The 70,257-nt window shown below is 44.9% G+C and overlaps 5 protein-coding genes and 1 long non-coding RNA gene across 10 annotated transcripts; 3 read left to right on the top strand and 3 right to left on the bottom strand.

The window, feature by feature from the left end:
* The first annotated feature begins 242 nt into the window (after window positions 1–242).
* lhx5 (LIM homeobox 5) lies at window positions 243–10,481 on the top strand. Its single transcript, XM_068335293.1, has 5 exons — window positions 243–1,144; window positions 2,929–3,152; window positions 3,559–3,836; window positions 5,932–6,097; window positions 10,132–10,481. Exons 1-5 carry the CDS (start codon window positions 972–974, stop codon window positions 10,479–10,481), a joined length of 1,191 nt encoding a protein of 396 aa, XP_068191394.1. The 5' UTR covers window positions 243–971.
* An 11,380-nt stretch (window positions 10,482–21,861) lies between these two features.
* On the bottom strand, window positions 21,862–24,871 carry LOC137608561 (beta-1,3-galactosyl-O-glycosyl-glycoprotein beta-1,6-N-acetylglucosaminyltransferase 4-like). The gene is made up of 2 exons (XM_068335040.1): window positions 24,542–24,871; window positions 21,862–23,551 (listed from the first exon to the last, which is right to left on the bottom strand). The coding sequence occupies exon 2, from the start codon at window positions 23,548–23,550 to the stop codon at window positions 22,240–22,242; it is 1,311 nt and encodes a 436-aa protein (XP_068191141.1). The 5' UTR covers window position 23,551; window positions 24,542–24,871; the 3' UTR covers window positions 21,862–22,239.
* A 1,033-nt stretch (window positions 24,872–25,904) lies between these two features.
* On the top strand, window positions 25,905–31,533 carry LOC137608559 (3-hydroxy-3-methylglutaryl-coenzyme A reductase-like). Its single transcript, XM_068335034.1, has 20 exons — window positions 25,905–26,029; window positions 26,468–26,667; window positions 26,765–26,876; window positions 26,970–27,057; window positions 27,320–27,404; window positions 27,490–27,595; window positions 27,683–27,789; window positions 27,875–27,994; window positions 28,079–28,212; window positions 28,294–28,577; window positions 28,666–28,796; window positions 28,883–29,077; window positions 29,188–29,346; window positions 29,423–29,580; window positions 29,670–29,775; window positions 29,865–30,035; window positions 30,109–30,249; window positions 30,321–30,479; window positions 30,577–30,731; window positions 30,813–31,533. The coding sequence occupies exons 2-20, from the start codon at window positions 26,506–26,508 to the stop codon at window positions 30,838–30,840; spliced, it is 2,601 nt and encodes an 866-aa protein (XP_068191135.1). The 5' UTR covers window positions 25,905–26,029; window positions 26,468–26,505; the 3' UTR covers window positions 30,841–31,533.
* A 29-nt stretch (window positions 31,534–31,562) lies between these two features.
* Window positions 31,563–47,993, bottom strand: LOC137608560 (ceramide transfer protein). Of its 5 annotated transcripts, XM_068335036.1 has the most exons (19): window positions 47,729–47,992; window positions 47,324–47,459; window positions 45,664–45,798; window positions 39,692–39,808; window positions 39,476–39,541; window positions 37,079–37,186; window positions 36,844–36,982; window positions 35,440–35,526; window positions 35,100–35,257; window positions 34,738–34,830; window positions 34,550–34,636; window positions 34,373–34,465; window positions 34,160–34,231; window positions 33,841–33,936; window positions 33,622–33,754; window positions 33,474–33,544; window positions 33,266–33,394; window positions 33,064–33,193; window positions 31,563–32,868 (listed from the first exon to the last, which is right to left on the bottom strand). In XM_068335036.1, the coding sequence occupies exons 2-19, from the start codon at window positions 47,432–47,434 to the stop codon at window positions 32,741–32,743; spliced, it is 1,953 nt and encodes a 650-aa protein (XP_068191137.1). In that variant the 5' UTR covers window positions 47,435–47,459; window positions 47,729–47,992; the 3' UTR covers window positions 31,563–32,740. The 5 variants fall into 5 exon arrangements, with proteins under 5 accessions (XP_068191137.1, XP_068191136.1, XP_068191139.1 ...); XM_068335035.1 differs by having other exon boundaries at window positions 47,324–47,992; XM_068335038.1 differs by lacking the exon at window positions 34,160–34,231 and having other exon boundaries at window positions 47,324–47,992.
* A 584-nt stretch (window positions 47,994–48,577) lies between these two features.
* Window positions 48,578–53,805, top strand: LOC137608703 (uncharacterized). The gene is made up of 3 exons (XR_011038221.1): window positions 48,578–49,583; window positions 50,987–51,206; window positions 53,621–53,805. It is a non-coding gene; the product is annotated as an uncharacterized lncRNA (long non-coding RNA).
* Window positions 53,806–56,510: 2,705 nt separating this feature from the next.
* LOC137608464 (tubulin alpha-1C chain-like) lies at window positions 56,511–59,914 on the bottom strand. Its single transcript, XM_068334857.1, has 4 exons — window positions 59,815–59,914; window positions 58,135–58,357; window positions 57,896–58,044; window positions 56,511–57,801 (listed from the first exon to the last, which is right to left on the bottom strand). Exons 1-4 carry the CDS (start codon window positions 59,815–59,817, stop codon window positions 56,821–56,823), a joined length of 1,356 nt encoding a protein of 451 aa, XP_068190958.1. The 5' UTR covers window positions 59,818–59,914; the 3' UTR covers window positions 56,511–56,820.
* Between the last annotated feature and the right edge of the window lie 10,343 nt (window positions 59,915–70,257).

Raw genomic sequence — 70,257 nt, 5'->3', positions numbered from 1 at the left:
TAAATAGCTTTGTGCATGAGAAAAGACCCCCTCCCCCCCCCCCCCCCCGATCCCCCCCCCCCCCCCCCCGCGGGCTGCACAGACACACTGTGAGCTTTAGCCCTTGTTCGGCTACTCCTACAAACATTGCATACATTCTCATTCATTTGGGGCCCTCCCCTTCCTGTCGCGCAGGTATTTCCTGACCTTTATTTGTTGTTGTTGTTGTTGTTGTTGTTTATGATGATGATGTTATTGTTTTTGTTGATGTCAATTTTCAAGTTCAGGGAGGGGTTTTTTTTTTCACAGGTTGTATCAGATAAAGTCATCTTTGTCTCCCTGACCCCTCCGTGAAGCCCTCCAGCTGTGGCCCCCTCAGAGAGAGAAAACACCCAGCATCCACGGCCCCCGGTATTTCTGCACGGCGTGTGATTCAGGTTTTTTTTTTTTTTTTTTTTTTTGCTCGGAGGCTACAGCTATGAACGTGTAACCATAACAACTGTGCTCTGATTGGCTCTGGCTTGCACGGGAATTAATGGGGGCGTCGTCCAATGTGAGCGCAGGACGCGCGTCTCGTTGGCAAAAACCTCGTGATAACCGGAGTGATGCTGAAAAGTGGCAACGTGAGGTGAACCCGGAGGAAATGACCGCCAAACAAAGCGACGGATAACGGGAGAAAACCACTGATGATGTGAGAAAAACATGTCCGGTTCGTCCGTTACGCAGTCCGTCACCTGGAGCGGCTGAGATCTCCTCCTCTCCTCTGGATTGTGGATTTGTGACAGGAGTGGGGAAAACCCGAACAGGACCGGGACTTACAGCCGCTCCACGGTGTGGGGATTGTCACCCACGGGAGGTCCGTCCACTTCTCGCCTTGACAGCAACACCTCCCCGGAGCCAAGACGTTGTTCCGCGTAGACCCGGCTTGCCCCAGTCCGAGCAGCGCAGTCCGTGTCGGGAGGTGGGCACTCGGCGTCCTGCAGGCCGGAGACATGATGGTCCTCTGCGCCGGGTGCGAACGGCCCATCCTGGACCGGTTCCTCCTCAACGTGCTGGACCGAGCCTGGCACGCCAAGTGCGTCCAGTGCTGCGAGTGCAACTGCAACCTGACCGAGAAATGCTTCTCCAGGGATGGGAAGCTCTATTGCAAAATGGATTTCTTCAGGTAACAGAGAGTTTGGCTTTAGAATAGATGTCAGTTGAAAATTCATAAAATTAGAAAACGAGGAGGGGGCCATCAGGAGGCCCCACCGGCTCTAAGTTGAGTTCTGTGCGCGCTGGGGCGGAAATACCGAGTCAGAGGTTATAAAATAGAATTAACAGGCAAATAAAATAAATTTCAGCATCGAATTAAATTTAAAAGTCAGGATTTTTCTCTCTAGAATTTAAAAAAAAAAAAAAAGTCCACAGAGATGATTGGTCATTTTAACGTGGCCTCTGCCATTAAAAAGGAAAGGACACCAAAATATTTAGCGCGTTTTTGCGCTTTTATCTATTGTCCAACACTTTTACCCAAACAGCCATCAGTCGATTAACCGGTTTGCTGTAATTGACTGATAAGTGAAGCCCTTGTTTGTCCCGGTGCGCTCTCTTAGCATCATTTTCATTTTGTGTGTCAGTTATTTTCCCCAAAATTGTCTAATGACATGTAAGACGCATTAGGCTTTTGTCGGGCCGGGCTATTATTGGCCTCGGACGGCCTTGACCATCGTATTACCGCAGGTCCCATCAAGCGGTGGATTTAAATGGCCTTCCATTAGCCAGGCGAAACAGTAATCATCCTAATATGTCCATTTGTTGTGTAAGTAGAGTTGTGCCCCTTCGCCCGGGGAGGCTTGGCCATGCATGTGAAAGAGAGACGGTGAAGCGATACCATTGCAAATGGAGACAAGCCTACATTAGAGGTAAAACAATGCTGCACAGAAGGAGTGCAAAGGCTTAAGAACCCCCCCCGACAGGCCGCCTGGAAACCAGGTACAACACAGGCCCGAGCATCAGAATAATAATAATAAAAAAACAAGCCTTAGAATTAAAATAAACCTTAGAATAATAATAAAAAAGCTCCTTGGGAGGAAAATCTTCATTTTGTCTCCATCCTGGATGATTTGTCAGATTTGGACTATTTTGTGTATCAAATTGATGAGACTTTAAACGGGGGTGAATGTGGATTAAGAGAAGATTTCCACGCTAAAATGCTCCCACTCTGCTTAATCCTATAATATATCCCACGCTACAATGTGTTGATTGTCACTAATACGTTTTGCGTGGGGTTATTGTCAGAGCAGCTCCATCAAAAATAAAGAGCAGGGCGGCTTTTCTGCCTCCAGTTTATTTAAAAAGGAAGAGATTTCATTTGAATTCTGTCCGCCGCCATTAAAGCTAATAATTCTGTTATTAATACCGTTACACTCCCGCCTGCCCATGTTTGCTTTCCTCTCTGTGACGGTGAATAAATTACCTCTTAAATATTTTACAGAGTAAAAATAATGTCCGTAGTAAAACATTATTTATAGACGTATTAATGATTATTATTAATAATAATATTAAAGGCATTTCTGTAGTTTTATTTTGTTAATGCGTCTTATTAAAATAGTGATTAAATATTAATATGTACGTAATTTCTGCTTTCTTTGTTTTCTTTGAAAGCTTCCTTGAATCATGCTGGATTCATGAAATATTTCTAACCCGTCCAAGGACCTCAGATGGAAATTAGCCAAACCTTGAGACTGACGCGTCGTTATGCGCGCCTTGCTCGAATTAAATTCAATAAAAGAAGAATTAAAAAATCTTTAATCTTAGTGAATCATCATCTCAGACATGGAGAAAAAAAAATCATTAGTAATTTCTGAGAGGCCCGTTTTGACTCTGCTGTTATGATTTGTGGGTCTAAACTTGAATTATAAAAGTCATTTTCCTCTTTCTTTTTTTTTTAAATAATTTTTTGCGCAGGCGGTTTGGCACCAAATGCGCGGGCTGCCTGCAGGGAATCTCTCCGAGCGACCTGGTGCGCAAAGCGCGCACCAAGGTGTTCCACCTGAACTGCTTCACCTGCATGGTGTGTAACAAGCAGCTGTCCACGGGAGAGGAGCTCTACGTGATCGACGAAAACAAGTTCGTGTGCAAAGAAGATTATTTGAGCTCCGGAGCCATTAAGGAAGTCAACTTGAACTCAGGTAATCGATCACGAGGCACGAGACTCTTTAATAAATATGTTCGGATTTGATCGGATGAGTGGTTTCAAATATTTACCTCCATCACAGGACCCATTGGGATGGTTGTGGTTCTTAAATGTTTATGTTCATATGAAAAATATTGGTTTTATTTTCTGACAGGAGTGGAAAATATTTCTTTTCTTTTCAGCAAATTTTGATGGAATCTAATAAGAAATATTTGAAATGAAATTAAAACGAGTGGAAGAAGAAAAAAAAAATCAACACAAGATTTAATTTGTGATATTTTTTTTTTCAATTATTTTGACGCCCTAATTAAAGCAGGACCCGCCCCCCCCCCCACACACACACACACACCACCCGCCCCCTCCTCCACCCGTGATCGTGACCTTCCTCTTGTTTGTTTCAGTGTCGTCGTGTACGGATAGGAGTTTATCGCCGGATCTGCAGGACCCGATTCAGGACGACATAAAGGAGACTGACAATTCCACGTCCTCTGATAAGGAAACGAACAATATTGAGAACGAGGAGCAGAACTCGGGGACCAAACGGCGGGGGCCCCGGACCACCATCAAGGCCAAGCAGCTGGAAACGTTAAAGGCCGCGTTTGTCGCCACGCCGAAACCCACCCGGCACATCCGGGAGCAGCTGGCCCAGGAGACGGGCCTGAACATGAGGGTCATCCAGGTGAGACGAGCCGCGTGGGGCTGTGCGCACACGAGGAGGTGGTGTGGCGTGGGGGGGGGGCGTGGGCGTGGGGGGAGGAGACAAATGACGGTTTATAAATCAGGGAAGTGTTCACGCGTTTACGGCCTGATTTCACGTCCAATATTCTCACGCGTAAAATCCATGATTAAAACAACAGATTGACGTCACATTATAATAAAACCCCACACGGTTTGAATTTTATTTGATAAAAATGATTTTTTTATAAAACATTTCATTATATATATATATATATATATATATATATATATATATATATATATATAAACCCCAAATAAAAAAATAACTGCTCTAATTCGAACCAATTTCCACTTTATTCTATTTAAATCTGCAGCTGTTCATTTATTCTTTCACATTAATGTCTACTACTCTAATTAATTGATGCATGTGTGTGTTTTTTTTATTAAATAGTATTAATTATTTTGTACAGTCAGCAGTTCAGACACCCGTTAGATTCGTAAAGGATAAACTGAACACATGCTTTGCAATAAAACTGTTGTGGACCTACACACACACAAACACACGCACACACACACACACACACACACACGCACACACACACACACACACACACACACAGCGTCTGGGTGCACACTGTGTCAGGAGGATTAGCACCATCTCTGCCAACTGTGATGTGGCTTTTTGTGCACTCACTGTAATTATCGCTGATTTCACAGATTTACATACCGCCCTCCCCTTTCCCACCTCTCCGCTCTTACTCACTTACAGCCTGCTCCACTGCTTATTAGAGCAGCCTAGTATATACGCTGCAAGTCATCCACACATCCACTCAAACAAACAGTCCACCCATCCCTCCATCCCCGCGTCCTCCATCACCGTGCGTAACGCTCGGAGCCAAATGGAGGCTGCGTGCGCTTCATCCTCCGTCTCCGTTGGCTGTGCGTTAAATACCATTGCTCTCAACACGGGGAGCCACGCAGCTTCTTCCAGCGTGTGTACGTAATCCCTAAGCAACGCTCTCTCGAGGGAAGCGACAGCATTTCCATAAAAATGTACCCTACAGTTAGACGATTGTTCTCAATAAGCAGGTGTCGCCTTTGCTGCTGGAGCACGCAGTACAGAGCCTAAGTGGTTTTAGGTGTGTGTGTGTGTGTGTGTGTGTGTGTGTGTGTGTGTGTGTGTGCGTGTGTGCGTGTGTGCGTGTGTGTGTGTGTGTGTGTTTTGTTAATCTGCAGCACAGTGGGATTCTGCCTCTGGTGGAGCCGAGCCCGGGTGAACACACATCATTATGCAGCAGCGATGCAAAGGCGAAACAAGATGTGTTATGTGCTTATAAAGCAGACATTCTTCCATATGGTGTGTAGTTTGTGGGATCCTCCTTTGTTCCTCTTCACAGACAGTTTATTTAACGTCAGTGATGAGAGGCTCTGATTTATGGCTTTTGGCTGTTAATTCAAACTTGAGCTGAAGCGCATTAAGGATGAATTTATAAGACTCCGTTTTTTATTTTTTTTATTTTTATTTTTTTGTAACAAATAAGAGGCTGGATTCCTTTCATTTCTTGTCATTTGTGGATTTTTTGTTTTGATGGATTCTTGTTGGAGGTGTTTTTTTGTCATTTTATACGCCTGCATATAATGAATGTTTTCATTAAGAATCAATTATTTTGATAATTAGTCGATTAATTGGAAGAAAAAAGGAGAAAATGCTCCTCATATTTCCCCAGAATTCCTTCTTTTGTCCAGTGGACAGTCCAAAACCTTGAGACTCTTCCTTTAATGTCAGAAATAAAAGCCGATCATGACATTTAAGGAGCTGGAGGCCGATAATATTTGACATTTCTGCCTAAAAAATGACTCAAACAATTAAGAAAATAGTTTGAAACATTTTTTCTTTCCATGGATCGATCAACTCGTCGCATCTCTGATAATTAATGGTTATAGAGGACTGGGATACTTACACTCCAGTAAATAAAGATGTTTGTGTTCATTTTTCACTCATCTTTCCCAAAAAGGGGGAAAAAAACTTTAAAAGTTGCTCTTGATTTATGGTTTGAGGACACGACTTTGACCCCCGTCTCTCTGGTCCAACGCAGGTTTGGTTCCAGAACAGAAGATCCAAAGAGCGACGAATGAAGCAGCTGAGCGCCCTGGGGGCCCGGCGGCACGCCTTCTTCAGGGGCCCGAGGAGGATGAGGCCTCTGGGGGGCCGGCTGGAGGACCCGGACATTCTAGGACCGGGGGCCTACGGCTACTACGGAGGTAGGAAGTTAAATATCATCGTAACAGTAAATGCAAATTATTGTAATATAAATAAAACACTAAAGCTCAGCTCCTGTCAGTGCTCAGAGATGTGTTAATAAAGTTTGACAATTCAAATCAGCTACAAAAGCTGCTAGCTTTTAGAATGGGGAGCTTTAAGGTGTAAAATGGAAGCAGACAAAGCCGTTCCGCTGATGAAAACCTTTGCTCACTTTTTGAGAGTCGCTGTTTCAAAGAAATTGATTCACTCCTTAGAAATAAAGCCGTAATTTGTGAATTAAGGACAAAAATGTCTTTCAAGGAAAGTGTCGCTTCGAGACCGATTCCACAGATGCTGAGGGAAGAAAAAGGCTTTGTAATAATGACCCTAAAAGTTTAGACAGAAAGAATAGATTCTACACATCGACGTCTGGCTGTATCAGTGAGGATGGTTTGTTTGTTTGTTTGTTTGTTTGCTGGTTTGCTTGTTAGCATAAGTGTGCTAAAAACTACTGAATGGATTTCAGAGGAACATGAGGACGGAGCATAGGTCAAAATTCTCATTCCTCGTAGAATCAATCATAATAAACTTCAGAATTTCCATTAGCTTTAGCTTTAGCTTTAGCAGTATCTGATATCTCTTTTCTTGGAGGAGGCGGAGCTATGAGGTCGATTTGTGACATCACAAAATGCTTGAAAGCTAATTCAGGGTGAGGGAGTCTGGTTATTTTGTTTTTTTGGGGGGGGGGGTTGGTGGGGGGGGGTGATTTCCTGCATGTCTACCTGAAGGACGAATAAAAACACACGGTGAGGAAAGGGAGAATAAAACCATCATCCCTGGTTTTCGCCTCTCTTCGCTTTCTTTCACACCTTTTGTGGCGCCGCTGCTCGGGCCGGGCGGCTCGCCTTTATCTTCGTCCTCATGCTGCTGAGAGGGAGGAATGCCTGTGTGTGTGTGTGTGTGGTAACGGTGTGTGTGTGCATGTATGAGTGTAATTATAGTTCCCTCCTCCTCCTCCTCCTCCTCACACACACACAGAGGCCACAACACAAGCTTCTTCTCAAGGTCGACCGAGCTGGCAGGAGTCTGTTTGTCAGATCAGACAATTAGCCTGAAAGTCATGTCAGCTCTGATTGTTTCTGTTGATGATTTCTCAGACGCCGTGTGCGACAGAACATAAAGGCGGTTGTTATAATTAAGCCATATATTTATCTGATGCCTCACCTGTTGGTTCCAGATTCTGGATGTTTAGGCTGAAGCAGGAGAGAGGAGCATATGGTGGGAGAAGGGGAAGTGCTAGAGGAACATCTGGAGATCGATCTCAGTTCAAGGCGGCGGCTCGGCTGGAAATAACGCAGGCAGGGGCTCGTTTGTATTGTCACAGGCGTGTGGAGTGACTACGTGAGAATCGGATCGCTGCTTTAGGTTTTTATCTGCTGAACGATAAATATAATCTTCAGATCCTCAGCATCAGACGTCCCCAGAATCGTTTGGCGTTTTTTGTTTGGTTTTTTTTGGTAAATTTGTGGCGTTCCTGCAGAGAATGAGGTGAAAACATTGATTGAAAGTTGGGTGTTCGACAATCCATGAAGCATCCACGAGCTAGAAATCCCAAATAAAACCCAGGAATGAAGGTTTAGCAGGAGGATACTGAAACTGCAGGCCCCAGATGTGACTGGATGCCAACAAAACCAGCAGGAGAATCACTCAAAACAAGTCTGGATGAGATAAAATCATGTCAAAGGAAGATTTTTATATATATATATGCACTAAATAATTTTCTGCTGGAGTCATGCTTGAGATCAGAATTGATAAGTAAGGCTTAGGAAGCTCATGGATTCATCGCTTCGAAACAATACGAGGTCCATTCACCCAAAAATGAGAATAGAAGAGTCCCGTCTCACCGTCTGCTGGTGATTCTAGTTTAATTTGATGAGTGGGATTTCATTGTTGGCGCCCCCACAATTGGAAAGTTAAAATACTAAACACAACAAGGCTTTATAATTCCTGAATTATTCACACTCTACTTGTGTTGCCGGTATTTTTTGATGCTGTGCGAATGAAAGGAAATTTTCGGCTGCTGTATCAGGTTAGAGGCAGAAATCAGACAAATAAAACCTGTGTGACAGAATCTGCGACTCTTTAATATTCTGTCATGAATTCTTCAGAATGTCACCGTGTCGGAGGGATAAATGCGGAAACACCTGCAGGTATCAAACATTAGTTGAGGGATGAAACCCCTCGGTGTCAGAGAATGTTTGTTAATCCCAGCGTGCGCCGGAGATTTCCCATGGAAGCAAGGAATTTGGGCTGCGTTCTGTCGCTAATATGTCAGCTGGTGCTGCAGCGCCTTGAAGCCAAGGCTGCGACAACTTTGAACGTTTTGAGACAAGAAAGACGTCAGGCGTGAATCAAGCGTCGCTCAAGGGAAGGGATTTAACCTGAAGTTTGTGTTTCAAAAGACAGAATTATAATAGATCACAGCTGAAATTACCCAGCGCTGCTGAGCAGCAGGTGGGGTTACTAGAATTCATGGTCTCCAGAGGCTGAACCTGTCGTGTGACCCCCCCGCCCCCCCTGCTGTGACCTCATCTACTGGACGGCTTTATGGCTATATTAAAATGTCCTGACTTTTGTGAGTTGAATGAAATTTTAATTCTTAAACTGAAATTGGGGGGCTGATGGACACTAAAACAGCAAAGATGAGGAAAAAAATGAAAGAGAAATGATGAAAGATAACAAAAAGGATATAGATCATGTAAGAATATTAAAACATTTTAAATACTACACAAAAAAATTAAGGATTAGGGCAGCATTTTACGTATTGATCCCAAAACCTAATGAGTTGTTAATTACAAAGTTTTATTGCCTGTTTTCCTCTAAATAGGAAAAAAAAAATCTAAAATCAATATTTTGTCGTGAAAGTTTTAAGCTAAAGGCCGACACCCTGAACTTATCAGGAAAATGTTCGATAAGATGATAAATGAAGTGAAAATGAGACTCATTCTCCCATAAGATGTACAGGACTTTTGAAACCAGTGGTGTCGCCCCCTGCTGGACGTCATAGAGAACTCAGGAAGGAGAACCTCCCATCGCTGCTTCTCAGCTGTGTGGATGTTACGTAATATTCCACGATGAGGCGTTCAGAGTCGGACACGATGACTATTTATGTGTGGACCTAGAACCGAACCACGCCCGATCCATCCGCCTAGCCTTGACGTCATCCACCCATCCTGGAGTCCGACTGTAACGCCGATAACGGTCCAGCCGACCGGCAAACAAACGGACACGGATGAGGTTGATGCAAATCTGGAATTCTGGGAAAACGGAGAGAATCGGCTGTTATAGGAGAGCAAAGATAATCCAAAAAATGCAACGACACCGGATTAGGATTGATGACTTCATCAATATGATGATGCAACAGATTGCGTCCCTTCCCTGTGTTTTAAAGACCAAATAATTAAACGACTGATCGGAAAAACAATAGTCAGGTTAAGTGATAATGGACCCAGCCGAACGGCATGCTGGGAATAATGGAGTGTGATGTGTGCAGCTCAGGAGGTGGAGGTTGGAGGTGGATTGGGGGGTGGGGGGTGGGGTGTTACTGGATGCTGCATCAGACCCGCCGGGAGGCTGGAATCTCATTTCGGAGTTCCTCATCCAAATCAAGAAGTTTCAGCGGGGGAATCCATCGAGGGGCACGGATGAGTGCGAGCTGAATGAGTGGTAGAGGTGGGGGGTGGTTGGCGGTGGGGGTGAGGAGCGGGTGTTGGGGGGGACGCATGCGGTGTGTAAAAGGCGAGAGAACCGAGGTGGAGAGGTGTGGAGTTGTTTATACACTCAAATGAGGCTTCTGGAGACCGGTTGGTTGGAAATTGGACATGATCAATGTCAGCACTTAGACTGAGGTGTGTGTGTGTGTATGTATGTGTGTGTGTGTGTGTGTGTGTGTGTGTGTGTGTGTGTGTGTGTCTCCTGAGTGGGGTTGGGATGTTTTTATGCATATTCAAAGTCTTTAAAACTCTAACTTCCTGTTTCCTTTTCCCCTCCACAGAATACCAAGGTGACTATTATGGACCAGGAAGTAACTACGACTTCTTCCCCCACGGACCCCCGTCCTCGCAGGCGCAGTCTCCGGCCGACTCCCCCTACATCCTGGGCTCTGGCCCTGGAGCCATGGAGGGATCGGGCCACCACCCGTCAGACGACCAAAGGTTCACGGACATGATTTCCCACGCAGAGACCCCCAGTCCGGAGCCCAGCTTACCGAGCTCCATGCAAGCCGTCCCCGGGGAGGCTTACGGAGGCGGACCCAGCCCCCCGTTCTCCTTGGCTAGTAACTCCAGCTACAGTGCCCCCATGTCCCACCAAGGCCAGGAGATGGGGGAGAGCACAGCCTGGTAGGGGGCAAACAGCAGGGACCATTCGTGGGCGGAAGCCTAAAGTTCATTCAGGACGAATGGGACGAACTGTGGAGCCAAGGGTCCGGCTGAGATTCCATGGAGTCACGGCTGATTTTCACAACTGACGGACATGGAATGGCACCCCTCCCTGGAAGGATTGGCCGCCCAGTAGACTTTCCAAAGCATATCCCTTCCTGGATTACCGGACTTGAATTATTTAAAATTTAAAAAAGTCGCGATTCCATCCAGCAAAAATACTTCTCCCCGATGTTATCAAAGGTTCCTCAGAACGCATTCCCGGGTTCACACGGAACGCAAAGCAAGTTTTTTTACGTCGTTATTCCCAACAAGAATGTTACCAAAGGATCTTTGGGTCAGTCGAGTCGAGAAAATCGTCGTTCCATGCTGGACAAATCCGATCTCAAAAGTTAACATTTTTCCAGCATCTTCTCGCGTCTTTGGCTTCGTTTTTGCCAAAAATCTTCTTGGCGTTCGGTGTGAACACGCCGTTAGAGAGAAAAGCCAAAGGGGACATCTTTAATTCTGATTTCTCAACATATTTTTTCTTTAAAATGTTGCTTCAAAGCAAAACTTTAAAAAAAAATTTTATTCTGTTTCTCCAAAATTACCGACACACACTACCCTCAATATTCAAAATGCTGCTTTAAACCTCCGTGAGAACCGACAGATTCCCTTTAGAACCCATCTCAGCTGTAAGTCTCTTAATGCACAAAAACGTGTTCCTGATCGCGGCTCTTGAGACGGATGTCTTTCCCATTTTTTTTCACCACGTGTACACTTGTGCTCGCGCACACATGTGCACCAGTGCAGCCGGCTCCGATAGTTCTGCTCCGCTTCACCTGACCTTCCTTTTGTTATTGTCCCTATTAAAAAACATGTTTTAATGGAAATGATTTTCAAAAGAGCATTGAACCCATAATGGAGAATCTCCTCCAACAGCTGAGGTCTCCTTCCTCTAAAGAGACAAAGCAAACGAGGGGGCAGGCAACATCTGTGACATTACCGCCGTCTGCCGTAGAGGGCTCATTGCCATCTAGTGGCCTTAAAACGCGTCGGATTCAGAACGAAGAGGCGCCGAGTCGACGTCTCTGCACGGCGGACCAGAACCCCCCCCCCCATCCCAACCTCCCCTCCCCCACGTAAAGCCCATGAATTATTTGGAGTTTTCAGGGCTGAGCTTCATCGGTTTTATGGAAGATTAAGAGAAACAACATTTTTTAATTTCGCCTCCTAGAAAAGAAAAAGGAGACGTGCAGCACAAGATGTTTCTCATTCCAAAAAACTGCCTGCAGTTGTTTTGGTTTTCATTTCATATCCGTTCATCTTTGTTTCCTCCAATTGAGTTGATTCTGTTCTGACATGATTTCCTTTGACTGTTGTATAAGATCTAGACAGAATGTGTCTTATTTCTGATGTACTGCGCGCATGTGTGTGAGTGTGTGTGTGTGTGTGTGTGTGTGTGTGTGTGTGTGAGTGTGAATGTAAGGGAGGTAAGGCTGTATTATTTCTATGTAAATAGCACTGGTAATAAAACTTTCTCTTACTACTTGAAGACCTGACTTTCCTTCTCGGAGTCTATTTCCTGCTTCCACCAGCGATGACGAGTAACTGAGTACTTTTTATTATCTCATATTTAAATTCCATTTCATGTTCTATTTCAATATCATCACGTTTTAGATGGAAACATCACCCTTTTGACACCACTACATAAGTATCCTGTGCTTTATATTCATATCGGCTAATGTGTAATTTATCAGATGAAGGATTTAAAAAGAAAACTCATTAAATATGATGCACCGTGATGCTATCCACCTTTTTATTTTAATTAGCTCCATCTCAATCAGAAAAAGCTGATTTTATGTTTATTTTTTATCTCATTATACTATATTAATCCCTAATAGAGAACTTGCACATCTAAAAAAAAGTCAATTTTATGCATTGAAATAAGAGTTAGCGCTTTATTATGCGCTTTATTATGATTTACTAAATCATGTTATGTTTTTAGAAGATGATCACACGACTAATTACACGACTCCTAAACCTGCTCTTATATTTTTATTGGTATCAACATCAGTTTAAAAATTTAACTCACTTTAAGTCAAATCTGTCTGGTAGTTTTTGTGGAATAGCGCTAAAAAACAAACCGGCGACAGAAAACATCACTGGTTTGGCGAAAGTGATAATCACCTTATTTTACTGAAAAGGTAAAGATTCGCATTATAATTGTAAGCCACTTAAAAGAGGCGCGAAAAGCAACATCAACTCCCGCTTACCTGCTGTTAATGCTAGATAAAAAACAGCCGCTTGTTGTGGGAAAATCGATTTTAGAAAAAAAAACAACAGTTAAGTTATTAGAGAACACGTAAAAATAAGATTAATGGAACTTTTTTTAGAAATACTATTTAAAAAAATATTTTCGGCAATTAAATTTTTCCACTTCAAGGGAGAGTTAAATGATGTTATTCCACCGTTTCAAAAAAGACATCAACGCCGTTTTGTTTTGCGATGGTGACGTTTTTTACAACATAGAACCGCCATGTAGCGCACTAGCATGATTCTCTGTGTTTGCGGTCTTTAAGACTTTGTTCTTTAGCAATGTGATTTTCTGACAAATAAATGAAAACAAAGATGATTGTTGATATGAGGTTTATTGATGACAGAAGTTTTAAGATGAATTCTTAATCTATATTTGTTATTTTCAAATGTAACATCAGCAGAAACCCTCGTCTTCCTCCCTTCGCGGTGCTAACAGGAGCGGCGTCGGGACTTTTTCTGAGGTCTGAAGGCACAAACCAGAAATCCTCTCCTTGCATGGCTTCCATTTGGGCGGCCCCGTCCCTCACAGGGTCCCTCTGACCCCCCCCCCCCCACACCTCCACCTCCTCATCCTCTTATCCTGCTCTTTATCCCCTCCTCTAGCTGTGGGGCCAGGTGGGCAGACGGTGGCCCAGGTCTGCAGTAATTTTCCCCCTGACCGGTTTTAATGTAAAGGGTAATGTGAGAGGAGACAGACACTGTGTGTGAATGCTAAGGACGGGGATCGCAGTGAATTTTAATCCTGGAATACCACGGCCAATTCCAAAATGTGTCCCAGAGTGTTTTAAAAATCCCTATTTTGTCATCGCATGCACATAAAATGAGTATTCCAGGATATTTTAAAATGATAAATGTAAATAATAGAAAAAAAATTGTAAAAAATATTGAAAGAGTCTTGGATCGAGGCTTTATTTATTTTTTTGGAACCTTGTATGTCTTAAATCAACTCAGCAGTAGATATTCAACACGATGCTGCCTGAGATTCATATTGATAAGATCCCAAAAATTGATCCCATAAGGCTGAAGATCTTGCTTCCCGTTGGCATAATGATTGTATGTGTGACCTTTGACCTTTTTTGTGCTTTTACTCGCCATCGATGACGTATTTAAAGGCCCATTTATATCGTAGGTGAAAATGTTTCATATGTATTTTGGGTGTTCAGAGCGTTTTTACGAAAATCTGTGATGCAAACAAAACAAAGCAATACAACCAGAAATCGCCAGGGGGCGGTGTGGTCGCAATTCATGGTAGCTAGGACACAATCGTGGGAAAAAGAATATGAAAAAGCGATAAAACTCCTCTTCCTCACCAGCTGTTGACTCTTCACCTCCCTCTAGTGGATGTACCATAGCAGTACATGAGTATTCACAAACGTGCTGTTAAGGCTGCACTTTGTACAGGAGCTTCTGTTACCATGGTGATTTTGACTCATATTCTCCGCTCAGGTACCAGGTCATTGTAAAGATGTGTGACCTTTGACCTTATGATGACTGACATTGTTTAAAGTGACGTAAACGTCAACCAGGACGCTTTTGTCGCTATTTTGATGCACCGATGCAGAAAAGTACAGGTTTTCTTGCAAGTTTCTCGGTTTTCTAGCGCACCATGAGCAAATATACTATAACACACACACACACACACACATATACATGTACACATATAAACACACACACACACGTGTGCCATGAAACTTGTGGTTGGTCTTGAACACACGTGAACCGCCACGAAACAACCCCAGTAACCTTCACCTTCCTTTCACCCAGTAGCATCTGGTTATCACTCTCACACACACACACATAAAGGTGCGCACTCACACTTGTGCAACCTCTGTATCATGAACACACACACACACATGCACGCACACACACACACACACACTTACACACACACACACACACACACACACAAGACAATCCCATTAACATCAGTATTTTGTAATGGATGTGTTTGCGGCGCTGCTGTGGGAGAGAGGAGAGACCTGGAGTAGCTGTTATAAATCACTCGCTTGTTCCCCCTCCCCCAACACATTCACACACAAACAGCACACACACACATTCATATACACACACAGAAGACCTCTACTGGCATCACAACATGGGCTCTCGTTCAATAAGGGTCCATTTACACAACAATGTTTTTCTGCACACAGGTAACCCTTTATTGTTGTTTGGCCGTCTGCCAAAACACTAACGGCGTTTTTTTGTTTTTTTTTAGAAAATAAAGAGTGAAATTGTGAAGACACAACTGAAAAATGCAATTAATATGAACCGTGACAAAACCATTCAGTCATTCGCTATCCCATGCAGATTCCTCGTCCAATCAGACGCTGAAATAGAACAGAATTGATCATTTCATGGTTGATGTGCATCAACAACAAGAACCACAGCGACGGCCAACGGAGTTGTGTTTTTAGTTTAATTGTATGCAAGCATGCATATTCTGTTGTGCTCATGTTGTAACGCTACACTGCCACCTACTGGTCTGGCATGCATACTGCAGCATGTTCCATCACTGGTACCTCTCTCTCTCTCTCTCTCTCTCTCTCTCTCTCTCACTCTCTCTCTCTCTCTCTCTCTCTCTCTCTCTCTCTCTCTCTCTCTCTCTCTCTCTCTCTCTCTCTCTCTCTCTCTCTCTCTCTCTCTCCCCTCCTACTCTTTTACCGCCTGGGGTGGGGAAAGCCTCTTACCCTATAAGGAGGAGGAACACACCATTAATTACACACACACATACAGACACAGACACAGACACACACACACACACACACACACACACACACACACACACACACACACACACACACACACACACACACACACACACACACACACACACACACACACACACACACTCAGAGTAAATCACAGCTCCTCATTCTTCCTCAAAAGCTGCAGTATTTTTGTACATTCCTTTGTCGGCTGCACCCTGACAGGTGACATTAGAGGTTTATCTGATATCACATACACACACACACACACACACACACACACACACACACACACACACACACACACACACACACACACACACACACACACAGGCTGAGCTTCAGCCTGTGTGTGTGTGTGTCAGAATGTGTGAGAAAGCAGAGTTACGATTGCCGAAAGAGATTTCAGGCAACATGGACAGGCAGATCAGGGACTGTCAGGGTGTCACCCTTAGATTTATTCTCACCCTCAACAGCCTTTTCAAGGTTTACTAGATAGATGGATGCCATAAAGTGAGACATGCACACCATAAAATGAACAGAGAGGTAAACCATGCATAGCCGGAGCTGTCAGGGCGGCGGCCTGTGCATCCAGGTGGGCGGCGTCTGGACACGTCGTGACCGATGGTTATTTTGCTTATCAGCCGCTGAATAAGATCGTATATCAAAATCAGAGCAGAAGAATGGCCTCACCCCACACCGACTGTATTTAGTCAGCAGTGTAAAGATACCAGACTTGTATTAGCACACAGCTTACACACGCACATGTTGACTCACACACGCACACACACATCAGCAAGCAGACGGATTCTGTCATCACTGTGTTAATATTAAACTAAAATCACACACATCAAATAAAACACTTACAACACACACAAGGGAAGAGAACCAAGTAAAACAACATTTATTTATGACTTTATTTCTCTTTTTTCTTCAATTCTACTATAAATTTGATGTAATTCTTTTCTTTTTTTTTGTATTCACGTCCACCTTCCTTTATTTTCTTAGGAGTCATCAGACAAAAGAGAAGCTGCTGATCCTCTGAGACGAACGACCACAGCGCCACCAAATGGATTCATACCGTCACTGCACGCACACGCACACACAATAGAAAAGAACCTAGTGTTGCTATCCAGGTGTGCGTAAAGCATCTTTTCAATCCTGATAATCCATGAAGAACTCGTAGATATTGATATCAAGGTCAGGGAATGAAACAATATAAAGACATTTTTAAAAAAACAACAGACATGAGTCTAAATGTGAGCAGCTCAATTGAGAAAAGTCACAGAAAATAATTTCCTTTATTCTCTATTCTCCATGCATGGAGTTTTATCTCCTTTAGAAAGTTTGATCTTTTCAATTTACGACTGAAATGAAGTGAATTCTGTAGGAAAGATTCCATACATGCCATCATGCAGATAATAGAATGGAATAAAACATATCGCATTCATATTTATATTACTGTAATTACTGTAATTAAAGCATTAAAAGCGAAAATACTGATTCTTTTTTTAAATAAAGGAACAAAAATAAAAAGACTAATAATTCAGTTTCTGCAGTACATTCACAAATAAGACTTTACATTCCAAACTTTTAATTATGTTTTGACAATTCTGTGAGTAATCTAACAGAATCCGTTAGGTTGCTAGGTGCTGGTATAATTTGATTTTCTCTTTTAAAGGTGTGAATCGTATCTTATCAAACGTCACCGGTGACTCTGATAACGTTTAGACGAGGCAGCAGAAAAACTTCAGCTGCATCTCAGAATTCCACTCGAGTGTAAAACCTCAGTTAATGTGAAACCGTAGAAAAGGAAGTGTTTTGTGTTTGCGTGCTCGATCCTGCTGATTCGGGTCATCGTGACCTGTTTGACTTGATCTGACACAGAGCGTTCCGTTCCTGAATGACAGGAGGAGGAGGCGCGGTGACCTTTGGATAGAAAGGCCTTCAGGCTAACCTCGCTGTCGCAGAATGGGGAGGACAGGAAGTGGTGACACAGGCGACAGGCGGCGGACTCGTTTGTGCAACAGTCACTTCTCTGTTAACTGTATTTGTTGAGTTCTCACATAACTTTAGAGTGTTGCTGCTGAAAGCAGAAGAAAGGCGTCTTATTAATATAATGAATCATCCATCCATCCAGCTCCAACAGACACCTGACCCTGGCGCATGACGCATGTGGCCAGCAGGAGGCCACCTGGAGATTTTGAAACTTTTACCTTTTGCCATTACTCAGCAATTAGTTTGAGCAAGGTTGGATGGACGCTATCGCCTTGTCAACCACGTGACCTTCGCTCCATGAACGCAGGAACACGTGACTTATTTAATAACTAACCGTTGCTGTTGACGACGCGCTCAGACTCAGTTCTCTTCTTAACGCAAAGCGCGTCTGAAGTCGAGGAGCTTCATGTGAGTTCAAAGGAAACCTGCAAATAAATCTCGTCTGTTTGAAGCAGAAGAAGAAGAAAGAAAATCTTGACATAAGACATAAAGAGCTGTACGCGTTCCTGTAATTATCGCCTGCGGGATTCCGCGTCCGCGCAGCGAAAAGCGCGACCGGAGCTGCACCAACTTGTTTGGATGTTGCGTAATGGTTTCACTGAATGAACGCGTTAAAAGGCACCACGGAGTCAGGGCACACCTGTTTGTGGTCTGATGTGGTGACACTTTCAGCCCCACCTTAAACTAATTTTACAGCGTGGTTTTATTTCTCTCTGTCTCTCTCTCTCTCAGATGTTTGACTGGTGAATTCGTTTCACATTCAGATGCAGAGGGTTGGCTTAAAAAAAAAATCTGGAGGCGTCCTGGATCTTTTTAATTCCTCTTAAAGGAACAGATAATAAAATTCTAGTCGTGAACTTTCTCCTATTTGTTAACAGTTCAATATCACAAGGGAGGCGCGGAGCAATAAAAGCAGCAGAACTTCTGGTGAAAAGAGGATTTATTTACACCACAGTCATAAAAACACACCCAGATCATGGAACTGAACATTTCTCCGTCTAGAGGCACCTGAAGGCAACATGTAAGAGATGTTGTGAGATTTTAAGACACCTTTTCCACTATGGAAGCCTCTAAAATACACATGTCAAAGTTAAGGCCCGCGGGACAGATCCGGCCCGTGATGAATTATTATTTATTTAAGTGCTATTAGAACCGTCCCGCAGGTCACATCCGCCCGCTGGTGTTTTGCACGCACCAACACTACATTCCCCACAATGCAACGGTAGCGGAAGTGAATGCATCACAGCAAGAGGGCTTTGGTTTCATTGTTTGTCAGCAGTCAGAGCGGAGGGTGGATTTAGTTACCCCCCCCCCCATCTCAGAAATGGATGACAGGAAGGTGGACGCTGAGAGCAGGGGGTTTAAACCAGGTGGGGGTCAGAGTCACAAGACGTGATGTCTCCTTGAAGGAAGTTTCGTTTTGTCTGTGTTCCATAGGTTTTTGTATTTTATTTATATTTATTTCAGTTGAATGGACTCAGGTTTACTTGCAGATAAGAGCCATGAGAAAAAATACAACTGATTTGATTTACATGTATTTATTTATTTTATTATTTAAAAGCAGTGATTGGTGGGATCATAGAGCAGCGCAATAATGCATTTTCAGTTCAATGTCATTTATGCGTTTATCTCGATATTAATGTTTCCTGTTGAAGTTACTGACAGAGCCATAACAAAATATTGCTTTATTCATTTAATCATTAAATAATGTACACTGTGTTCAATGTGTTGTGACGGTTTGGAGGTGTTTTGTGTTGAACTGATCGACCTGGAGCGGGGTCCGCCTGGAGCCTGCATCGGAGCCGACAAAGCCTGCAGCTAGATTTGTGTTAAAGATTGTTTTGTGTTAATATAAACACAGTGGCCCCCCATCATTAATAATACTGTTAGTGATTGTTATGGGTTTGCATGGGCGTGTGTGTGTTTCTGTTTGGTTCTCTCCTCTCAACGCTTCACCAGCCTTCAGTCCTGGCTCCGCCCACTCCACCTGTTCCGTCCCCGGCTCCTGATTGGTGCAGAGTGTTCTCCTCAATCAGAGCGGGAGTCCTCAAATCGTCTTCAGCTGTTCAGACCTGGGGGGGGCTGTTTCCTCACAGACAATCTGCCTCGTTTGCTCCTGGAGATGAGATGTTTGAACCAAACTTGTGACCACATTGTGAAGAGTGGGCCGAGTTAGTCACTGTGGATTGCAGGCAGGCACTGGATTGTGTTAGTGTTAGGAGTGGGGGGGGTGCTCAGCACTTTTGTAGTACAACTGTAATCAGATTACTTTGTGGGTTTTGTTTTCACTTTACTAGTAATTTCCAGAGGAGTCCAGCGGTCCTCTTGTGGTTCTATTCCTTTGTTTGAGCAGCATCCTTTGGCCCTTTAGTTAATCTTGAAAACCTTTACCCCGTCCAGGGATTAAGATAATCTGGTTTATTAAATATTTTTACGTTAACCCTTTAAATCGGTTTCTTCTTGTTACAACTCTTTTCAACAAGCTGGGTTGTAACAGTGATCCATCCTGGAACTGGTGGATCATGTAGAGCAGCGGTCCCCAAACTAAGGCCCGCAGGCCGGAATGGGCCCGCCTCCACATTTGGTACAAATTGAACAGTCGCAGAAGAAGACCCCCCAGTATCACTTAGTTGGGTTTCTTGTTTGCTTTGTGAAGTTGATGAGAGCTGCAGACAGATCTATGAGCCTCCTGGACCCGACAGAACGGTCGGTCAGTCCAACAGGAAGTTAACGTCCAACAGGAAGTTAACGTCCAACAGGAAGTAAACGTCCAACAGGAAGTTAATGTCCAAGGCCTTTCTCTCTGTAGATCCCAGAGAGGTTCTCATCTATTTCATCAATAGTGTCTCCATCCTGTTCATTCAGTTAACTAGTAGATGTTACTTCATGGTCATGATAGTAAAATATCAGCAGGGTTTTTTCTATTCATCACGTTACAGGTTCTTCTTCACAAAAACGTAAAGGTAGGAGCACTACCTACAATCCTGACGTCATCGGAACGTTATTCGCCTGGCGGCAGCTGCTCTCACTCACCTGAAGATCTAAAATGTTGTTCATGAAAGCAGTAAAAGGTCAGCCGTTTCTGGCTCAGGGCTCCATAACCCTCTCCTTCTATAGTCCACACAACGCGGAGGGGACACGGCCCCCCCCGGGCCTCGTTACTGCGAGACACAGTTTTGATCCAGAACCTGCAGCGCTGGGTTGGGACTTGAATGTGACACCGGGGGCTCAAATGGTTACGGGCTAACCCACCACGCTACCGATTCCTTCACGCTCACACCTTTTCTCCGGGCGTATTTGTCTTCGTCGTTCAGGAAACAACATGAAAAATGAAGGGAGGGGTGGGATTTGAACCCATAACCTCAGGTCTGAGTTCCTCCTCTCATCTCTCTGAGCTAAACCTTCAGCTGCTGGATTTGGTTTGGAACTTGTATTTATGGGTTCACAGGTGGAGGAACTGACCAAAATGTTTGTGTAACCAGGTTTAGAACCAATTCCCACTACAATGACCCCCCAGGTGTGTCCTCTCACCCTCCTTCACACCTATGATCATTTTATCTTTAACTATGCGCATGTTTTTGGACCCACCAGACACGTGGAGAACATGCAAACTCCTCACAGAGAGGCCCTCAGTGGGGTTTGAACCCCAGACCTCCTGGCTGTGAGGCCACAGCGTTACCGCTGCGCCGCCGTGCTGCTCTGGTGAGAGGACGAGGACGACTACCAGAACAGTTCACAATTCTTCTTGGTTCTGACCAGTACATTTAACCCACGACTTTCCAGAAGACAATAAATGTTTACATTTAGGCACCACTGCGATTTGTGTTCCAAACTGTTCCATGTGGCCCCTACGGGAAAAAGTTTGGAGACCCCTGATGTAGAGGATCGATGGTTCTAAGCTCATGTCTCCTCTGGAGGAGGTGCTGTCCCTACTGTGACATCGTGGCTGACCTACAATGACAAGTGTCAAACTTAAGGCCCGGGGGCCAAATGTGGCCCGCCACATCATTTTTATGTGGCCCGTGAGAGCATAAAAGGTCAGAGTGTCTACTAATAAATTGGTTAAAAGTGTGCTTTGAGCAAAACTACATTTCCCACAATGCAGTAATTAATCCCATTTTAAGATTGACAAAAACTTTTTGAACAAAGTTAATGTCCTAACTTGTGTTTCACGTTACTTTTCTTTATTCATTGATAGTTTGATCCTTGATTGATGGAGTTCTGTGGGTTTAATAACCTGACAAATTAAAATAATTTGTTATAATAGAGGAATAAAGAAACATACTTTTTATGTGTAACTGTAATGTTTGTAACTTGAATAAGTAATAAATTCAGAGTTATTTAACAATAAGGAGTAGTTACATTTATTTTACATTACATTGGGTCACATTTAGTTACAGTATTTTCCGCACTATAAGGCGCACTGGATTGTAAGGCGCAGCTTCAATGAATGGCCTATTTTTTTTTAAAAAATTCACTGGTGCACTGGATTATAAAACGCATCTGACAACTCATCTTCAATGAATGGTCTATTTTCAAACTTTTTTCATGTATAAGGCACATTGCATTATAAGAAACAGAGAAAATTACAGGCTTTTAGATGCACCTTATAGTGCGGAAAATGCTGGCCATTGCAGGACAGCCGTTATGCTGAAAATGAGTTTGACACCCCTGCTCTTTATGTCATCTCTACCACACAAGCATCCAAAAAGAGCTCTTTCATGATTTCTTTTTTTCTACTTGATTGACTAATGAACCAGTCTTCGCCTCTGATTGGAGCGATCTTTGTTTTTCCTCCAGTTTCTCCTCGAGGCACTGCAGGATGATGGGATCCACGCTTGGATCAAACTTATTGGCGAACCAGTGACCGTAGTTGAGCAACCAACGCAATTCCGCGGCGCCGTAAATGCAAACACTCCTGACGTGTTTCCCGGAACACGGCGGGTACAGGTTCTCCTCCAGGTAGTGCCACTTCACCAGCCTGGTCTTGCTCATCAGGTCGGTGACATCCGGTTGCGATCGGGGAATCTCGCCAGGAACCGCCGGAAGTCGCGCAATCGTCGCCCAGAAGTGCTCGTCTGGAGAATAGGTGTCCTCCGACCATTTCAGAAAGTCTTTCACCACCACGGAGTCGTCCATGTGCTCCACGAACTCCCGCGACAAAACGAAGTAGGCGTTTCCGGTGAACATCTCGATCCCGTGCGGCGGCGGGGATTTCCTCTCCTTCGTTTTCACCGGTAGTTTCTGGTATTCGTAGCGGACGTCTTGGACGGCGTGGTGAAAGGCGAACCTCTCCTTCTTGCCGTCTGTGGGTCGACACGTCTCCAGCATGTTGGCGCCCTTTAGCTTCCTCAGCTCCGACACCAGCTCCATGTTGGACTTGAGGGGGAAATCCTGGCCGCAGAGGTTGATGACGTACTTCCACTTGACTTCCGACGCCAAGAGGTCGGTCAGACAGTTGAGGTCGGCTTTCAGTCGGGTGATGCTGGCGTAAACCACGAACTCTCGCTTGGAGGCGATGAAGACGTTGGGCAAACAACGGGCCACGCCTTTCATGGCCGAGATGAAGGTAGCTGAAGACTTTTGATCGTAATGGATGCAGTAGACGTTGCTGGGCGAGTAGAGCGTCCGGAGGAGTCTCTCCACCATCCAGGCAGATTTATGCACCACCAATGAATACGCGATGGGGAAGCGTCTCTCCTCCTCCGTGGCCGTCTTGCCGTCATAACCTCTGAATTTGAGGAAGTTTGAGCAATCCGAGGTGAGTTTGACGAGACTCTGGTCTCTGTCCTTCACGACGTGCTTCCTCCTGATGATGAGAGATTTACCCACCTCCACCGGGTCCATCTCATAAATGGCCGTACAGTTGATGCTGTAGTTGTGAAACGTCCGGGCGTCGTCGAACAGGAAATACGTAGGGATGTAGCTGTATTTCATACTGATGACGAGCAGGAGACACAGAATCAGCAGCGACAGGACCGAACGAACGGTTATTCTTCTCAGTCTTGACAAGAAGCATCTTCGACTCATCCTGCGGAGAGAGAGGAAACGGATCGTCACCTTTCGTATCGGATGCCTAACTTTCTTGACATCTGATATTTGAGTCCCTTCAGTTTTAATACTGTGCAGCGACTCATCGCAGTTTCGTGAGGTGTGGTTTGTTCTACCTATAAAAGTGTCATCTCACCACTGCCCTGCACACTCACCTTGGCTGGAGGACGAACCAGATTTTCAGCTTTGTACTTACTTTTTGAATCTTGTTCACTTTCCAATACACAAAAGAACAAAAGAAAACCCTTTCCAAAGTGTCACCACTTCAGGTTTCTGCATTCCTCACTAAATACACAGCTGTATCCTCTACAGACCAACACAATAAGTTAGTTCCAAGTTTAAAAAAGCAACTTCATTCTGCTTTTTCTTCTTTGCTGCATCCATGATTGATTGTAAGCAAAATGGAATGTGTGTGTCGAGGTTGAACTTTGATCAAACATTTGTCTAATACCAAGAATATTTATATATTAGATATAAAATTGTAAAATCTTTGTAGAGAAACCAACATTTAGAAAGATTTCTTTATTCACAACTGTTCTGATATCACCTTAAATTTGTCATGAAATGCTTTTATTACCATTCGTCTCTTTCTAAAGATGTTGGATCATTTGTTCCACACATGAAAACTGACTCTTATGATTTAAACTTTTGCTGCTTTGACTGTCTGTCTTCCAAAGACTGAAGAATTTTCAAGTTTAAAGTAAGTTTCAGATCCATCGGGTTGTTGTTTTTCTCTTGTTGTTGTTGAATAACTGGCTGGTTAGGGTAGCTACTAGTTATTACCGTTAATAATTAGAGTTCAACCACCGCACGAATGACACCGCAGGGCCGTCATCAAATAAAAACACACCTCAATGCGATCCCAATTAACCTGGACGCACCTGGTTCCATGGGCAGGTACCCCCCCCCCCCCCCATCCGAACCCTTCACGCTTAACGACCAGACGAAAAGTGAACTCCATATTCTGTACCTGTTTTTGTTCTTTCACGGCGAAACAACTTGAGGAGCAACTTGTCGGTGTCAGGAAAGAGCGCACGCTGATCTCGCTTTCGTTTTTTTACGCGCGGCCGTGGTGACATGGTCCGACGGCGTTCTCCCGAACCAGGTCTCCATGAAAGCGCACGGAGGGTATGGACTTGCGGACAACACGTTGCGAGGTGGAAACCTGTTGCTGCGTTGCGAGTGTCGTTGGAGAGCGCCGCGCTTCCGTCGCGGTATCCCGGAAAGAGGGTGGAGCTCCGGGACGCGGCGCAACCACATTAATTATGGAGCAGACCTGCATCGGCTCTCCTTGTGTCGGATGACACAGGTGGTGCTTTATAAATAAATATAATTGAATTAAAGTTAATGCAGCCCATCGCCTCTCACGCGTTTAATCCTGTTGTAATAGAATAAGGTGTGTGGAGTGACACAATCACGCCAAGGGGTTTTACGCGTCTGGATCAAATGCGCTGCGTAACATTCTTCCGCAAATGGCTCACTTGAGTTGACTCTCCAGTGCCTGCAGTTCAAAACAGGTCATTTTTCGTGTCAAGAATCACGCGTGTTCCGTGTACAATGAAGAGAAAATTAAAATCAGTTCACTCCAGAAGTGTTTCTGAAGTCTGTGTCTGTGCGCAACTGTACAAAACACACTGACAGGTGACGAAGAAGAGATGGTGAATGGATCAATTTAATTTGATTAAATTTTACTAACAAATGTTCTAAATTCTAATATTTCATTAATATGTCACGACTTACTGACTGCTGTAAAACAAACGGGCCTTGGAGAGGTTTAATAGGAAGTTCTGCTTATGACATGTATTATTCACGAGTAAACTGAACAACCCTTAGGCTGTTAGGGAATTAAGCATAAATTTTACTAATTACATAAAGACGAAACTGCAAAGGGGTTAATGGGATGTTTTAAAGAATCTTTGTTTAATACAAACAAACTGACAAATCATTTAAATGCATAAAGAATTTTATGAAGTGAAACAGCATAAACAGTATTCATGTGAAGACAGCATAAATTAACAATTACTGATTATTATATAACATTTGAAGAAAAAATTTCCCCTAATTTTAATATCAATATTTATAACAACACTGAAGAAGAAGATGATGAAATAGAAGAGGATAACGACACTGAATGTATTAATTAAATTAACTTTATTAAATTAATTACATATTTAATCAGTACATTATTATCTGAATAAAACGTAAGTGTAAAAAAGAATTAAAAGAAGAAAAGAAAAAGAAGAAAAAATAAATAAATGTCATTAGCGGCTGTCACCTCTGCTCCACTTTTGACCACGCCCCCGTGACGCACCCTTAAACCACGTCGATGACGTCGAATTTCCGGCTCGCCATATTGGTCATGTTACGTGTAGAAGTAGCTACTAGCTAGCTAGCCGGCACTTCCAAGGGACGTTATCGAGATGAAAAAGACTCTCTGACCGCGGCGAAGCGTTTGAATGTACGTGGATTTAATATTTTGTCATATATATATATAACTATGTAAGTGTTCGAATTTTGAAGCTTAAAATGACGTTGGTGGTAAATTGTTCGCGTTAGCCTGGGTGTGACAGCTAATGCTACTGTATCTTTGACTTAGCAACGTAGCTAATGCTAACCAACAGTAGGTTGACGATAAACGCTTGTGACGCCTCGTAACCATGGTTACGAATATTGATTATTCGTAACCATGTATCGAACACCCAAATGAGTCGTCAAATTTTCAGCTAAAAATCACGGCCGGTAGTTGGCCTGACAAAGCCAGTATGTGATTAGCTGTGTGCTAATCATGTTAGCACTGCTTTAGTTCACCATTTTAACCACATTAGTGGTGACGTCATCTGTAATCTTTCATCGCTGATTGACAATAATCGAATCATTTTACGTGTGTCCTTTATAGGTGAGCCTGTGACCTTAGCAAGAGGTCGTCACGACACCATGTTAGCTCGACTGTTCCGGTTCCACGGTCTGCTGGTGGCCTCCCATCCGTGGGAGGTGATCGTGGGTACCCTCGCTCTCACCGTCTGCCTGATGTCTATGAACAGCCTGGCAGCCAGCAGCCAGGTGTGCAGCTGGGGCGAGTGCCCCAAGGTGGAGCAGGTGAGCCGGCCGAGGAGGAAACTGGAGCAGGGGCTCTGATCTCAGATGTGAGCCCCGAAAACGACCAAGATTTAACACCACATCTGTTTTCTTACAGAAGAACCACAGCAGCGATGTGATCATTCTAACCGTCACGCGCTGCATGGCCGTTGTTTACATCTATTTCCAGTTGAAGAACCTGCGACAACTTGGATCCAAATATATACTGGGTCAGTATGACCAGATGTGAGCTTGTTCATCACTTTAACTTACATTGCACACGGTACGTATTTAAATTGTACATGTTTTGTTTCATCTTACAGGCATTGCGGGGTTGTTCACGGTGTTTTCTAGCTTTGTTTTCAGTTCGGTCGTCATCCACTTCTTTGGGAAAGAGCTGACGGGTCTTAAGTAAGTTTTCTGCCGTGCTTCAAATCATCGGTTCAAACAGTTCCTGTAAAATGCCTGCAGCTTTAAATAACATCTGTTTTTACCTCCTGGTTTGTCGATTTGAGTTGCATCTATACTGCTTACATTTCTGCCTGTTCCGACATGCTGGAAGCATCTATAGACTGATTAGATCTGTCGGATTTAAAAACTTCTATTCAAAGACTGCACTGAAACCTGAATTCCATCATCCCCTAATATTTAGATCTCTCTCCTTCTGCTGCAGTGAAGCCCTGCCGTTCTTTCTCCTCCTCATTGACCTGTCCAAAGCCTGTGCGTTGGCCAAATTCGCCCTCAGCTCAAATTCTCAGGTAAAGTGAGGAACTACGTGGATTCGCTTATAGACTTCAGAGGGGTGTCACTTACGGGTGCTTTTGCCATTTGTCTCAAACGCAGGAGGAGGTGAGGGAGAACATCTCCAAAGGCATGGCCATCCTGGGCCCCACCTTCACCCTGGATGCTCTGGTGGAGTGTTTGGTCATCGGGGTTGGCACCATGTCGGGTATGTGGTTAATTAAACAGAAAACGGTCACAAATTGAAGCCTGATGAAACAAATGTTAAGTAAAAGTTCTTTTTCTCCTCCTCCAGGCGTCCCTCAGTTAGAAATCATGTGCTGTTTCGGTTGCATGTCCGTCCTCGCCAATTACTTTGTCTTCATGACCTTCTTTCCTGCGTGCGTCTCTCTGGTCCTGGAGGTGAGGATGACGTCTGGGTCTCAATAAGATGTGGAAATGAACTCTTTCAGTACGCTAAAACTTTTTTTTGTGTTTGTGTGTGTAGCTGTCCAGGGAAAACCTCGAGGGGCGTCCGATCTGGCAGCTGAGCCACTTCGCCCGTGTGCTGGCTGAAGAAGAGGACAACAAACCGAACCCCGTGACCCAGAGGGTTAAAATCATCATGGTGAGGAGCCGTTCCCTCGTCTGTGACGATGCCACACGCGTTTTCAAAGGTCAGCTTTTAACCTGACCCCCCCCTCCCACCCAGTCTCTGGTTCTGGCATTGGTTCACGCCCACACTCGACTCGCCGCCGAAAATCAAGACCGCAACCGGACCGTCGAGGGGCCGATAGCCAAGAGGCTGGAGTCTGGAGGAACCATGCTGCCTTTAAACCTCACCAGGTACCGCGTCCGACCGGACGGATCCAACGTTCCGCTTACACGCCATCGCGGTAACGCTGACGAATGATTGGTCTCTTCCAGCGTGGACCTGGAGCAGGTGATAACTCTGAGTCTGGCGTTGCTCCTCGCCGTCAAGTACGTGTTCTTCGAGCAAGCGGAGACGGAGTCTTCCCTGTCCCTCAAGAGTCCCATTAGCAGCTCGCCTCCGACCCAGAAGCCTCTGGGTGTAGCCAACTGCTGCAGGAGGGACATCCCGCCCCAGCAGCCGTGGAAAATCGCAAACGGTGCCCTAGCAACTGACCTGGCTTTCACATCCTGCTCAGGCTCCATCCCTTCCCCCGCAGCTGACTCGGCGCTCCGAGAAGGTGATGAGTTTGCTGGATTTTTTTAATCAACTGTGTTTTAATGAGAAATCAGAAATCAGGCCTAATGTGACGTCTGTCTCCTCGACAGGAGGATCTTCGTCTGCTGGGGACTCCCCCTGTCTGACGCCTCCCGTTCCTCAGGTAACACCTCCTGCAGGTTGCGGCGACCTAAAGCCGAGGACACTGGAGGAATGCGTGGCCGTCCTGTCAGATCCTGAAGTAAGCCATCACACCGGGGGGGAGGGGATCTTTTGTGACAGGCTGAGGGTTTAGCTGATCATCGGTTTCTTCTCGCCGCGGCGCAGAGGGGTCCCCGTTTCCTTAGCGACGAAGAGGTGATGAATCTGGTGAGGTCACGGAACATCCTCAACTACAAGCTGGAAGCTGTCCTCGACTCGCCGGAGAGGGGCGTGGCCATCAGGAGGGAGCTGCTGGCTCCCAAACTGCCTGTCGACTCCGCTCTGGCCCGTCTGCCTTATAAAGACTATGATTATTCTAAGGTAGCAGCGGCGTGCCTGTCTTAAAATATGTTTATTGTTGGGGTCCATCATGGGGTCCGTTTTAGGGGGGGTGTAGCCAGTTCTGAAGTATTTCTGTGTTGATGCTGCAGGTGATGGGAACTTGTTGCGAAAATGTCATCGGCTACATGCCGGTCCCGGTAGGAGTCGCCGGTCCTCTCCTGTTGGACGACAGGCAGTTTCACGTTCCCATGGCGACCACAGAGGGTTGCCTGGTCGCCAGCACCAACCGAGGATGCAGAGCGATTTCCGTAAGACGACACCTCGAGTTCTTTTCCGGTTCCGAACTTGACTTCCTGTGTGCTGACGGCGTTTTTTCCTGTCCAGCTGAGCGGGGGCTGTCGCAGCAGGATCCTGGCCGACGGCATGACCCGGGGGCCCGTGGTGAGGCTGCCCTCCGCCTGCCGGGCGGCGGAGGTCAAAGCCTGGCTGGAGACCTCGGACGGATTCGGCGCGATCAAAGAGGCTTTTGACGAGACCAGCAGGTCAGGAGGAACCCGGGCAGGAAAAGACAAACAGGAAGTGGAACGTTTCCGTTTCCTTCTCCTGTAAATGAGCGAATGTTTCCCGACAGGTTTGCTCGGCTGGAGAAGCTGCTGGTCAACTTAGCCGGGAGGAACCTGTACATCCGCTTCCAGTCGCAGACGGGAGACGCCATGGGCATGAACATGCTCTCCAAGGTGGGTCTGGATCAGAATCAGGTCTCGCTCTGGTTCTGGTGGTTCTGTATCTCCAAGTGACCCCCCCAGCGGTTCTGTGTTTGTTTCAGGGGGCGGAGCAAGCTCTGCAGCGACTCCAGCAGCGGTACCCGGACACGGAGGTACTGGCGGTCAGCGGGAACTTCTGCACCGACAAGAAGCCCGCCGCAGTCAACTGGATCCTGGGACGGGGAAAGTCGGCCGTGTGCGAGGCGACCATCCCTGGGAAGGTGGTCAGAGAGGTGAGGAAGTGGAACCCAGGGGGTGGGGGTCCAGGTGATCCCGTCGCTGAACGCCGTCTGGGTGTGTGTGCAGGTGCTGAAGAGCAGCACGGCGGCGCTGGTGGAGCTGAACATCAACAAGAACCTGGTAGGGTCGGCCGTGGCAGGGAGCGTCGGCGGCTTCAACGCGCACGCCGCCAACATCGTGGCGGCCATCTTTATCGCCTGTGGACAGGTAATAGCTGGGTCCGTGTGCGGTAACCACGTTAACCTCAAGGATGTTCCTCACGGTTCCGTTCTGTTTAGGACCCTGCTCAGACTGTGGGGAGCTCCAACTGCATCACACAGATGGAGGCTGCGGGTCCGGAGGGGGAGGACCTCTACATCAGCTGCTCCATGCCCTCCATCGAGCTGGGGACAGTGGGGGGCGGGACCAACCTGCCGCCGCAGCAGGCCTGTCTCCAGGTGAGCTCACCTGTGCCGCCGTTAGCTTAAACGATTAACCTCGAGGAGGTTAGTGACGAGACAGGAAGTGACCCGGCTCCTCTCATCACGTGTACAGATGCTCGGCGTTCAGGGAACCAGCTCCCAGCAGCCCGGGGAGAACGCCCGTCAGCTGGCCCGCCTGGTGTGCGCCACCGTTCTGGCAGGGGAGCTGTCGCTGATGGCGGCTCTGGCCGCCGGACACCTGGTGAAGAGTCACATGACCCACAACAGGTGAGATATATTCATCTCTGGTCACGTAGAAGAGTACCCCCCCCCCTTGACGATCGCTGACGTTCTGATTCTCGCTCGTAGATCTAAAGGCGGCGAGTCAAAGGCGTGACCTTGATCCTCAGATGGGACGAACGATGTTTAAAACTGAGCCAACCGGAGGAGCGGCGTGTGGCGAACGTCAAGGACACGAAGACCCCGCCCACGTTTGTTTGTGATGGTCACCTGAAGACGTTCAGGGTTGTTGTTGTTGTTTCTTGTGCCATTTGTTTGCGTCTTTTGTGTTTTCAAAGACATCTGTCGTCGGATGGCTCGGCGTTACTGATCCGGTCGCTGGGATGTCCTGAACAAATATCTTCTGCCTCTTTGGAGCCGACTGGTCCGACGTGAACGGCGTTTACCGTCACAGGTAGCCGTAGGCGAAGAGGGTGTGACTCTTCATCACGTCGAGGATCCGTCTTTGCACTAAGCTCAGCTGCTACAGGCGGCGTCTCCATGGAGACACCGACTCCCTCCCTGAAAGTGTGTTGTACTTAACCCGACCCCCCCCCCCCCGGGTCTGCTGTATACTGTGTATACTGGAGGGTGGCGGCCCCCAGGGGTCGACCTTTGAAGTCAAAGCCATATGGAAGAGTTTTTAAGGTGGAATGAAGTATTTATTCATGATGGAAACTAAAAACTGGTGGGCGGGGCGCTCAGGGTGGCCTTACACAGTCTAAGGTGGATGTTCTAGAATAATAAGTTTTTCAGCCACTTTTAATCATGAAATGTTTTATTTTAAATAAATAACTCTGTCCTCTGTTAACGTGTGGTGTGGTGAACAAACGAGGCAAATTGGAGGTTAAACGCATTTATTTCACTTTTGAATGTGTGTAAGTTGATCCCACAGCATAAAAGTTATTTACAAAAAGTTTCATTACATTCGGTTTCATCGGCGTCCGCTCCGACCGCTCTCGGCTGTAAACTAAAAGGAAGTAGAGTCTGGAGGAAGTGAAGGTTTCATCACGAGCTGAAATGACATCGGTTTCACGTAGAAGCGCTGACGCTTTATTTTGAAATGTGTTATATGGATGCTAATTTTTGAAATGTCTGGAAACAACCTGAAGAAATGTTCAACCAAAAACAAACTTTTTGAACTGTTTAAACTCCAATGAATCATAGCATCCTGTTCAGACAGGAAACACAAACTTGAGAAAGCTGTGCATTTCTTTATTTTGAGTTCAGCCACGAGGCACTTCACTGCTGGCGCTCTGACCACACCCTTCATCCCCCCCACCCCCCACGTCACGCTAAGGCTTTTGGGCTCGACTCGTGTCACAAAAATGCTTCTGACCTCCGGGGAAATGTTACCGACACTATTTACAGCGTAGAAAACGTGCTGACACCTCGACACAAATATAAAGCCAAAGCCAAGAATGTACACGACTCGTTTTATACATGAAATAAACGACGGGCTCCCATCAAACCATCGCCCCATCAGCACCGGGAGGGAGGTGCGTTCATTAGAGGGACGGAGTCAGGGAGGTCACGTCTGAACGTCACGGGGTCACACCGGCCCCCTGGATCCACCAGCGAGATGAGGTTCATCTCAAATCAACGTTTCTCTAGCAAAAGTTAGCAGCTTACAAAGACAGCTGGGAAATGACCAAGACATGAAAAAGGAATAAAATTTCAGTCTGTTAGCAAAGATCCTTTGTCTCTTTTTACAAACCTCATAGAACATACATACATCTGATATTAATATATCTTTATGAAAACAGACCTGCTATAGCGTCAGGAGCTGGTAGGGGAGGGGCGTTCAGCTCACGACACGAAAACACGTTAACAACAAAACTGATCTCCTGTTGATTAGAAGTATAAAATCGCCATGAAGGGGGGGGGGGGGGGGGGACGAAATTCTTTTAGGACAGGTTATCCACCAGAGGGCGCCTCCCTCCCCGACTGGAACTCAGCCATGACGGAGGAGAACGACACTTGGAGGAGCTTTGCGTGGTCGTCATGGCAGCGGCCTCTCAGAATAAGATGGGCTTGCCGGCGGTTTTCTCCTGGACGTAGGAGGTGAAGCGCTTCAGAAATTTGGGGTACTCCCTCTTGGCGACGGCACGCAGCACCGAGGCTGGCGCCCACCCCCCTGGATTGACTGCAGACACAGCAGGAGGTTTAGTGACGACGAGCAGGAGCTCCTTTGACACTTAACTGTGACATAACTTCACAGCGAAGACGTATTAAGGTTATAACCATGTAATCAACTAGTGAAGCATACATCAGATCACATCCCACAATCGTCTGCCTCCACTGGACTTTTCTAAGAGAACGGAATCAAGTTAGGACCCACCATTGGCGACGTAGGTGATTTTACACAGGATGTTGTCTCTGCTGATCTCTTTATCGCCCTCTGGTGGGCTGACCAGCGTCTGACAGATCATGGCGATGTTGATTTTGGCACGGACGCACCTGCTGGACGGCTGAGGAGGAGGAAGAGGAGGTTATGACTGGGGACTTGGGTGAATCCCTCGTCGGGATGCCCCCCGCCTCACCTGAGCTTCGTCGTGGTCCACGGAGAAGTTGCAGACCAGCCAGGTGTCTGGGTCGTTCTCATTGGTGGCCGTGATCTTCCTCATGGCGGACAGGTAGAGCACGTCTCTCTGGGACGCTGGCCACACCCGCTGCAAACGTAAACGTTCGGTCAGAACAGGAAGTTCTCTCAGAAGCGCGGCGACGTTTTTTTTTCTTTCCTTTCCTTACCTTGTGCGTTTGATAAATGATGACGGCGCTGTCCGACAGCGTCTCCACGACGTTAAAATTCTCGATGGTGGCTGGTAGAGGAAACGAAGAATTAAATCTCGTTCTGATTCTAGGAAGTCACTCCCGTTTGGCGGGGGGGAGAACCTACTTTCCCAGTCGTTGCGGTAGGTGGTGTCCCAGAAGTAGTGACACACCTCGTGACCCGTCACGCCCTTCACTGAGTGTGTGGCCTTCAGGGGGTCGAGGACGATCCCGTTCTCCTCCACCTCCCTCCTGTACACCTGAAGCGAGCAGAGACGTGAGGTCGCCGCGCGTTCTGACACGGGCGCGCCGACGCAACACGTGTGTTTTAAGATCAAGCCCCCACCTTCATTTCTCCCTCTTCTACCACCAGCTGCCAGTTGGCGTCTCCGCCCACGTCCTGCAGGGAGTAGGTCATGTGATTCTGCACCATCTCCTCCACCTTTAACACGAGGGTCGGGGACACACACACAGGACAGGATATCGGTTTACATGACGGCGAACTCGTTAAAGCACAAACATTTGCAGCGGCGGCGATTCGGAACATGAACATCTGTTAATCCACGCGTGGAGCGGCGCTCGTGATCCTGATTCAAACTCATGCAATCACACCGTTTAGTGTAGACAGGTGAGACACAGAGAGGGAGGGAGGGGGGAGGAGTTACCTCTGCACTGAACCTGTGGGCGTGACGAGGAGGGGCCACAACTAGCGGAGCAGGGGGGGGTTGACTACGAGGCTACAATGAGGACCGACGAGATGAGGGACAAAATGAGAGAGAGAGAGAGAGACGTGATGAATGGAGGAAGTGGGAAATGAAAAAGAAGAGGAAGGACGGAGGTGGAACAGGTGAGGCGAGGGAAGCGTCTGATTGGACAACCTTGTCGGAGAATCTGTGAGAGCCGGCGGTGGAGTAGGCATCTCCGGAGGGGAGGGGGCTGGACCGCTGTATCCTGGTCTTCTCGGTTTGAGACTGCGGACAGACGGACAGACTGACGTCAGGCGGGCGAACGGCGTCCCGATCTTTGAGGCGCCGTTTCTCCGCGTCGTTTCCCACCTGCTCCTCGATCTTGTCCTGCCTGTCCAGAGCCGCTTCCACCGCGTCGAAAAACTCGTCCTCGTTGATGAGGCTGTTGGGACCCTCCTGTCGGGAAGACGGAGATGCGGCGTTACAAGAGAGGTTCTCACCCCATCCCATAATGCAATGCACGCCACGTCAGGGATGACACCCCACCGGTACCCCACCTCGTAATCCGGACCTCCAAAGTGAGACTTCTTCTTCAGGTCATTCAGCGCCGATTTATAACCGTCCTCGATCCGCCGCCGCTTCTCCATCTCCTGGAGACACAAAAACAAAAACAAGATGGTAAAACAAAGTCATTTCAAACGTCATAAAACTTTACAGCAGCTTCTTGTTTTACAGCGATGTGTAAAAGACGCCGTTTGGACCCAACCCTGAATGTCTGGGCCGTGACTTTCTTTAAATATCAGTTCTTCAACATTTAAGTTGTTTTATCAGAGAACAAGAACTGTGGATCTCTGAGGGGTTTCTAGCAGTTAAATGAGCAGTGACGCGTCAGTATTGACACACACACACACACACACACCTTGTCCAGTCTCTTCTGCCAGCTGTCCTCTCTCTTCACCATCAGATCGATGCAGTGGGACAGAGTGGCCAGAATCCCAGCGGTGGTGGCCTTGAAGGTGATGGCCTCGCCCTTAAAGTCTATACCATTGATTCCTTTGGGACTCAGGGACTGGAACACTGAACGGAAGAGGAGAACGTCTCTGAAACAAACGCCGCTTGTGACAAAACGGACCAACCACACATGACGGAGGTGAATTCCTCCAGCGCTGTCGTCCATTAGTTTAAGGTCAGCTGAGAGCCGGGAGTCTTTAAGGAGATGATAAAAAAAAAAAGCTAAAAGCGAGACGTCTGTTACTCACATTTCTCTTTGCTGCCGTTGTTGTTGTTGTGCAGGAATTCTCCATCTGTCCGGGTGTTGGGGAAGTCGTCTTCATCGTCCTCCATGACTGAGAAAAGAGAGAGAGGACATTTCAGAGGTGGGGAGACGATCACGCAGCGGGAAGCGGATGAACGTGAGCCTTTTCTGGAGGGATGCCTGCTGCTCATGCGGGGGAAAGGGTCGCGCCTCGCCGCTCCGGCTACAGGCGGCAGCCCGTCAGACTGACACAATGCTGCTGAGCTGGACAGCGTGACAATGGTCGGGTTTCATCCCCAGGATGGGCCGAGGGGGAGGGAGGGAGAGGGGGGAGTGGAGCGAGGGAGGAGAGAAGAACAAAAGCAGGGCTTCATTGGCTGCGGTCGTGTAGGATGCCATGAGGCTGTTCATCCAGCCGGGATGGGGTGAGGTGAGGGTAAGGGTGAGGAAGAGGGAAAGGATGAGGAGGTTCGTAGAATAACTTCTCTCTGAGTCACGACACACACGCATTCCAAACGAGTCAAGTTTGTCCTGGACTCCAAATATCATCTCCCGGATGCAAAGTTTTCCTTACGCTGGAAACAGACAGGAAGCCGGAGACCCACAAAGCTCCGCCTACTTCTTTTTATCACCGTGGTAACAGTTTGAGTGTGCTACTCACACATGCTACTCATTCTGTAAACACTATTCTAGACATGAATAAGGTTTCACCTTATATTCTTTGATACCAAATGCTTAAAACAAGACTGAGTGTTTTCGTACTAAAAGTAAAGTTGAAAAATGTTATTAGAAAACAGAAAAAAATTAGAGATGTTTGGAGGAGCAGAATCAGCTGCTGATTGGCTGACTCGCTCTGAGAGATGAACTGTTTTGAGTCAACCAATCAGAACAGCTCTTCTTCTTCCTCCTTCTTCTGTGTTTCCCCGGCAACGCGCCAGCGTCTACTCCTGATTCCTGCCATTCAGCAGTTTTTCGTCTTACAACACGCTTCACCTCCTTCACCAGCTGTGAGTTTAAATAAGTGGTTTAATCTGCTGATTCTTTAATTTATCATGAAATGTTTTGTCGATGAAATGCTTCAGATTTAAAAAAAAAAAGAATTTATATATATCTCAGCTGGAGACTAAGAGACCAAAACACACTTGCTGGAACAAGACTTGAAGTTTCAGCTGCTGGAAAAACTCAATTGAACGTTCAAAGTGGTTTGAAGATACAGAAACCAATTATGAGATGCACACAGGGGGTACACAGGAGCTTTGACATTGAATCAAAATTTGATCCTGTGGTGTTGAGGAGATGTGAATGTATTATTCCATTCATATCTCCATGACCACCCCGGTCGGAGGCATGAATCAAACCCTAAAAAAAAATTTTTTTAAAAAGAAGTGGAGGTGTGTGAGGGTCTTACTTTTATCCCTCTGCAGCTCATCTTTACACACAGCGTCAGCACAGCCATCGAAGTATTTCTGAAGCGTGTCCACTTGCCGGCACAAGATGTCCCTGAAGGTCTCCATCTCCGCCAGCTTCTCCCTCAGGCTGTGACCCTTCTGGAGCCACGACGAAAGAACATTTCATTCAGCATAACACCAGTGTGTGACTGTGTGTACCTACAAACATCACCTCCTCCGTCGAAGCAGACGTACCTTGAAGGAGGAGGTAGAGGTGGCGGAGTAGCCGCTGGTGGCAGATGTCAGGGACAACATGGAGCCGTGTCGCCGCAGACTGGACTCGGATCCATACCCAGAATCCGCCTGAGAAAAACCCCAAAGGTCATCAAACAGCCTGACTGAAAATTAGCAGTTATCATTTAGTTAAACCAAAGATTTAATGGATAAAAATTTAAAAAAACATGCATGACGAGGTAAACGTGGAACCTGAAGATCAACTCGTGCGTCATTTATGTCATACAAACTGTACCTGAAATCACTGCATTAGAATGACTTATGCTCATGCTCTTAGGATGCAATAAAAATAACATACGTTCACCTTCGTTAAGTCTAACATTTCCTATTTATGTGACACTTATTACATCACAATACACACAAAACACGGCAACTTTCAAAAAAGCCCCCATAATAAAATTATTAACGTCGACTAACAGGACACGACGACGTCGGCAGCAGCACATCATTACACTGATTCAGTAACCACGGCAGCAGGACTGAAATATCAACAGGCTTCCTGTAAACCCAACTCTTCCCCCTCTCTGTTGTGTAACAGCCTGGCACTCAAAATAGCTGCTGACAAGAGGAGAGAGCAGCTCGACGACACTCGACCCGACGATGCTTCCTCCAGCAGACGCTTCCACCTTCGTCCACCAGGGGGCAGGAGGCAAACGGGCACGTGACTAGCATTTGTAAGCGGAGGGGTAACTGTCGGTCAACGACCAGAAGTAACTCCGCCTGTATTGGCAGCGATCTCGGCCGGTGCTGCTTGCCCTTTAGCCAACATACTGCTACCCCACTGACAGATAGCGCTATCTGACCGCCGCTAATCCATCTGATGACAAAATGCAAACAGACGGATTGTTGCAACTATTTGATAAAATAGGAAAAAGGAGAATCAAACAGGATGACGGCATTCACCTCCTCTTACTCACTCTCAAAAGGTACATGTGAAAAAACACAAGAACTGTGTGTGTGTTTGTGTGTGTGTTTGTTCATGTGTCAGCTGAAGCACTGAAGGCTGGCGTTGATTAAAACAAACCGCCGTTATGTCCAGAGACAAACAAAAACAACAACACGGTCACGACGCCATCAAGAGACGATGACCTCATGTTACTGGAATCGGATCAAGCAGCCGATGTCCCGTGAAACGGTGAGACGCCAAGTCGTGCTGGACCGGCGGAGCGTCGAGGTGTTCGCCGGACTGTTGTGTTTCCCTGGAGACTCACGGGGAGGAAGAGGAGGAGGAGGGGGTTATGGAGAAACAGTTCTCAGCAGTGAGTCACGGTGGGTGTGGTGGTGGCCCGGTGTGTGTGTGTGTGTGTGTGTCTTTCTCCGGCTGAGTCATGGTGGTTCCCTGGTTTTGGGATGACTTGACTGGGAGAAGAGGGGAGTTTTCCCAGAGTGGAGACCACGGGTTTGTGTCGTGGGACTCGGGCTGACTCATGTGTCTCTGCTCCGGATTGTGTTTGCATCAGAATAGAACACAAATCAATACAGAGATGAGGAGATAGCAAGAAAAATGATTCCCAACTCTTCAGACAACTAATCGTTGCGACTTCAAGCGTCCTAAACATAAAGATTTGATGCTTTTGTCTGTTTATTTAAAGAAAATCAAGTCTCCAGCTTTTTTTTACAACGACGTGGTGCAACAGGAGCCTCCTTTACGACTCCTGTGTGTGTTTACAAACAGAAGAGGAGGCGTGTTTCTCAAACGGCGTTTAACAGGCAGAAGAGGCGTGGCATTCAACAGCCTCGCTCTGTCAGGAACTGGATACCGATCATGAGGAGCGCGAGGAAAGTTTTTAGGGTTTCTCTTTTGAACTGCGTAGTGGTAAAAACGTCACACGGGATCTTCTCTTCCTTCGACTTCCCCGTCACCAGCTGGGATAAAAACCTGTTTCCTTTGTCCTTCACACTGACAGATTAGCTCCAACTTGACTTCCAACCCTGTGTTTGTTCACAATGCGCTGATGTTTTCGGTGAATAACAAAGTTCTGACATTTTTCCAGGGGCCAAGCGCCTCATTGTTTCAGGGTTGTCCCAAGAAAACCATTAAAAGAGTCGGCTTGGCATCTGTTTACTGAGTTTCACTCAGAAGTGGAACCCTTTCACTGTTATCCTCGTATTAAAAGTGTGTGTGTGTGAACAGGGATTAGCCTAACCCTGAGCCAACTGTTAGTCCAAGGTTAAGATAACGTTCCACCCTCTTTTCAGAGCGCCGTGTACCAGCAGCAAAAGATCGAGGATAAAAGTATCCACACAGGAAAAATACTCCATGGGCTAAATAAACACAGGTAACACATGTGAACACAAACACACTGAGTGCTCTTAGGTCACACACTCAGTCAGGCCTACAGTCCTTAACCAACGCACCAGTGGTGGAGGGATGATTATTGTTCCCTGGATTCCTCCCCTCTCTCTCCTCCCCTCTCTGATACTCTGATAGAAACACACACACATGCACACAGTAAACACACATGTCCAATTCGGCATGAGATGATATTGATCTAACGTGTACGTTGACCAGGATCAGGTTGATGTTGATGTTGATCCCGGGGTTGTGATCTGCGGCGCCACCGGAGCGCTTACCCTGTGCAGCTCGATGGAGTCGATCCACTGGTGTCTGTGATCTGGGTCTTGTGCTCTCAGGTACCAAACGCTGTCGTTCACGCTGATGTCCAGCCGGCACTCATCGAACTCGTGAGGCTACACAACGATAAAACAAAAAAACAGGTCAGCGCTTTGACGATGCTGGATCGTTTCATATGACTCTCTCCCTGCATCCCAGAGAGGCGGAGAGATGAGGAGATACTGGAGGGTTCTGAGGGAGGAACACATGAGGTAACATCCATGTAAACAGCTATTACAGTGGTACTGAAATAGCAACCTGCTAATATTTCCTGTACATTACAGGAAACACTGCAATCCTAATCAACCACAGTCACAGCAGTGGGATTTGAATTTCATGGCTACGTCTTTCTACTCCATATGCTGCATTTTAAGGAGGAGAGGAGCGTCCCAGAAGGCTTTGCTGTCTCCATTTTCTGACGATCCCATAGGAGGAGAGGTTGCAGACAATTGGCCTTTTAAGGCAACTTGCAGGATGGGTCGTATCGCTAATAGCCCTCCAGGGTACTGTCAGCGCTGTGAAAGTGCTGGTCTTGCATTGCCAGCGACCAAAGACTGTGTGTGTGTATGTATGTGTGAGAGGCTGCAGAGTGCTGGTGACAGCAATGGTATTTACCTGTGCGGTATTTACCAAACGCATTAGACAGGACATGTTACAGTGAGCGCCGATGTGAATTAGCATCGTTCACCTAAACAGGGTGGGTCGCTAACAGCTAGCTCTCTGGTAGAGAAACCCAAAGAGATAACACACAATGATATATTAGAATCCATCTCTGGGAAAAATACACAAAAAAATATGTCTGAAGACAACAAGATGAGATACAACATGGACTCAGATAACAAAGGTGATACGACTGATGAGAAGGATCACATCTCTGCTGATTGTTTCTCGCCAGTTGAAGAACTCCGGGTTCAACCTCCGAGGAAGAACAGGCTGACACAAATTAGAGGGAGGACGGAGCCAGAGGAGTACGAGGAAGATTGAAAGGCTAGATATGCCAGATAGTTAAACTGTAAGCAGAGGAGTAAACCCATCAGAGAGGAGGCCTGTGCATTCCTATGCCGACCACCATCCAGTAAACACATCTGGGATCCCCCGTTCATACCGGTAGAACTGGACCGCACAGGAAGTGCAAATCTCTACTATGGAGGCTGGGGTGTAGAATAATGCAACGACTATCATTAACATTTGTTTGATGCACTTATTGATTCTTCTGGGCTGGGAGTTCAGGTAGAGTAATTATACTTCAAAGATGTTCCAGTCCACCAGACATGAATATAATAAATTGCCCTAATCACTAAAATAAGTTTGAATTAAAAGACATGTGAGGGGTACGTTGCATTATTTCAGGGTGTTGGTAGAATAATGGCTGGCCTACGACGTTGTCTCTGAGGAGTTATGATTGGAGGAGTGCGAGTCGGGTGTGGTGCTGAATCCTGGACGCCAATGAAAGCCCCGGACCAGACCCTCGATGTCGACGCGTTCCAAAACAGCTCATTTAAACCAGCAGCTGGAGCAGAGGAAGCTCCAGCGAGAGAGGAAACGAGCGTGAGGCCTCTGTAACCATCCGTTTGTTGTTTGAAGATCTCAGTAACAGCTTTTCTCTATTGAACCCCCGAGGATAGCAAAGACCGCTTTCAAAACAACCTCAAGATGAAGCCATCGACAGCGATGTCAAACCGGGACACGGGGAGGAACCAAAGTCAAAGACATGACCGCATTCATGCACTTCTTCCATACTCATATGGCCAGCTTGGAAAGGAGACTTTTTTTTAGTTGCTAGGATGATGAGAACACGGGTGCCTCCTGACCAGGAGGGACGGGGTCATGGGTATGAGAAGGTTACTGGGATCCGAGGCTACAGTAAACACTAATCCGTCACAGGATGGTCTCCGCTGACGATGGCCTCAGCCTGGGCTCCATGGGAACGTCAAGCAGACAGAAAAAGCCTTCCATGGAAGGTTTGGTCTGCATCAGTCTATTTTCGCACGTCTGCAAAACAACGTAGGAAAATGTGGCGAGACGAGGACGATGAGAAGAGCTGGAAGTTTTCTCGTGTCTGGTCTTTGCTGAAATACTTTCCAGCCACCTGTAATAGCAGGTAGAGGGAAAGTGATGGATGGATGTTTCAGATATGATTGCAACAAAGCACTTTAGATCCAAGGGCAAATCGATTCAATTATCCTGCCGGGTTAAATCAAACGAGGAACAAATCAAAGAGGCAGTAAGTCTTTATCGTGCCTTGAAAGCCGTGTTCCACGCCGTTACTGTGGCAGTAAATCTGTAGAACTACCCGGGACCAGGGCTGGGCTGCGACCCTGAGGAAACATTCTGTGTGCAACAGTGTGAGGCGCAACGAGCCCGAGGTGTGTGCAACAAAAAAAACCGGCACACAACCAACTCTGGTCAATTGGTGAGAGTTAGTATAACCAAAGTGGTTTTAGTTACTTAGCTGGAGAAAAGACATGGACTGTTTCAAATGTCAAAAGCCTCAGTCTGTAGTGATAATAACTACTACAGGAAGTCTGTATGAACCAAAATGGGATCGGTTTGGCCCTGTTGAAGGAAACACCGACTCACCTGGTGGTCGGAAGGGTAGTGATGAAACAAAGGAACGACATTCATCACTGAAAAACACACACGCCTACGGATTCAGTAAACTACTGACCCTCATGTTGACCTCCAGTGGAGAGGAAGTCACGTGATGAGGAGGAGCCTCATTTCCTGGATGAAGACACTTCACTATTTCCACAAAGCCTGACATCACTCGCAGAAGAGTACTAAACCTGCCTGTGAACTTTAATCTCTGTCTCTTAAATCTCCTCCGGTGGTTCATTGCGTCGGCCAAGAAGCAGAAAGAGTCAAATTAATGCATCCAGAGCCGCCGCCTAGAACAACTCCAGTAGCAGGCTAGCATGACCAGATCCGTTTCCACTTCAACCGTTCATGAAGAGTTTCATGGTTTCCCTGCTAAGCAACACGGTCATCGTCAAACTACTTATCTACCACGATCTAATTAGCATTTATGGAGCTAAAGCACGCTGGTGGACAATACAGGAACGTCTAAAGTCATTCGTAATTCCTACAATGCTACATATAGGGAATAATTCTGACCTTAATCTTTTCAAACTGAGAGGAGCCGTCATGTTGTCCTTCTTTATATTTTGCACGCTCAGTGGTTTCAATCAGATAGTCTTCTTCGCTTTGGAAGGTTCCAAACTGAGTGAAACGATCGGGAATAATTTAAGTGGCAGCCATGATAAGAATAGCTCAGACCCAGTGAATACCATGAAAAATGTTTCACAGGGGCTGATCTTTTAAGAAAGCGGATCGGGATGATGCCATCCTACCGCTAGCTGCTGCAGTGGCATCACAGAAACAGACGCCAACATGTCACATGACCAATCAACATGCTTCCCGGACCTCAACGGGTTCACAGCTTGAACAAATTGTTTGGAGGGCTTCCCGAGGTGCGTCCGTGTTAACGCAGACTCCATCCTGCAGCATAATTAATCAACATCATAGATGAAGTCCAATGAGACTTCGCTGTCGGCAAATTTCATGTCATGTCGACTCTTCTGTAGTTATATGAGCTCTCTCTGCAAGTCTGAATCGAATATTTTAAAAATCAATTTGTGTTCTTTTTGGAATGCCTGCTCCTCTGCACACGTCTCAGCTCTAGATTAATGGTTGTAACATTATCCAATTTACAAAGTGTCATAAAGGCCCCCGGTCAGGATGATGGTTGTGAATTAAATTGGGTTCCTACTGTCGGCTTGTACTCCTGTGCAGCCGGTGGTGAACACACTGATGTAGTAGTGTGAACCTGTTCTTGTTTCCAGTCTACCAGAACATGAGGCAGCAGATTATATATTTTATTATTCTTTCTCACAAAGCATCTCTGATACCAGCTTAGCTCCCATCCCGGGAATCACTTCTGACTCCTGCTGAGGTTTCTTCTACTTATTTTTGAGGGGGGAGGGTATTTTTTTGCTCGAATCAAAGATCTATGGACAGAGTGACTTACACACTTTAAAGATCATAACTCCCCATCCAGGCAGTACAGTTTGTGATGTGAGCGATAGAAACACATCGACTCCACTGCTCTTCTGGAGACCTCTGAGCAATTGCTTGTGGTTTTTGTGCAAGAAAGAAAATCACACTTCATCTTCCAGGTTGACCAAACTCTTTCAACATTAGTGTCCTAACAGAAAACAGTAAATTAGTCATAATGACACTTCACTCACAGGCGCTGCAACAGATGCAGGCTGAAAAGACGCTGGAGTTGCAACATGTGTGAATTAAAATAGACATTTCTCCCCGATGTTTTGACATTCACATGACATGGAATGATTCACAACGGCGATCAATAATGGATGTGATCATTAGCTTCAGCCTTCATGCGTAGTCTGTGACAAAAGAGGAGCTCTTCTTACTGATCATTCAGAATTTCAATCTGGACATGTGATCTAAACCGAGAGAAGAGATGATAAGTTCCAAAAGGCAATCACAACCATCACTGGACTTGTGAAGCACATTTCCATTGGAATGAGACATGACGGCAGCAGAACACCACATGGAGGTTAATATTTACTTAAGATGGGAAAGCATGAAGCTGAACAAATACAGCTACCAGCAGAGCCTGTTTGGTCCCGCCTGTGAACAGTAACCAATTCATTTCCTACCTCCCTGTTTGGAGGGACAAAGACTGACCAAGGTTGGCTCTGAAACGTGATGAAAGCTCTGGACACCGCGAACATTCTGTGTTAAATGCTGTTGACACTCCTGCATTAATTGCGTCTGTGCTTAACCGAGTGTGGCAGCTGTTATCAATCTGTGAGGCAGGATATTATCAGTGTCGGTTTGATGGGAGGCTCTGCGTCAACACCACTTTCCTCCCACTGCAGATAAAACCAGTTGCTGCATTTTCTGATACAGCGCTAGCAGCCAAACGCTCTAAAATTTAAACAGTCACCTGACAGCCAATTTGCCCCCTAGGCCAACTTGTGACATATTCATGAGTTTTTAGTACAAAGTGGGTTCAACCAGCAGCTGAAAAACAAGTTTCAGGAACTCGCTGGTAATTTCCCTCATGATCTGAAACACCAAAGCTAAGTCAAGCTTCAGGCGTGAGCTCAGAACAAGAATCGAGTCTTCCCTCCATGAATTAAAGAGAAACACATGCTGGATGCCCGACATATGGAATATTTCAGCTTCAGCTCATACTTTTGACATTCTGAAAGCACTTTGTAACTGGAGACATCCATAAAAATGAAACATCTTTTCTTAAGGTGCGTTTCTGTGGTATTTTACCTGATGATGAAATTCCCAACAAGGAACTGAAAACGAACTCTTTTATATCTGAAGGTTTTTTTTTGTGGTTCTTTTTCCTTCAGAGTTAACAAACAATGAAGACATTCAGTGAATTTTCAACCTTTCTTCCACACTGTGTCAATCTTAACTGGCCAAAACAAGAAACATGCATACCTTTCAAGAATATCACCTTTTGATCAACATTAACTACAAACTTGCCAAGACGACACTTGGAAAACACCTGGCTGTTTGCTTTTTTTGAAACTGAAGGTCAAACTAGTACAATACGGAAAGGCAGCCAAAGGCAGTTCAAGTGACAAACAATGCTAATTTAAGGCTATGTTGTCAATTTAAATAAGTACTCCACGCTTCCTCTGGGATACAATTGATTGCATGTCAAACTAAACTTCTCCATTTTGTAGCTTGACTCGCAATGGAGTTGGTTCCTCTTTCTTTCCTCTTACATAAACACTGGAGTGGATTCTTTTAGGACATTTTGAAAGTGATGTCAAAAACAGACTTCCATCAAATGCATTCTGATGCTTACGCCCGTGGCATTTTGAAGGAGTCAACAGAAAAGTAAGAGTGCTGCTTTGTAGGGTATTTCAAAAGTACTCACAGTAATGACGGCTTTACTCAGGCAAAGGGAACCCCGGCAGCCATACTCCGTCTCGTCCTGAGACTTGTAGTAGCTCAGAGTGTTGTTCTTCAGGACCACCCAACGGTCCTGCCAGCCATGGATGTAATTTGTCCACTGAAGAAAAAAACATTAAAATCAAACTGTTTCACTAAAATTATTCCAGGTTGTGACAAACGGAAACAGCTGTTCAACGATGCAATCAACAACAATCAAGTTAAATAAAGTCCTTATTCAGTCGCCATTAAACGGCCTTATCAAAAATCCTTACATCAGGGAAAACCTGAGTTATATAAAGAAAAGTCTCATTAATCCCTGGAAGGCCTGTGACGTGTTTGTATGCTTAGTATGATGGAACAGGTGAGCTTCTCTGGATTCAGATCTGCTTAGTCTCACAATATGCTTGTTTAGTAGGTCAGCGTGCAATCTGTTTATGTACAGTGAGATTAATACCACATTAGCCCGCCAGCAGCTTAAGCAATTAAACTGTGGTCAATTTGCCCAAAATACAGTCTCGCGGAACTGAGCCGAAGCATATGGCAAAATAGGTTACCAGGAATAAGTCTAGCACAACCTTTAACTCTGTTTACCATTGGGAAGAGAACAAACAGCTTGCAGTGTTGATATTCTGCATTTAGTGAGGTGCATAGTTGACTTGTACCAGTATCCCAGCAAATGTTCCAGGGACTTGCACACTGTTGTCAAAGCAATGCTTCCAGAGTCACTGGACATTTGCCCGTAACACCGACACCATTTGCTGAATCCACACTGTTATCACAGTAGACACAGCATATTGTGCAGCAGGTCTACCATAACCTTTAAAATTATCCGTCCATAGTTCCGTTAATCTCCAGAGCTACACACAGACTGTTTATCCATTTCAGATGGTTAGTAGTCATTAAACAATAAATTATAAAAGACTTTCTCATTACAATCCTCATGCAATGAAATGAGAAGGGAATAAAGGAATTTGTTCCGTCCTCTGTGTGTGTTTGTGTACTTGAAAAAGTGTGTGTCAATCAAGATAGGCGGAGAAAAGTTTGTCCACAGTTTAGTCCAACTTTGTTCAAGTTTAAATTTCATGCCCTTTAATCCACATGTAGCACTCAGTTTATGGTGTTGTGCAGGAATATTTACATTTCATGAAGATGTCTATTGTCTAGAATTGTCATCAGTTTGGAATGTAATGTTGGGATGTAATTTGCTCACATCCCAACATTACATTAGAAACAGGCGGGATACTGGTGGTAATGTTTTCCTTTTTCTAATGACAACATTCGCACAGTATGAAATTAATATACAACCTCCCATGTCTAAACTGCATAAATGTAAATTAAAAAAAACTATTTTATCAGCTGATTATTTAGATGCGTAGGATATATATGAACTGTGGGAGTTTTCTTGTTGCTCCAGAGCGGATTACCAGTCTATAATTACTGAAAACCAATGTGGAAATATTGACGGGCGGTGCAGGATTATAGATAACCCTCCTGTCAAGCAGACGTTCCGTGATTCACCCAAAAAGCATTGCTGAACACAAACCACTCATCACCCTGGCACCTTCCTGACAGTTGTGCAGCTGTTTTCCGACGACACTGGCCGAGCTATGCAAACTTTATGGAAACCTAAAAATGTGACTTACCTTACTGAGAACTCCGCTCAGGTCGGCGATGCCAACGTGATGCCCGGGATCCTCTCTGGGCTCCATGTCTTCCTCTGAACCGGAGGAGTTCCAGCTCTGATTATCTGACATTTCCTTTCTTTGGATAGCGATTTAACTTGGAAGAAAATGTAAAAACAAAAAAATAATAATAAAATGACACTCAGGTGGCTTAAATCGAAAGAATTCACGGAGCTTCCTGGACCTGAGTGGCAACAAACGGAGCAATAATTTACTGAATCATGTTGCTGTATTTTCGCTGTGGATAATAGTTCCGGGCTCACGCGGGCGACTCAACCAATCGAAGCGAGCTCGTGACGGGATGAAAAGCTAGCTTGCCGTCGCTGGCTTAATTAATCGCTGTTAGCTAAACACAGCTAGCGCTACCTGTCAATTCTGCGCACACCCCCTTCTCTTCTTCCACCTGAAAAAAAAAACAACCGTTGGGGTGGCGGGCTGCAAATGCGCTCCGGTTTGGTTCGCGGGTTACAAAATAATCCGTAGCGGGCGTTCAGAGAGAGGCTACGACCGTGGCGACGGTCGTTTCGCCCCTCAGACTGGTGGTAGCGCTCCGTCTCATCGCCATGTTCGTTTGACGTCTGGAGCTCCTCGGCGGGTGAGCGCGAGCTCCAACTTGTGTGGCACGTAGGGGCGCTGGCTGGCGTGACGTCACCAAATCCCCCTCCGAAACTGTATCCAGGCTCCGCCCCCTGTTTAGACCGCTGAAAATAGACCGAAGGGGGCAGAAATTAGACCAGGAGGACAACAAACCCAGATTACTGAAGGGTCCATCCATTGACCCATTTAATCAAAGAATATTCATTCATATAATCCAGGCAAATCAGGGAGTTTTAGGTGTTTTTGACTTGTTTAAATAAACAACTAAATAAAGGGAAACATATGCTTTTATAAAAAAAGATTATTTCAGTAAAATACTGAACATCCTAACACTAATTATCATAATATTCATTAAGATTATCCCCTCCCCCTTCTCCTTCCGCTGCCTAATCCTGTACAAGGGTTTTACTTATATCAACCATGAGTCATGTGATAATTCTTGAGCTCTTTAGCACACACACACGCACGCACACACACACACACACACACACACACACACACACACACACACACACACACCTTGTTTGCTGAAATTCAAACCCTGGCGTATCAAGAGAGGAGGGGTATGTCATGGGTTGTGTGAGTCTGATGCATGAAACTCATGACACCAGGAAATGATGAAACCACAAGACTTCTATTAGCTGCACAATCCGACATTTCTCTTCCATTAAGAGGAAACTTGTGAGTGGCAGAAAGACATTGGATGGATCTCAGTAAGTTAACACGCGTTAGAAGGCGCTAGCCCTCATAATTAGTGACCTCAAACTGTATTTGTGGAGATAAAAAATATGGGCAAGAGTTGCATCAGTGGGTTCTGGAAATGTTGACTCTTTCCTGATTTGATTTGGAACGTTTGTTTTAAAGCCATAACAACAATCAGATGTGGTGAGTGCAGAGCTATAATGGAGAAAGAAGAGAAGACCAGGGATTAATATCAACTCTGGTCCAGCCAATCTCTTCATTTCACATCAAGGCCTTGAAAATCACCCCCCAACCCGGTGACACGGCCCGAGGGAGGCCACACTGCTAACCTGTTGCTTGTCTGGAGAGGAATTAAGTTGTTGATTTAATCAAGATGACATCCAAATCGTCCCTGATTTAGCGGATCTGTGATTCATTTAGAGGCCAGCAGTCGGGCAGCATGACTCAGGCAGGGCTGGTGAGCGGTAATGTGATTAGATCACATCCTCTTTCCAGTTTCCTCATTGGTCAGCAGCTCCAAGTGGGTAAAAGGGAAAGAAGCAGCTGGTCCCTCTAGGATGGATGATGTCGCTTCGTGTCAGTGTCATCCTCTCCCCCAAACAGACACACCAGATGTCAGATTTTTGCTGTTATGAATCTGCTGTCAGCTGGTTTTAATAATTTTGCTGTGGGAGCTGTTTTATTTCATTAGATACGTTAGTTTTAGAATAAAAAGCACATCTGGTATTTACAGTAATAGCTTATTGCAGACCAGCTGCACGTGGACGTGACTCAGAGCAGGGGAAGTCTTGAAGGAACCTGTGGAGGTTGGACCGAGCCTGACCTGCTCCACGCGCTCCGTGCGCCCCCTGCTGGTGGTCGCGGCTGCTGCAGACATCAACAATAAGGAAAACCGAGTTGACCCGGAGAGCTCAATCTACCGGTAAGGGAAAGGACTTCTGTCCCTTTTCTTTTGTAAAGTTGAATGTTGTTCATGTCAGACTTAAAGTGTGAGTGTGATTGTAAATATTACAACATTAATGTAAGAAGTAACGGTGGAAGATAGAACAGCTTTGCCTTAACTTATCCCCATCTTATAAACTTTTATCTGACTTATGTGAAAGATAAATTTCTAAAATAAAATAAACTGAACAATCTGCTTAGTATAAACACTAATATAAAATGTATTGTGTGCATGCTGTTGATCTGATATTAAACAGTAAGAACATGTTAAACTTCAACTTTAAATGATTTTGATTTTCAAATGGGTACAAATAAAGTTTTGGGGTTTTTTTTTAAAAATCCAGCTGTATTTGCAATAATGTAGATGTTTCTTTATGATGGGTCCAGGGAACACTATGAGGTAAAAATAAAGAGATTATCTGTTCGAAAAAATGAGTCGTTCCAGTGATGGTGTGTGTGTGTGTGTGTGGGGGGGGGGTATACACATCCGTGTGTTTCCACTCAGTGTGGACTCATGCATCATGGATGAGTCGGTTTTTGCTCTCTAGACAGATGAGAAATATTCGCCTTGACAAGCTTCATTTTCTTTCACAGGAACAGATGGGATCACTGTAGAATGTGATTTACACTATGCTACACGCACACGCACACGCACACACACACACACACGTCGTATAGTCACCCAATTCCTTAGATTTACAGTTACTCCTAATATAAACCACTGTATTATTTTTTTTAATCCTATGAATTATTCTAAATTCTAAACTTCTGTTTGAAGATCTGACTCTGTTTCTCTTGGTTTTTCACATCATGAGGATTTTTGAGAGGTTGTGTGACGGCCTTTGAAGTCAAAGTTTTCAAAGATAAAAAACAGAGCAGATATTTTTTAAGCGTTGCTCTGCTTGTCAAATAACCCTTTTTGATCCCATGACCTCCAGAAACAATGAAGTTGTTGTCGAGTTCTAAGCCTCTTAATGGTGAACTTTCTGCTTGATCTCTATGAGTGTCTGATTATTCAGTCTGTTGACCTCATTAGAGAATAAAAATGACTTAAATAATAGTTATTCATTTATAATTGTGTGTTATAAAAAAATTCAGTGTTCAGGCATAAACTTTTACAGATGCATGCAACCTTCCTCATCAATTATGAATTATGTGCATCCTGTTGTATATATATAATTTATATTTCCTGTATTTAATGCAGTTAAGAAACAAAATGTGCTGCGTACTGAATAAATCAAATCAATATGACAGTGATCCAGTTGCTATTTATTCAATATGAATGTCAGTGAGTTCCCAGTGTGTTGATAGAATAGTTCACATATATTAATTATTAAAGTACATTCCAGTGCAGTACTTGACAGGCTCTGTTTCCTCCTGCAGGAATCATTCGTCTTATCTATTTCAGACACTCAGGGTCATTTTGAGAATAATTTCAGTGCCATTATTCGGCGTTTCAAAGCCGCCCTGAGAAGACGACTCTGACTGTATAAAGGATTCTATAAGACACAAAGCATCATCACAAATCAAGAGGGTGACACTTTCCTTGCTGAACATTTTCACACGGATTCACATGAAGTGAGTGAAGGATCGTCGTCTGCAGGCGAGTATTTATCACACAAATGCAGCCCATTAATTCTCACTGCCTGCGCTCTTTGAGAAATGTCAGGAGAGCAGAGAATGAATCAGAACTTCCTCATCATCCCTCCTCAGTGTTTTGACAGCAGGGTTCCAAATTCATTTACTTCAGCATAGTAATCCCATATATAATCTATCTGTATTCAGTACGACCAGTAGAAGGCAGTGTTGGATTTCATCACCAGGACTAAGTGTTCCCCTCTTCTGTCCTCTCTAGTAAGAATCAACCAAAAGTAAATAAAAAACCTAAAGCAACCCACTTCCTGGTTAGAACAGTTTTTCTAAATTAAAGTGTCATCAGGTTTGTTGATCTTAGTTTTTCCCAGTAAACAGAATAATAAAAAGGTTTGTGTTAAGACTAATGTTCTGCTTAATTTGAGCATTAAGGGTTCAGTGATGACGTTCAGGTAGCTATCAAAAATTAAGAAACAGACAGATAAATGTATTTAATCCGTTTAACTCAAATCCCACACTGCCTCCTACTGGTCATACTGGGTACAAACTCGTTCTGACATTCATCATTTTGCAGCACAACTGTCTGCTGGTAACAGCACTAGTGAACTCTGCAAATGTTATTTGTGTTAATTGTCTTATAAGGAAACTAATAAATAATAGAGTAAAATCAGAAACCTTTAAATACATGGTTATGATGGAACTTGAGGGGACATGTGTGTGTTCATCAGATTCAGGTCTGCAGATGTCTCCATCATCTGAATCATCTGCAGCCGTTAACTCCATCCTGATACTTTATTATTATGATAAGTCAGGAAGATGACAAACACAAACACCCACTTTATGTTTACCTGCCTGTATTTCAAATTGTGTAATTCAATTGTCATGATTAAACACATTTGAATTACCTTTTTCCACAATATTAAAGCGCATTTAAGAGATCACACACACAGACACAGACACACACGCACGCACGCACACACACACACTCACACACACACACACACACACCTGCAGTCCTCCATTAAAGTACTTTGTCATGCAACACTTGCTGCGCTATTTCCATAATTGATTTACAGGATCTGACTCCACAGAGAGATCCGTGGAGCCGCTGAGCTGTGAGATGCTTCATAACGGAGAAACTCGTTCCTGGATACCATAATAATCCTGGAAAACATGCCGGTCATAAAAGTGTTTCATGTGATGACTTAATCCAGAGCGAGACTCTGGTTTACCGCCTTGCATTTACTGCCTGGTGTTTAGAAGCAAGTAATCTATAAGTGGAGGTACACTGAATGAATTTCTCTCTATAAAGAATGAGAATCATTTGTGTCAATTTTACCTTTTAAGTGCAAGATTTTCAATGATTAATAACTTTTAATTTAATAATTTTAATAATAATTAGCCTTTTATAAATAAAAACATAGCAATCTGTAATGACACCCCCCTAGCAGCAAAAATACATCTCTGCTGTCTGTGCCTTTTACACACAAGGGACAGTAGTTAAATGTCTTTAATTAGTCAAATCTCCAAGTATCAGCTGTTAGCTGTTGATGTGTGTTCAAACCGACAGTCCAGGTACACACAGTGAAATGTTTACATCAATTGAGTGAATCATGAACCAGCCTGTGTCGAAATATCTAACACATCTCTAGAAAGCAGGACAGAAACATGGCAGCATCGACTTTCTACCGGGTTATTATTGGTCATCTGGCAAAGTTGCTTTCTGCTGCAAACAGCAATGTGTCAACAATGTGCACAACAACACCTCATTTTAACACCAACGCTCCCACGGGTGCAGAAACCGTACATTTGCACCTCAAACAACCGTGTCAGCAACAACCAGAAATAACATTTTGCTCTGTGCCGCGCACAACTTCAGTCTTTCTCTTGAGTTAAATAATTCTCAGGTTGTATAATTTATTTGTCTTGACATTAACATGATAGAATATCATCACGTTGAATGCAAGAATAGAATATTCTGTTTTATTGGAAGGAAATCATGAATAATTAAGTGATTAAAACCATTTAAAATTCAGTGCTTTAAACAGAATGACTTTCCCCACTGCACTTATTGGGGCGTGACAAAGAGCTGATGAGATCTTTGCTGAAATTTATGTTATGTTTTGTAAAAGTAAAGAACACAAGAGATCACAATAGTAATTAATTTAAAACATCTCTTCCAACAATATGTTAGTGTGACCGTATACTGTTGACTGAGGGTGTTGTGCATCTGTGTGAAGCAGTGAACATCTCTGTCTATCTGTGTGTGTGTGTGTGTGTGTGTGTGGTCTCCCTCCTCCCCCCTTTTTAAAGACATCAGAGCAGAACGCTGGCCTGAAATACAGCTCATTTGTCAGTGACACGGGAACGTTTTGACCTTCCCAACACGTTGTGCCAACTCAGCGGTTTGTCCTTCTATTACAGTCGTCAACCGCATGAGCGACAACGACTCCCCTCATTCAACACACACAGCGAGCGGCGTGGCCATCACCACCCGGGCAGTCTGGGAAATGAAAGCAAGGCTTGGCTTGTTTTTGTTTCCATCAGTTTTACTTCCACCAGTCAGAGCCTGGTGAGATCATGTGATCACCCACATGTGTTTTGTTTTGTCAGCATCAGTAGGAAATAAACCATTGATAGAAATAAGAAATGTTGATCTCAACTGTCTTCCTTGTTGTCCTTTCAAAAATGAATTCCTCTAAACAATTTTTAGATTTTAAAAAAATTTCATTAGAAATTTGGAAGTTATTTTTTACGTTTAAGATGTTATAAATTGACGCCTCCTCAGGATCTTGTTCGTTTCAGACCACTGTGACAACACAAAGCTATCCATCAGTCGATCTGTTCCAACTCTCCTTCATAGGGTGGATTTCTTGATAGAAAGGAGCCAGCTGAGGTAGGTGGCCATCGAACTGGAATGCTTTCTGGTCAACACTTCCCATTGGAGATTTTCCAACAACATCCAACTGGGAAGAGACTTGGGTTCCACCCTGACTCGCTGCATCCTGGAGAGAGGAATCTCTGACGCTGCCATAACCCAACCGGATGGATCTGGATGGAAAATAAACACATTGGTAACCTGCTGCTAACTAGCTGTCCAAGAAAGTCATTAAATTACCCGAAGAATCCGGCACAGTTTCAGCCGGAGGCTTGGATCGATGAGGTGTTAGAGGTGTTTACGCTGGTTAAGTGATTCAGGCTCATAAAGACTCTGAAGTGTTTCTTTTTTTATAGTGGGATCCAACTGTGTTTAGACGGGCGTTGTGGCATCCACTGGATGTAATTGGAAAGATAAAACAAATACTCCGGAGCTGCTCTTCTCTAATACGCCGCAGTAAGTAGAGGCCTTGGTCGATTGTGCCGGATCAGTAATGGTTGCAGTAGATCTGGAAGCACATTATCTTTATACTAACTACAGCAGAAGCAGCGCTGATGGATGTGACAAACCGAACGAAACCTGCACAAACTAACAGCTGCTTGTTCCGCTATAATTAAGAGAAGGATTCATTTACAGCAGCTTTAACCTGTCAGCTCCATCCAGACGAGATGCTGAGCAAAGGATGTGCTGCTGCCACCGGATTCACCCACCGAGGGATTCCCAGCTGTGAGTCATGGGAGGGATATTTTAGTCCGAGACGTGCCGGCGTGGGAGGAAAACTGTCTTCGACTCACTCCGTTGATTTTCAGATTCATTTTTCTTTAAATAAAGGGGGAATGTCAGCGTCAAAGCATGACAGCTCACACTGTTTAAATCTCACATCTTACCCCCCCAAAGTCTTCTACATCTCTGAAGCTGGAAGCTTTTCCAAACATGCCCTCATTTAATTTAAACTCTTTGCCCCCCCCTGCCCCCAGTGAGGCCCCCCAGCACTTTGACATGTTCAAAAGGTTCATCCTGATAATTGGGACAGAATGACTGAACAACCCAACAGCATACTCACACAGGAGGGAAGCCACTGGAATCAATGCAGTTCAATGAGGGGGGAGGGGAGGCCATGGCCTCCGGCCCCCACATAGTCAAACCCACTGGCATCCAGCTGTCAGTGGGAAATAAATAATAAAATCGGTTGAATGAAAACGTCTGATCCGACCAGTTAGTTCTCATCTGCACCAGATATCTTCCAGAGACGAACCTTGACACCAAGAGATTGCCATGGCAACACAGAACTGAATTAAAATAATCCATAAATAGCAGAATATGCACATTAGGATATATATAATTCCTGTCACACAGGAACTAAGATTTTATGGGAAAAAAGCCTTCCTGGGGACACGGTTAGTGGATGACATTGACAAACTCCTGACCTGGAGGTTCTGGTTTCAGAACCAGCACCGAGGCCACCGTCTGGGTTTTTACTCTACAGTACAGCAGCAACCGGTGAGACATGAACTCTGATCATTATCAGTGATCCAAAACATGATGTTTAATTCTTGTTTGAGCTCAATAAGCCAAATAAAGCGATTAATACTCCCGTGAGAGGCAGAGCTGGAGGAGTCACAGGTGGATGTGGAGTTTTGGGCTTTTTATGCCAAGAATTGACAGAAATAAATTTGCCAAGTACAATTAAGTTGTAAAAGAGATCAATTCATTAGAACAAAAGATAAAACAGCATAAAAGAATCCCAAACCAGTTAGACTGCTAGTTGATATTGAAACAAGAAACATCTCAATTTACAATATGTAAATTTGATAAAATACACAAAACTAAAAACTCCAACCCCCCGTCTAAACTACAGGTTCTTGGGACCAGTACTTCCTGGGTCCCTTCTTTTGCCCAATCATAACAGGATGAGATCAGCCCCTCCAGCACTGGTTTTCAAGAAATACAATAAATAATACCTACACCTAAAATTATTTACCGGTACTTTGACAAACGGTTGGATGCAGTACATTCATCACCTTCTCTGTAGAACTTTTGTTCCATTCTGTCATTCATCTGATGAATTTTCAACAGAGACATTTGCAAATCAACTTACCAGTAATGTAATGAATAATATTCATCTAACCGGTACATAAGTGTTCAAGCAGCCCAATATTTCATTTAATATCCCAGTTCCCAGAAGAAATGTAGTCTAGCAACTGCAGGAACTAAATACTTTAAACCCCAGCTGTCCGATAGCACGACTCCCCAACATACAAGACTAGTTAAACCACATTCTGCTGTGCAGCACAGCTAAAAAACGAACACGTGATTTTCAAAAGTTAAACTGAAAACAGACCAGTTAAACACTGACACATAACTTCCAATATGTTGAATTGTAAACTGTCTCCAACAGCACTTTTGAAGAATGAACATAATGAAGACAAATGTTGGTGCAATTAAAGAACGCTTTTTATTCATCATTTGAACAGAGGAAAAAACATTTATAAATGGTTCGACTAGGCACAGATCACAAGACAAATTCAGGGCCATCTAACATTTCTCTCCACTCTTATTCAGAACCATCAGCTTCAAACTCCAATTAATCCTTCCCCAGAACTGTCACATCCTCTCTGGCCTCAGAACTCATCCTCACCAACACACAAGAGAAAAGACAGACATGAACAGAGGAAAAACAAGATAGAGAAATAGTTTGACTGCCCACTTTAACTAGGAACAGATCAGAAGACAAGTTCAGGGCCTTCTAATATTCCTCCCCATAATCGTCTTCCTCCCCGTCCCCACTATCAGTTCCCACCTCCTCGTAATCCTTCTCCAAAGCTGCCATGTCCTCCCTGGCTTCAGAGAACTCTCCTTCCTCCATCCCCTCACCAACGTACCAGTGGACAAACGCACGCTTGGCGTACATCAGATCAAACTTGTGGTCAAGGCGAGCCCAAGCCTCTGCAATGGCAGTGGTGTTGCTCAGCATGCACACAGCCCTCTGGACTTTGGCCAGGTCTCCCCCAGGAACTACAGTGGGGGGCTGGTAGTTGATACCAACCTTGAAACCAGTGGGGCACCAGTCCACAAACTGGATAGTGCGTTTGGTCTTGATGGCAGCAATAGCAGCATTGACATCCTTTGGCACCACATCCCCGCGATACAGAAGGCAGCAAGCCATGTATTTGCCGTGGCGAGGGTCACATTTCACCATCTGATTGGCCGGCTCGAAGCAGGCATTGGTGATCTCTGACACAGTTAGCTGCTCATGGTAGGCCTTCTCAGCGGAGATGACCGGGGCGTAGGTTGCCAAAGGGAAGTGGATTCGGGGGTAAGGCACCAAATTGGTCTGAAACTCTGTCAGGTCCACATTGAGGGCCCCATCAAAACGAAGGGAAGCAGTGATGGAGGACACGATCTGACTGATCAACCTATTCAGATTGGTGTAAGTGGGACACTCAATGTCAAGGTTTCTACGACAGATATCATAGATGGCCTCATTATCAACCATGAACGCGCAGTCAGAGTGCTCCAGTGTGGTGTGGGTGGTCAGGATGGAGTTGTAGGGCTCCACCACAGCGGTGGACACCTGAGGAGCTGGGTAGACCGAGAACTCCAGCTTGGACTTCTTTCCATAGTCAACAGACAGACGCTCCATCAGAAGAGATGTGAAACCAGAACCGGTGCCTCCTCCGAAGCTGTGGAAGATCAGGAACCCCTGGAGTCCGGTGCATTGGTCAGCCTACGGACAAAGGCAGAGGTAATGATCACACGGTGTCAGCTAATTAACACTCTGGAGTCAAACTAATAATCTGAAGGATGAAATTTGAATTTACCAGTTTGCGGATCTTGTCCAGCACAAGATCAATGTGCTCTTTGCCGATGGTGTAGTGACCACGGGCGTAGTTGTTGGCTGCGTCTTCCTTGCCAGTGATCAGCTGTTCAGGGTGGAACAGCTGTCGGTAGGTTCCAGTTCGCACCTCATCTGAAAAGGAATCACCGTCAATACTTAACAGAGAAAAATAAAACACAACAAGCAACTTTTATCATTAAAGTTGGCTTTTCATGAATTTACCAATGACGGTGGGTTCAAGGTCAACAAACACCGCTCTGGGGACATGCTTCCCAGCTCCAGTCTCACTGAAGAAGGTGTTGAAGGAATCATCTCCTCCTCCAATGGTCTTGTCACTGGGCATCTGTCCATCTGGCTGAATCCCATGTTCCAGGCAGTACAGCTCCCAGCATGCATTGCCGATCTGAACACCGGCCTGTCCGACGTGCACAGAGATACACTCACGCTGGAAGAGGGAAAAAAAGTGTCAAATGTAATCATCAGCATATCTATAACATCTATTTAACAATAAAACCGTACACAAAACATTCAACTCAACTGATGTTTAGGAAAGGAACAGTAGGCTATACAGTGATCCCTCGCGTATTCGCGCTTCCAAGATGCGCAGCTTCACTATATTGCAGATTTTTTTGTAGGTATTCATGTGATACCATACACGCACGGTACTGGCTGACAGCATCTGGGGGTGTGCTGCGTTACGAGACTCAGGGTTCCTCTTGCAACTTTTCTTTAATACAAAAGTGTTTTAAACAGTCTGATCATCTGTGGTGTGTGTTGCCCTACGTGTGTGTGTTCTGCATGTGTTTGCGAGAGGGAGATCATTGTCATTTCTTGTTTGCCCCTTTCTAAGGTTGGACGCAAAATAAAGACCATTCAAGGAATGTTGTGTGTTTCATCATTCCCCACCATAAGACACACCGGGTGTGTTTCAAGTCTAGTGTGGGAAAAGGTAATACAAATAGAATGTGGCTTACTATCTGTATAGGGAGGGTTCATAAACATTTAAATGATCGTAAATAATAAAATAAATAATTGGTCACTAAATCTTGTAATTTCATTTCTTGTGGGTGGTCCTGGCACCATTGTTACTCAAATTAATCACGAGTAACAAGGGATTACCGTAGGCTACTTATTAGCCCTTTGCCAACATGCTGCTAAGCCATAGAAGACCATTGTATTTGGTATTTAGTTCTGAACTAACAACTATTAGAATCGAGTCATCATGCCATGCAACTAATTTCCCCCCCTAGGCAGCCTAGTCTAGTTTGTGTTTGCAACACAAGTGCAAAATTTTCCAGACATCCTGACTGGGGACTTTTGGTTCCTATACGCCATATGTCAAGTTATATAACACGTTGACATGACATTTGTGATATAGCTTTTGAAATAATTTATGCTTGGTTAATAGAAACTTAGTAATGTTAAATATGTATGATGTACTTTTTAGTTATAGCACACAGAACGGGGGGGGGGCAGTAATGGTTCGTTCTGGGCACCAATTTAGTCAGAGCCGCTCCTGAACACAACTGCCTGAAAACCGTTTCAAACAAAGCCAGTCTTACACAACCCGACAAGCTAAGTCTTAGCATAAAAAATATGTACATATTACGTACTACTTCATCAGTAAACTTTTGTTTGTCTGGAAAACGTATACAAGTCTGACCTATAGTTATTGGCGGGAAACAGAGGGACGTTAAAACCTGAATAACTAGGTCAAAGTCCAGACACGTTAGCAGAAGCTGAAGAACTCGTCTGGGGCCAACGCCCTGTTAGCTCTATGACGCATTTCATCAACGATCCATCTTCTCTTTCCCGCTATTTCACCACAGCGCACTTTAGTAAAAAGTATGACTTTAATCAAACTTGGAATTTAAGAATGAACACATTAATAACTTTACTCACCATGATTGATGTATGAAGAAGAAAATGAACTTTCAAAAACTTAGGAAATGACGAGTTTTCTTTCAGCGTGTCCGCTACGCGACCAGCTTGTAACTCTACTAACTTTTCTGGGCGGGACGCATTGTTTTATGCCTTCCCGGTGGAAGGTTGCTGATTGGCTATTATGAAGTCATGTGACTGACTTTTATTGGTCGATTTGAAAATCTGACTACCCAATTGTAGAGCATGTGCAGACAGGACTCTGTTCAGGAAGTGAATCGTGTTTAACGTTAACGTGTACAAATTCAAACAGATATACAGTACAGTACTTTGTTATTTCCATGTTCTTCTAACTGAACGCAACTAAAACCATAGACATTGCATTCAGTTGCTAATATATATATATATATATATATATATATATATATATATATATATATATATATATATATATATATATATATATATAGATAGATAGATAGATAGATAGATAGATAGATAGATCAATAGTTTCTTTTTATGGTTTCTGATGCTGCGGCCTGTTTATTTTTATTTCATATTACACCACATTCACGTTTAAATAGAAAAATACACAAAAAGACTGCCAGCAAAGAACACTCAGGCCATGTCCACATGTGGCCAGGCGGAAATTGTCACGCCTGCAGGACGACCTCCATCTCAAAGTTGGACCACCAGCTGGAAGTTCGTCCCGGTCTGACCCAAATTGACGTTGGTGTCTTTGTTGAAGAACAAAGACAACGTGGAACATCTTCAACGTGGAACATTTCTCTTGCAGAAACAAGATATTGACAAAATTGACATTTTCCTTGTAAGAATTATAGTATCATTGTAGTAAAGAATGTTCATATTCACCGTAACTTAACTGGGTGGTTATGAAAGTCGATTTCATTTTTGTTATTTATGACCAAAAAGTGAGGACCTGAAAACAGAAGAAGAGACAAAGAGGAACAGAAGAACGATGAGTCATCTCCTGCTACACAACGTAAAGGGGAAGTTCTGAACATAACACAACGGTAACAAAGTGACTCTGGTCTCTGGCGCCAAAAATCTGTTTTGATTCAGCCACCCAGTGTCTAAGTGTCCCCACTTTAGTTTGGACAGCGTCCATGACGACTTTCAGCCCACTCATGTCCAACATGATGATTTGGAGCCAAGTTTTAATGCTAGCTAGCTCAATTGTCGTGGAGGTGACATGTTGTCAACTTCTTAATTTGGTTTCTCAGACTGTATGTGTGATGGATTATTGGACTCCCTTCCCTTCTTGTTTCACTGTGTGGTCTTGATATTTGCTCAATTATGTAATTAATCTGTCTAGATATTTACTCGTCCATGATTAATCACACCATCAACCTACTGGAGTAACTGTGTTGTTGGCTCAGACATGTGATTGCTCTATCACGTAATCATTTATAATGACGCTTTAAAGGTTCATTCGCTGTTAAGCTAGTATGTTGGAATCAGATCATTTAAACTTCATGTTTTGCATATCCTCATGAGTTTAACACGGAATACCCTGTTCCTCAAGCAATTCCAGATCTGGTTGACAAAATATTAGTCTGGAATGTTGGTGTGTTCAGGTCAGATAGAACTGAAACGCCAGTTATCACCCAGATACCGCAGTGTTGGCACTTTTCTCCCAACTTCCGAGGCTTATGTCTACTTTTATTGCGAGCTTTCCACAGCAGACAACATCTGGCAGTCGTTGTCATTTAATCCTGACTTTATCGCCCTTTCACTAAACTTAATGAACCTTTAGATGAAGAAAAATACAATGGACTTTATGGGTAAAATCTGCCTTTATTATCGTCGCCAGTGACATCACAAACAGGGCTGTCAAGCAAAGCGGCGGCTTTCGTGAGTCCTCAGCGCGTTGCCTTCACGACGCTTCATTTCCCCCACTGGAAATGACTTTAGTGCTTCTCTCTCTCTACACCTGCACCCTCTTCCTCAGTGATGACTTGGCTGTTCTCACATACGCCTCTCGCTGAGTCACGACGGCGCCGGGCGATGTTGAACATCTTCGCCTCGCGCCGGGAGATTGGTCGATGGCGCTTTTAAAAAACGACGCCTGCGGGTCGCTGATGGGCCGTTGTTCCTTCGAGCCGCTGCTGTCAGACATCTTCAGGTTGTTAGAAGAGCTGAGCGGCATCGTAATGGGATTAGCCTTGTCAGGTATTTCTTCAAGAGCTCTGCAGTGTTAGCGGGCCCTGGGTAGGGATTCGATCATATAAAACCCGCCACGCATTCGCACGCATGTGTGGAATGGATTGACGAACGCCTTCATTTCCTTTTACCTTATATTGAACGTTTCTCTGCTGTCCCCATTGGCCATTGATCCGTGTTTGTCGACTCACCAAAGATAACGTGGATCCCTTAGATGCTCGGTCGATATTTGATGATGCTGCTGTTATTCGTCGCTCCGTATTTCATCTGGAGGCTGGCGGCCAAGCTGTCCCGAATAACGTCCATCTGTAAAAATGGGTTCTAATCAATCAGCGAACAGAAGGACGATATTCATCAAACTTTGTGGTGTGAAATCAGGAGGTCGGCCATCTAAGACATGAAATTGATGATTGATTGATTGATTGATTGATTGATTGACTGGTTGGTTGGGAAATGTAGAAGCAGCTATCTGCAGAAAGAGTTGACATTTGCTGAAATTACATGGTAATTACATGAAATTGATGGTTTTTACTCGATTATGGAAAGCAAATAAAGGAACTGAACCATGATTTAAACTGAATATCATGAAAAAAAATATATATATACACATGGACTTAACGACGAGACACTGGCTCTAAAAACAAAGCAAAACTTTCTGACTTTCTCTTTTTCTTCCTCTTTCTCCATCCTGCTACCTCTTCCTCCAACCTCTGGCTGACAAGGAGGGGAAAACTAATTAACATCACTGTCAGTATCCATCTATTATCCTCCACCCTAATGGAAGATGACAAATTATGGAGTACAATGTGGGACGCCATCGCCCACTTCCTCCACTTGTGTGTGTAAGTGTGTGTGTGTGTGTGTGTGTGTGTGTGCGTGCGTGCGTGTGTGTGTGTGTATGGAAAGTACAGGTCTGTCTTTCCTCCATTCGCCCTAAAAACCAGGCCTGTGTGATTTGTGTTGTATTTAAAGCATCACACATGCAGACATGAGCGTTTCCATCAGCAGTCACATGACATTAACCGACATCCGTGTTCTGCAGAGCCTGACAGGGAATAAATGTCATGTATGACAGTTGGAGTGATGTCACTATGAGGTCATCACCAGGGCTTCTGCTTGGAGCTACAGCTAGTCTTTATACTACATATTTACTGACAGATTGACCCAGATTATTGCGGATTATGCCAGAATCTTGTTCCTGTAAAGGGATGTTGCATCCAAAAACAAGTCCGGTTCAACTCCATTGGATTATTTATGTCATGCCGACATAAAACTGAACGCTGGTGCACCTGAGGGATGAACTTCGACCTCGCCTCAGGCAGCTCTTTGATGGCCACAAATGTTCTTCCTTCATCTTAGGCCCCATCAGCCTCCAGGCCTCCACCAACGCCTCCCCCTCCCAGTTTTCTCCACTCTCCATCCGTTCTCGTCATTTAACGCTCAACACGTCGTTGTTCCTCGAGATGCTTCACAAACTTTCTGGAGATGGTGTTCGCCGGTCGGTTCGGCTCGTCTGCTTTCACACAAGCCACGGCAACCTGACTGTGATTACATTTCGCTTTGACTGATGATGTCGGGCCGTCCAGCCGCCCACTCTTGCCTCATTGCATTAGGTTTCACATGACACTCGGGTTTGCCCTGGATAGCATCTAAACACCCACACACACACCCACACACACACACACACACACATACACACAGCTATCATTTCATACATGCACGCCATCGGGACAAGATTTACATGAAAGTAAAGACTTAAAGAATCTGCAAATCCAAATGATTTCTAAAAAAATATCTCCTCGTCAATCAAATTTTTTTTCTTCCTGCTATGTTGAAATATAAATTTTTAGAATTTTTTTTTTACCATTTTGAGAAATGTTACCATTACTATTACTGAATTCTTGATTTTATTCTTATTTTCTTCTATTGTAATAAGTGATAAAATAACTTACACACATAAACACTGAATGATCCTCCAGCGTATAATAAGCCAGAATCATTTCATATCCCTTATGTTCCCCCAAAGTTTCATCTAATAAACAGTTAAATCAAATTATTGCATACGAAGCAGAAGAGCAAAAAAAATCTTTAAATAATCATTTGTGTCAAATTTTTTTTCTCCAAGGAGCAAAAACAACTTGACACTTTGGCATTTTCAGGTTTACAGACAAAAGTATTTTCTCTCCGTGGGGTTTGGAGACGTGACAGATGAAAGATCACAGGGCGAAGGCAAACCGGGCCGTTGTCATGGAGCTCGCTCTATTTATTTATTTCATCCTGCGTTATTTTCAGAGAACATTTATGCTGTTCACGTCTTGTAACGTTACCATAAAGATAACATCGGATCACTCACAGGTCTCTAGAGGACGCTGAATAAATCCTGTTCTTATCCAACGTACAAAATGACAGTTACTCTATCTCCTCCTCTTCCTCTCGAAAGGATGACGCTGCCACAAACTGATGCTCCTCGTCTCAGCCTTCTTCAGTCTCCACCTCTTGTGCAACCCTTCACCCGCGTGTGTTAAGAAATGTAATTAACCTTGTCTTAACCCGGCGGCGCTTCCAGAGGCCATTTGTCTTGTTGCTTCACGCCCCTTAACAGCGCTTCAACCATCACCAGCTCACTTTGTGAGGATGGAAACAGAAGCTGTGGAGTCCTGGAGTCCAACGTAGTGAATGTGGCTGAATAAGCAGTTGTGTTCCCCTTGTTTTGATGGCATACGCTACGGGAGGTCGGCGGGGTCAAACTAGTTGCCGCTGCAGTTCTCATTTGTTGTTGATTTCTAGTTTGTAGAAAAAACGTTAGCATTTTCTCAAACCTAAAACCAAAGTGAAATTTTCCTTCGATATACGATGACGTAAAAACTTCTAGATTCAAGCAATCTAGATGTCACAGAGCTGGGGTCTATGTGACATCATCAGAACCCGATCAATACGATCAATAATTTGTCTGGAAAGTGGTCAGTCGTGTTCAACAGGATTTACTCAGAGGTTTGCAATTTAGAGCAAAAATAGAAAATTATATACCTCCCACAATATATTTCCCATAATATATCAAAAGTGTGTGTGTGTGTGTGTGTGTGTGTGTGTGAGCACGAAGATGAGTGGAGTGTGTAATTACATTGAAAACAAAGCAGGGCATCCTGATGCATTCTAAAGCAGACCTTGCTAACAACCTCCTTTGTTTTTTACGCATAAAATTAAGCGCCCACCCGGGCGTATAATTGAAATCAATTAAACTCCATATCACACATCCAGCTAAATTACTCAAAAACAATTTTTCAGTGTATTATCCAAGTGCTCCCCCCACCAGAGGCCGGGCGGCTGAGAGGCGTGGAGGAAAAGATGTGGAGTTCTTTCCTGGTTGTTGATGACAGTGATGCGTTCAAGGGGAGTAGGACGTTTTCACACCAGACTGACTCACTTTTTTTTGTGATGGCTTTCCATCCTTGATTTAAACCTGGCTTTTTATTAACGGCCAGCTGCGCCTTTTGACATCTCAAATATTCTGCAAACTCAATTTTTTGTGTGGGTTCCATGGAAACAGTTTTTACAGTGGATCCAAAAGGGTGGTGATGGTGTCCTAGAGTGTGTCTGGCGAACTATACATCCTGAATTCACCAATAATGACCCCTGATTGTGCGTCACGCCGCTAGAATGGTGGTTATTCAACCAGTGGGGTTTGTCGTCTGTTGCTTTACATGATAAGGTTGTTGGATCATATCCCACAATGCCTATCCAAGGAATTCCTGTGCCTACTTCACCAACTTTCCAGCATCTAGGCCTCACATTTTATATCATACCGACGCAGTCGTCTCCAAAGACGTCTCCGAGGGCCTCCTCAGAAGCCGCCGCCACATCTCGGCTCCATCTTCTACCTCAGCGATGAAAAGCTTTGTTTTTCTTGACACAGAAATTCCCTTCCTTTCGGTCTCCGGGTGCTTCTCCCACCCACACACCTGCTCGCATCCCGAAATGAGGTCACGGTTTGAAAAATCAAAGGCCATCAACAGGAAAAAAACGATAATGGGCCAAAGGAACGTTTCTCAGTTTGCGTGCGCCGCTCGCTATTTCTGAAATTGAGAACAGAGCTCATGTTATGTTAATGCAGCAGCACATTAGCAACAGCTGAGTACTTTTGAGCGAGTGTGTGTGTGTGTGTGTGTGTCTGTGTGTGTGTGTGTGTGTGTGTGTGTGTGTGCAGGCATTTCCTTGTGTGAATAACGTGTGTTTTATTCATTTCAGCCCTCAAATTAAATGGCAGCTGCCGAATAGAAATGCAAATGTTTCTGATTTATTTTTGGCTGAGAGAGAGAGACAGACAAAGAGAGAGAGAGAAGGAGAGGGGGACATCCTCTTCCTCGCCTTCCTTCCTTGCTCCTTCAGCTCCTCCTGAGATGGTTATTTGTGAGTGGAGGAGAGGAGGGATCCTTCACTCAAGTTCATAATGGCTCTTGCAGAATAAGAATGTAGGGATCGAAGAGAAGAGACAAGAAGAGAAGAGAAGAGAAGAGAAGAGGAAAAGAGAAGATATTTATCTGAGAAGTGATTAGAAGATTAATCCATAATTAAAATAGTCGTCAATCACAGCCTGAATGGTAGAATGCAATAAAAAAAATCACTTGTTTTTAGGTCATTTAAAATAATTCTCTATCGGTTGAAGGAACGGATGAGGATGGATGGAGGCACCGGCTCCGGTACTTCAGGCTGACTCTGCAGATTCAGCAACAGTCCGTCATCCTCCACTAAACTTCTCCCCCAGGAGCAGCACTCCTCTCCCGTTCCTCTTCTCCTCTCCGGCGCTCCAACTTCCCACGGCGACCCGTCCACCCGTCGCGGACCGACTCCGCCGCTCCGTTTCGCGTGGCCGCACCGGCGGGACGCAGGCCTACACTATCGATTTCCGTCTGCCCATTACTCCTGCATCCCTCCCTCCTCTCCCCTCCTCTGCTCTCCTCTCCTCCTCCCCCATCGCACTTCCCACCTCCCCATCAGCCTCTCTCGTGTCTTCCTTGGACTGCAGCAGAGAAACTGCTGCACCGGAGAAAGACGAGGAACCAAGAAAACCACCGAGCGATGTCTCCGGTCTCCGCCGCCGTGGAGAGAATTTAGTCCGACCCGTCGATGCGTCTCTGCGGATGGTGAGTGTGTCTTTTCTCCTTAAAGGTGCCAAACTCTGGAACTCCTCTGCTCCCGCCTATACCCGCCTGTTTGGATCAGAATGGGAATAAGATAAATCCGGTGCACCTGCGGATTCAAAATGCTTCCCTTTTTATGTTTTATTTTTGGAACATCCGTTAAACCTCCAGGTGAGCACGATTGACGGAAAAGTTGCCGGAACTTTTTTTTTTTTTTTGTTAGAGTTGTGCAGCATGAGCGTCACGTATCGAGCTAAAATAGAACATTCATAAAACACGTCATAAAACTGTTTTCCATCATATTAAATCTCTTGTGGTTTAATGATCTTTCACCTGAAGAGTTCCACGACAAAGTTTTTGTTAAATATATTAAAAAAAAAAAAAAAGTGCGCGCAGGACGCACGACATCCCATAAATTACGTATGCGTGTCGGTCGTGGGGATGGGGTGTTACCGGTGCTGACTTAGCTCCGTGGTCGTGGAAAGATGAGTTATTACGCGCGCACGACGGAGGCAACCCCAGCGCGCACATGCGAGCGGCGTGAATCTGCAGTGAGCCGCACGCACACACACGCACACGCACACGCGCACACACACGCACACACACACACACACATACACACACACACACACACACATGGGCGATCCATCCATTACTCAGGATTTAAAGACGTCCGATGCAGCGTGGGTATATATTCTGTATTCCAGCAGCAGGACGCACCGAAATCTAATTACGGGACGCGACTTGCGTCAAAGGACTCCGCGGTGATTAATGTTCCTTCTTCCTTTACGCGGTCTGTGCTCAGGCTGCAGTATAGTGAGCGGTGCAAGAGGAACAAAGATGGGGGGTGGATAGAGGTGGGAGAGAGGGGAGGAGGGCGCACAGATGAGTTTTGCGTAAAAGCTGGGAGGGAAGTTTGATCCAACGCGTAAAGATCGTGACCAGGTGCGCGCTGCAGGGGAGGCGCCCCGCCCGGATGAAGCCTCCCTTTGAATAGACGTTAACCAAACAGACGTGAATGTTTGCCGTGGGTCCGGATATAACTCAGTGTTTGCTTTAGCTCAGCAGGTGGAAATCCACGCACCCACTCGGTCCACTTAAGCATTGTCTGTCTGAATCACCTATCTGAGAGGAGAGGAAACCCAAACAAGGGTTTGGCTGAATTAAGGGGCCCCATGAGGGGCCGATGAGGACCACTGGCGCGTCATCCGAAGGCAACATCATCAAAGATGGCTGCAGAGGGGCCACATCATGCCCCCCCCCCCCACTCTGATGGATGTAGAAGTGGCTGCCCGTTGTGGCCCCTTTAACATTTTTTGCTCACATACGGTTGTGTCGTCCAGATCTGAATTAAATCCACTGAAGATGTAAAAGAATAGTGAGACATTCGGAAAATTCACTTCCTGGCTTGCTGCCCGAGAGTCGGGAGAGACGATCGATATCTCCACAAACGTTGGGCTTCAGGGAGTCGCTGGGTTTAAACAGGAGTTTAGATTCCAGCATAAAGTCGATGGAAGGATGTGAGCGGATGCAGCGTGGAGGGTTGAAGGTGTCACAGCAAAATATGAAGGGAAAAACACCCACAGATTAATTTCTAGATTTTTCACTAAAACGACCAAATCTGATGTTTTTAAATCCGAAAAACTTTTGGAATTTAAAAAAAAATTGACAGCTAAAGCTGATTTGCTGCATCATGCTAGCCATCTTCTTCTGTGGTGTTGATTTTGACACACCGCCAACTACTGGTGTGGAGGACTCATTGCAGCATCTTCAACCGTTTTTGCAGAGTCCGGTTTTTTTTCCATAAAGATTTGGAATTAATGCTATTTTTTCCTTGAATGCAATTTTAAAAAAAATTTACTTTACGCATTGTGTTCTCACTCAGGCTAATTTTAAACAAATGCAGACACGCCCCTCTGAACAGACAGATTGGTAGCCTAGCCTAGAGCCAACGATATTCAATATAGATAACACATCAGTAGCATTAGCATTGATTTAATGCTAAACTAACAGCTACTACTGAATGCATGACCTGCAGACAAAGTAAAGAAGATTTTCTTTTCCTAAAGAAAATTGTTTTAATTCTTTAAAAAGAAACAACGTGTTTATGATTGATGTCCAAATGAAGGCAGGGAGCAGAGAAAAGACCAACAGAGAGATTTTCCCTCAAATCAGGCTTCGGGCCCCCACACAGGGACCCCCTCCCCCAGGCGCTGGCTGCACTCCAGCAAGCGACGAACCGTCACCGCCATCATTACATCCAAGCAATCAGGCAACAGTGTGTGTGTGTTTACAGTGTTGTTTGACGGATCCTTTAGTGACTATGACTTCACGTCTGCGCTCTACGTCCTGACGATCCTGCATGACGTCGTGTTTGTTCGAACTCAAGCGAGGAAGACGTTCCTATTTCCTCTGCATGAAGAGTTAATATGAGGACATTTGGGAATTTAATCAAACGGGTCGGAACTGGCTTTATCTGGTAACGTCAAGTTAGAACATTCAAATACGGCCTGATGACATCACTGCTATGAAAGCGGTGACAATACGTTTAACCGCCAACCAAACTGATTCTATTTTACAAGCTTTTTTTTGGTATTTAAAGGTGTTTTGTTTATATCAGCAAGCCGACATGGCATTAAAAGTATTTCCTTACACTGCATTTATGTTTAAATCCAATTCTGTTGCACAAATATGAGTCAAAATATATTTTATGAGGTACGTATTTTATCCACGCTCTTGATTTTCCATCATCTGCCTGATGCAGCGGTGTGTTTCTTTGACATGCGCCCATTTCATCTGTTATTTTTCAAAAATACAAACTCTCACTAACTGAGACATACCCTAGTCTCTCAAAAATTTCTCAATCCAGTGCGAGGCTTGTTCTGAAGCTGCACAGGAAGTCCTGCCTGTCAGACCTAAACCTCTCTCGAGGAGCATCTGCTGATCGTGGCGTGGAGTCGACTTCATACGAAGTGCATTAGCAAATGCTCACTGCAGCCATCTGTGGGCACCACAGAAAGCCTGCAGGGCTCTGCACACACCACTTATGCATTGTCACGCAGCACGTCGCATGCGGATACAGGATGTCCTCCTTAGATGTTAACTTTAACCCCCCCTCCTCCAGTGAACACCACTATTCAGG

The sequence above is a fragment of the Antennarius striatus genome, chromosome 15 (assembly GCF_040054535.1).
Source record: "Antennarius striatus isolate MH-2024 chromosome 15, ASM4005453v1, whole genome shotgun sequence".
Lineage (NCBI taxonomy): Eukaryota > Metazoa > Chordata > Actinopteri > Lophiiformes > Antennariidae > Antennarius > Antennarius striatus.
Note: the sequence above shows the minus strand (reverse complement) of the source record. Positions and strands in the feature narration are given on the sequence as shown.

Bases quoted from the DNA above. Each gene is read 5' to 3' on its own strand.
- LOC137608464 (XM_068334857.1), bottom strand. The intron at 58,045-58,134 runs GTAAATTCATGA...ATTCCTTTTCAG, and splicing joins CCTTGAACCCACCGTCATTG to ATGAGGTGCGAACTGGAACC. The intron at 57,802-57,895 runs GTAAATTCAAAT...CTTTGTCCGTAG, and splicing joins TGGACAAGATCCGCAAACTG to GCTGACCAATGCACCGGACT.
- LOC137608560 (XM_068335035.1), bottom strand. From the start codon at position 47,434: ATGTCAGATAATCAGAGCTGGAACTCCTCCGGTTCAGAGGAAGACATG. The intron at 35,258-35,439 runs GTGAGTAACAGA...TCTTCCGTTCAG, and splicing joins CAACGGCAGCAAAGAGAAAT to TGTTCCAGTCCCTGAGTCCC. The intron at 34,466-34,549 runs GTGGGAAACGAC...GTCTGTCCGCAG, and splicing joins AGGACAAGATCGAGGAGCAG to TCTCAAACCGAGAAGACCAG.
- LOC137608561 (XM_068335040.1), bottom strand. From the start codon at position 23,550: ATGAGTCGAAGATGCTTCTTGTCAAGACTGAGAAGAATAACCGTTCGT.
- lhx5 (XM_068335293.1), top strand. From the start codon at position 972: ATGATGGTCCTCTGCGCCGGGTGCGAACGGCCCATCCTGGACCGGTTC. The intron at 1,145-2,928 runs GTAACAGAGAGT...TTTTTTGCGCAG, and splicing joins TGCAAAATGGATTTCTTCAG to GCGGTTTGGCACCAAATGCG. The intron at 3,837-5,931 runs GTGAGACGAGCC...GGTCCAACGCAG, and splicing joins TGAACATGAGGGTCATCCAG to GTTTGGTTCCAGAACAGAAG.
- LOC137608559 (XM_068335034.1), top strand. From the start codon at position 26,506: ATGTTAGCTCGACTGTTCCGGTTCCACGGTCTGCTGGTGGCCTCCCAT. The intron at 27,058-27,319 runs GTAAGTTTTCTG...CTTCTGCTGCAG, and splicing joins AAAGAGCTGACGGGTCTTAA to TGAAGCCCTGCCGTTCTTTC. The intron at 30,480-30,576 runs GTGAGCTCACCT...TCACGTGTACAG, and splicing joins CGCAGCAGGCCTGTCTCCAG to ATGCTCGGCGTTCAGGGAAC.